This window comes from Populus nigra, chromosome 9 (assembly GCF_951802175.1).
Source record: "Populus nigra chromosome 9, ddPopNigr1.1, whole genome shotgun sequence".
NCBI lineage: Eukaryota > Viridiplantae > Streptophyta > Magnoliopsida > Malpighiales > Salicaceae > Populus > Populus nigra.
The window spans coordinates 10,428,031-10,500,119 of record NC_084860.1 but is presented as its reverse complement, the minus strand read 5'-3'; the positions used below and the strand labels follow the sequence as shown (position 1 = coordinate 10,500,119).

The 72,089-nt window shown below is 30.8% G+C and overlaps 4 protein-coding genes across 6 annotated transcripts; 3 read left to right on the top strand and 1 right to left on the bottom strand.

Moving 5' to 3' along the window:
• The first annotated feature begins 18,959 nt into the window (after window positions 1-18,959).
• On the top strand, window positions 18,960-21,598 carry LOC133702939 (small ribosomal subunit protein uS10c-like). Its single transcript, XM_062127278.1, has 4 exons — window positions 18,960-19,399; window positions 19,545-19,604; window positions 20,194-20,526; window positions 21,243-21,598. Exons 1-3 carry the CDS (start codon window positions 19,151-19,153, stop codon window positions 20,503-20,505), a joined length of 621 nt encoding a protein of 206 aa, XP_061983262.1. The 5' UTR covers window positions 18,960-19,150; the 3' UTR covers window positions 20,506-20,526; window positions 21,243-21,598.
• A 15,696-nt stretch (window positions 21,599-37,294) lies between these two features.
• Window positions 37,295-44,943, top strand: LOC133703487 (DNA topoisomerase 1 beta-like). 3 transcript variants are annotated; one of them, XM_062128044.1, is made up of 17 exons: window positions 37,295-37,580; window positions 38,092-39,209; window positions 39,376-39,570; window positions 40,099-40,179; window positions 40,434-40,493; window positions 40,637-40,731; window positions 40,854-41,010; window positions 41,093-41,218; window positions 42,072-42,152; window positions 42,346-42,436; window positions 42,518-42,651; window positions 42,755-42,823; window positions 42,924-43,013; window positions 43,261-43,364; window positions 43,446-43,614; window positions 44,135-44,208; window positions 44,742-44,943. In XM_062128044.1, the coding sequence occupies exons 2-16, from the start codon at window positions 38,109-38,111 to the stop codon at window positions 44,201-44,203; spliced, it is 2,622 nt and encodes an 873-aa protein (XP_061984028.1). In that variant the 5' UTR covers window positions 37,295-37,580; window positions 38,092-38,108; the 3' UTR covers window positions 44,204-44,208; window positions 44,742-44,943. The 3 variants fall into 3 exon arrangements, with proteins under 3 accessions (XP_061984028.1, XP_061984029.1, XP_061984027.1); XM_062128045.1 differs by lacking the exon at window positions 44,742-44,943 and adding an exon at window positions 44,446-44,542; XM_062128043.1 differs by lacking the exon at window positions 44,742-44,943 and having other exon boundaries at window positions 37,297-37,580; window positions 44,135-44,542.
• A 1,486-nt stretch (window positions 44,944-46,429) lies between these two features.
• Window positions 46,430-49,435, top strand: LOC133702944 (V-type proton ATPase subunit e1). The gene is made up of 4 exons (XM_062127288.1): window positions 46,430-46,588; window positions 46,669-46,795; window positions 47,983-48,030; window positions 49,046-49,435. Exons 2-4 carry the CDS (start codon window positions 46,698-46,700, stop codon window positions 49,110-49,112), a joined length of 213 nt encoding a protein of 70 aa, XP_061983272.1. The 5' UTR covers window positions 46,430-46,588; window positions 46,669-46,697; the 3' UTR covers window positions 49,113-49,435.
• Window positions 49,436-58,448: 9,013 nt separating this feature from the next.
• LOC133703899 (65-kDa microtubule-associated protein 1-like) lies at window positions 58,449-63,233 on the bottom strand. Its single transcript, XM_062128634.1, has 11 exons — window positions 63,077-63,233; window positions 62,380-62,430; window positions 62,167-62,255; window positions 61,889-62,092; window positions 61,490-61,738; window positions 61,187-61,396; window positions 60,463-60,618; window positions 60,032-60,343; window positions 59,368-59,455; window positions 59,091-59,239; window positions 58,449-58,948 (listed from the first exon to the last, which is right to left on the bottom strand). The coding sequence occupies exons 3-11, from the start codon at window positions 62,236-62,238 to the stop codon at window positions 58,640-58,642; spliced, it is 1,749 nt and encodes a 582-aa protein (XP_061984618.1). The 5' UTR covers window positions 62,239-62,255; window positions 62,380-62,430; window positions 63,077-63,233; the 3' UTR covers window positions 58,449-58,639.
• Window positions 63,234-72,089: the final 8,856 nt, after the last annotated feature.

Here is a 72,089-nt window from a genome sequence, read left to right as displayed (position 1 = left end):
TCGTGTTGTATAAATGTTATACTGATATTTTTCTATGTTGTATTCTAGTGGACCCTACTCTTTGAGAAAAATAAATAACTAGAAAAAACAAGCCTAAAAAACCTCATTATTATCATCATCATCACATTGTCTACTGAAAAGAAATAGGAAGAGTCTCAAGAAGAAGAATATGAATAGAAAAAATTATAAGAGAAGAAAAAGGCTGTAGAAAAACTCGAAGTAGAGGAATTAGGTGAAACTCATCTAGAGAGTGGTGAAATAGACTCTGAACTTGACATGGGAACAATGAGGAGCAGGTATTGATTAGTACTTAAAAGTGCATTTTTATCAAGGTTTTATATCATCATTTTGCACTTGAAATATCAATAACTCCTTAACTAAAACATGTTTTATAATAACAAGTCTGATACCATAAGATACCTTTAATTTATGGTAAATGTTCATCTTAAATGCAAGCCTATCACATAAATGAAAGGGTTGATTGATGAGTTTAAGTACGGAAATTGAAAGGACAAAGAGAGAGCCAAACTTAGAAAAGAGATGCTGGTTCAGTCCAAACTGGAACACTGTTCGGTCATTGGGTCATATCTGAAGCTGTAGATCTTGGATTTCAGTATGCCTTATATGGATGGAAAGCTAAGACATAGGCCTAAAACTTTCATGATGAGTCCAAGATTTAAAAAGGCCATTTTCAAGTCCAAATTGTAGCAGCAACAAAGAAGTCCGAATCTATTTTGCAACCCAAACACTGTTCAGTGTTCAGCCCACATCTCGAGTTATAGAAGTCCAAATGACCTCAACTTTTTTTCCCTGGAAAGCTAAGACAATTTCCTAGAACTTTTATGATTTAAGTCTGTTCAAATTATGACGTTATCAATGACATTTTTGGTAGACAAGAAGATAAGGATTGTTACCAAGTCAAGATGTGGCCAGCCACTCAACAATTAGTCAACAAATCGATAGTTCTAAATTTTGGCCTATAAAAAGAGGCATTTGCAATATATTTAAACATCTTGGTTTTCAAATCAAGATCATGCTCTTGCTCTCTCTTTATATTTTGTAATGCTTAAGTTTTGCTTATATTAATCTCTTGCTTATGCTTTTCATTTCCTTGTTTTGTTTATTTATATTTCTCTCTGTCATTATGTTTAGCTAAATTTATCATGTTAAGGTGAAAAGGTTACACGAATAGTGTAAGAATAAGTATAATATAAACTCAACATGGACCTTAATGTTTGATACTAACATGTTTTATATTTGTTATCTTGTTTATTTTTAATACTTTGCTTGTTAAATGGTTAATCTAGATTTATATTGTATAACCCTTGCTACAACAAATACTTGGCACTTTCATAGCCCAACCATATGGTATAACCGATACCTGTGCTATGAAACAAACTTGATTTGTTATTAACATAAGTTATAATCATGAATGCCTGACAACATTTACAAGTATTAGCATTATTCGAATAAGATAACTAATGTAATCATGTTAACAATTTATAATTCGATTGGAACCTCCTTTGTGTGTGGTTTCCAGTTGAGTAATAAAAAGAGTTTATACTATACTTGTTTGAAATACCATTAGTGGATCCTCTAACCTTAACAATTGTTTTTATCATTGTTTAATCCTTATGTCAATATCACATCTCAAAACTCTCTTTATCATTACTATTATTGTTGTTGTTTATAATTTATATAGTTAACCTCCCTATGGTTCGACCCCGGTCTTGCCGGGTTATTTATTACTTCGACACTCCTACACTTGGGAGAAGATATCAATTTTTTGGTCGTGTCAAGTATGCTTTTATGTCTGAGGAGCGAGAAAAGATGTAGTTCGTTGCCTATGAATTTTGAGCTTGTAGATGCCAGTTGTCCCATGACAATGACACCTTCACCTAGTCCGTTGCCAAGCCCTGCACATGTTATTGTCTAGAATCCTATTGTTACAAGTTCTGTGACTACTTCGCCAATCCCTATCAACATCCCTAACGATATAAGTCAAAGTGATGCCTTGTTGCTGGCATTTCTTCTTTTATTCCTTCTTTTTTATGGTTTCATCTTCCTTCATACAAATTTTTATGAATCATATGACTATTAGTGGTTATGGCCCCATTCCTGATGAACCTTCATTGATAGGATTTCAGCCTCCTAAAGAAGTGATATACACTGATAGAGAGAGATACATCATCACTTTGCTATTTGGAAATTGTTGCATGTGGACGCACTGGGTCAGAGGGGTCGTTTGGAGTCGCCACCTAGTTGTTTGGTTCAAGGTTGCTAGGAAACTCAGCTGTACTGATCTTGTTAGAGATTCAAGTGTAAGAAACTGATTGTGGCTAAGAAAGGTATTGGTACCTTTAGCGCATCCTACCTAAGGTAAGTTGTTTTGTGATTTGATGTAATTTAGAGGTTTTGATGGTTTTCTGGTCAGTGGTCTATCTGTAGTTTATAATTAAGATTTACTTGTATGAATAAATCCGGTGTTTAAGAATTTATTATAAACTCGTGTACCCAAATAAATTCTTAGGAAAAAGTTCTTCACAATTTATGTATTACAATGAAAATACTTCCAATTAAAATTGATGAACATTTAGAATAACTCTAAAAATTTTCTAGCAAACTCCAATATTTCAAATATCACTCTCATTTGTAAGTCCAACATTTTCTACCAGGATTTTTAACCATTAATTCTCATGAATTAAAAAATAGTGATTTATTGAAATATTGAACATATAAGAAAATACAAACACAAACACCTTTTTTATTATTATTATTTTTGCTCACACACCCCATAATTTACATGTTTTAAACATAATAAAAATTTACAGTCTAACCATAATTTAAATACACATAACATTTAAAAATTGCAAAAATGACCTTACAAAGGTAAAAACATTATCTGGAAAACGTTGCTTGGACTCAGGAACAGTGTTGGAAAATTCTAGGTTGTAAGAACTGTGGCAGCGCATCTTCTCTACGCGCCACCATTTCTGTTGACACGTGAATTCCACACACCGTCTCCTGTGAACTAGAAAATCAAGTGGACCTGAAAGATCTCTTCCTTTCCTCTTTTCCTATACCGACGATGATGGTCACCGTCACTTGTAAAAGACAAAAAAACATACAAGCCAGTCGATTCATTTTATTTTTATTTTTTAGGATCCATTCTCAATTTCCCTTTTCTTCTCCTCCATACGCAGTTCTGTTGTAAAGGAAAACCTTTACTTTGGTGGTCGTGGTCTCCTGTTAATAAGGGAGCGATTGGTTGAAGCTTTACTATCGTCATCAACGTGGTTAGAAGTGGTGGATCTTTGATGGAAGAAGAATGGCTGGGACAAATCTGGTGGTGCTGGTTGAGTCGCGATAGAACAATGGCAGTGAGAATGAAGGATGGTTTAGAGAATGAGAGGAGAGGTTTATCTGTGCAGTGTATGACTGGCGATTGTTGGTTTGAACAGGGAGAGGTGATGGATCTACTAGTGTTTGAAGGAGAGAAGATAAGAGTGAGGCTTTGTCGGGGGGAATGGGTCTAGAGGCTTAAGGTTTTTTCTGTGTACAAATGTTGTTGTGTGTTTACCTGAAGAAGATGGTATGAGAGGAGGGTGAAGGGTCGTGGCATGTGTGGCGGTTGTTTTGGGTGTAATGGGGTAGAGAGGAAAAGTTAATAAACAAAGGATTTGTTGGGGAAAATAGGTCAGATGGTTTTTTTTTCTGTGTATGGAGGTTGCTGGAGATAGGCTGAAATGGTTGGGGGTTGTTGATGGTATGAAGGAGAAAAAAAGGGAAGTGAGGGGTCTGTGGGGCTGCTGGAGGTTGGTGGTAGGTGGAAAAGAAAAGTTCAGGTTGGTTCAGTGAAGACGAGGGAGATGAAGGGGCTGAAGGTTGAAGATGAAAGGAAAATTAAGGCTATTTGATGAAGATTGAGACCAGTTTAAAAGATGGTGAAAAAATTATTTTCTAGCAAGAATAGAGAAGTTGGAGGAGAGCTTGTGGGGTTTCAGCTAAAGAAAAAGGAGGGGTGTTGGGTAGTTTCAGTAGAGAAGATGAGAGAAAACCAGAGTGGAGGAGGGGGCTGGTTTAGGTTAATTAGGTTTAAGTTTTTGTATTTTTTTTTGGTCCCTAAGCAAACTTAGTGACGAAGCAACCAAAAAAAAATTGGTCCCTCAGCTTCTTTCTTTTTGTAATTGGTCTCTTGCAAATTTTTTATTTTTTATTTTTTGTATTTTGAATTTTTAAAAAAAGAGTAACTTTAATGTCGACTTAAAAAGCACATAACAACTGAACACGTAGGAAAAAAAACGTTGCAAATGACGCAAAGACGTCAAAAATGTATTTTTTAGATTTTTTTTGTTTTTTACTATTTTTGATTTTTTTTTCAAGAATTGAGTAAAACATTGGGCAGCAACAGGAATAATAATTCACTTGTTGATCATTATGGCCATATATATATATTGTTGTTAGAATAAAATAATTTTATTGAGATATCCAACAGTTTGGAAGAGGTAGTGTGTCTAACCTGTTATCCTATAACCTGAATGATGCTTTTCATATAAGTAAAAGATTGTTGATCTTTTATCATAAGCCTTTACAATTGTTATCATTGCTAACAAAATATTTTTCCTAGAGTTTATATAGACAAGCATTAGCTCACTGGAGATAGGAAGGAGAACATAAGTAGATACTAATTCTTTGATACAAGCTCATTAAGAGATTACCACTTGCCAGGAAAAGAAGGCTCAAGTAGAGGAGGGTCTTCATGACTTACAATCAACATATTGCTCCTTGTGCATAAAAAGAGACATTTTCTATGTAGAGTTTACCATTCTTCGGGCTATTATAGTGGAATCTAAACAAAAAATGGCTGGCTACAAAAATAAAATTGAGAAGCTTGAAAAAAAATATCATATAATGCTTATAGTGCATTAACTAGTGTATAAAATGAATTAACACATGTTTAGAGTGAGGTGACATGATTACAGAGAGAGAATGTTCTCCTTGGCAATTATTGGGTTAAATAACTCTGAATTAGAGACTGTTTATAGCACCATTCCAATACTAAAAACAATATTAGAGGAACATAAAGATATTAATGGATAATTATTCCAATCTTACTTTGAAGAAATTAATTGGATATATAAATTTTGGAGAAAATAATATGGAGATAATTGAAGGTAAATTCACTTTTATAGTGAAAATTAACTTGGAGAGATAAATAGGAGAAAAATGAAGAATAACTACTTCACTAAGTTTTATACAAGAAGAATAAACTTTAGAGATATATCTGATTGGAGATTCTAAAAATATAGAGACAACATTAGAAACTTCAATTGAAATACTAGACTTGATTACTCCAATCACCTTAAATGGTATATCCTATTTTGGTATCAATTTCCTTCTTTCTTCAACACTACTCGTGGTTTCTAATTTCCTCAATATCCAATCTTCCACTTTAAATTTTTTATTCTTCATTTTAACATTATGGTACTGAGTAGCTTGAGTTTAAAATACCTCATTCTTCATTATAGAGAAATGTAATACCTTATGGCTGAGGCATCCTATTGATGTTGTAATCATTGCTTTTGTTCCATAATTCTGGAGGAAATGTGTTTCACCGGTAAAAGATTTTTGAGATGTTCGGTATGCTTATAAAGTCTTATCTAATAACACGACCCATTCACCCTTAGCTCCTTCCATTTTCTTCTTCAACCCATTTAACAATCTCTTGTTGGTGAGTTTAACCTGTCCATTTGTCTGAGGATGAGAGATGAAGGAGAACTTGTGATCAATCTTGAGCCTTTGACTCTACTCTCTCATTTTTCTATTGTCAAATTAGGTTTCTCTACTAGTGTTGTCACGACCTGATTCCTAGATCCATGACCGGCACATAGGCAAGGTTCCCCTCCGGGTTCCATACCTATGTGAACCCAAACTTATACACAAACTTCTCCTAACTAAATCAGAGTTCAACGCAGCATTAATAACAAAATCAACTTCATAATATAATTGAATTGTCTTAATACAAGAGTTAATATAATTTCATAGTTTTGGAGCACTAACTAGACAGAAAGGAAAATGTACAAATTACAACCAAAAAAGCAGGTTCTGAAGGTCCAACAAAAGTGACCTGCTATCAAGCTATAAGCCTGAAAAGGATAAATAATGAGAGGGTGAGTTCAACAACTCAGTGAGTAGATAACGTTCAATACACACATACGAGGTAATACAGCAATGAGAAATATATATACAAGCATGGCTCTAGGTTCTTATAGAAAGGTTTCTCAAATAGGCCATAACAAGAATATCATATGGTAAAACTCATTAGAAAATCAAAATGCAATGAGCATGAGGCTCCGTACTATGGGATGATCAGTCCACACAGGTTGGTAACTTCCCCGACCAACTAGGGTTCAGATACGATGTGTACAAAGACTAACACTATCCTGTTAGCATGGATATTCTGACTGACATACCATACGTTTATAATCATAATCAAACAGACATATTCATATCTCAAGGCTCAACTCATGACATCAATCAAATGAGGAGCTATCAATTCAAAATATATATACTGATTCATATCAATAATTCAGATTCAACAATTGATCATGCTTATCGTAACAAGGATAATAATCAACATATATATTATCAAGAAGCATGATCCAATTCATATTAACAAATCAAATATTTATAATATTTCTCATGCATATGGAAAATTATCCACTCACCTGACTCGAAAGCAACAAAACTCAAAGCTGATATCGAAGGAAATCCTACTGACGTCCCACTAGTAGAATATCAGGATTATCTGAATATAAAGTAGACATATTCAAGAATGACTCAAAAGAATATATAACCTATTTAATACACTTATCTAAGAGTATATTCCATAACCCTATATATTTTTGAACTAACTAGTTATTTTTCCTAAAAAACCCAACATGAAATGGTTTTTCCCGAAATTTAATCCATAATAAAACAAATAATAAAATTGGTAATAATTCACTAAATAACCCTCAATTATTCATCAAACCAATCTGCACAAGCTAATATTACAGCTAGGGACTAATCTGGAATTTTTTTTCAAATTTTTAGGGTCAAATTGTAATTTTTGTCAAATTGAACGACCAAACTAAAAATATCATAAATCCATTACTATACTGAAATTCTGACCATAATTAGTCCTCATTTCTATCCAGATCATCTCATTATACTCCAAGGACCATTCTGGAATTTTACCAAATTTTTAGGGTCAAATTGTAATTTTTGTCAAATTGGAGGATTAAATTGAAAGTGTTAAAATTTCATAACTATACAGGAATTCTGCCCATAATTTATATTTTATTCTGTTCAGAATCTCGGAATAGGCTCCAGGGACCAATCTGTAAATTTTCCAAAGTTTGAGGACTAAATTGTAATTTTCCAAAATTGAGGGACCAAATTGAATTTTCATCATCTTCAACCTCAAACCCAGAATTTTCACAGATTACCTACTGTTATCCCCTAATTTGTAACACAAATTGACCATTCAAACAAAAACCATAACTCAAAATCATCATTTTCATCTACAATCTCTTAAATTCAACTTAACAATCCATTATCCACAACAATCAACCTTATAACATTCAATTTAATTTATCAATTAAACCCAAAACACAAATTTTCAAAACCTTAACATTCATCAAAACTGAAATTAAAATTCAATTAACATACATTTATACATTTAACAACCTAAATCTTACCTTTAAACTTATTTCTTCAACTCCTTTCTATTTCCCTTCTAATTTCTCTCTTTTCTCTTCTTCTTCTTTCTCCCTTCTCTCTCCTGCCGATTCTCTCTCAAATTTTCAGATCCCTCTTTTTTTTTCTTCTATTTATATTTAGTATGTTTATCTAATTACCACACTACCTCTCATTCATTTATACCCACACTTTAAGCCACCAAGGGCTTTGTTGTCATTTCCTATCTTTTAATACAAAGCATTACAAGTGTTTTTGCCTCTACCCATTTAGTGAAGTATTCAACCATCACTAAGATAAATTGTCTCATTCTCGAGGCATTTGATAATGGTCTCAGTCTATCCATTCCTCATTGTAAAACAAACATATGAAGAAGTAATAATGGTTAACTCAGTAGAAGGTTGGCGAGTCACTAAAGCAAACCTCTGGCACTTTTCACACCTCTTTACTATTTTTGTAGTATTTTTTAAGAGTGTAGACAAATCAAACCTCGCGGTAATTATTCAGGATGCGAAGACTCTTGCCCCTATATGAAATCTACATATTCCTTTATGGATCTCCCTTAGCACATATTCACTTTCCTCTGGAGATATACACTTCAATAATGGAGTAATGGTTGATCTTCTATATAATTAACCATCTTGGAGACAATAACATGATGCTTTCTATGTTAGCTTGATTGCAATAATCCTATATGGTGGTAACTCTCTCGCAAGTATTTCCTGACCAAGGTTCTCTAATTTTTTATGATTGCATGTATAGTCACTATTAACACATTTACTTCTTCTGATATCTTGGTTTTTCTAACACCTCAACCTAGACATGAGATATAAATTTTGTTATATTGTAGTTTGCTGGTTTAGAGAGAAGATTGGCCTTATTGTTTCCATCACGAATGGATTTAGAGATAATAATTTGTTTTCCTTTTTCTTTCATCATATTAATATGTGAAAGCACCTTTTATTGGTACTTTATCATGGAAGGCTCTTTAACCCCGAATACTTCCTGACATCGTTCTACAATTAGCTGAGAGTTGCTGAACATAAAAATAGATAAACCCTTATACTCTCTCCTAGATTGAGACCAACTAAAAGAGCCTCACTCGACCATATTATTGGGGGATGAAAATTCATAATGAATTGTATACTAAAAATTGTTTCCCCTTGGGCTAGTCAACATAAGTCCAGCTCCACTTCCATTCAGGGTTAATGTTCAATCAACATGTAATACCCAAGGTTTAGTGGCGAATTGGTTCTCTACTACTTCAATTTCAAACTCTAATGGAGATGGCTTGGTGAAGGAGTATTCCACAATGAAATCAACTAAGGCTTTTCTTTTAATAGTTGGTTTTAGCTGATATTGGAGTCTATATTCTCCCAGCTCATTGGCCTACTTGACCAGGCGACTTGATAGGTCAGGTTTATGGAGGATTTATCTCAAAGGCAAATCAATTAACACAATCACTTGATATGCTTGGAAATATAGTTTTAGTTTCCTAGTATCATTAACTAAAGTAAAGACTATCTTTTAAATCCTCATATATCTCATCTCGGCATCATGGAGAAATTTGTTGGCATAATACACTAGCTTTTGGATACCCTTTTCTTCTCATACCAGTACTACACTAACTCCTAAATCAACAACCACTAAGCAAAGAAAAAAGTTATTCTCTTTCTCTAGGCTATGAAAAAACTCTATGAGAGGAAAGATGGAGCTTTGATTATTCCAAAGCTTGATGACATTTCAAAGTCCACTTAAAATCTGAGATATTCTTTATATTTTTTAAGAAAGACAAACAATGTTCACTTAAGTGAGAGATGTACCTGTTGAAGGCAACAACTCTTTTGGTTAGTCTATATGCATCTTTTATTGTCTGAGGAGGAGTCATATTTATTATTTTTTGGATTTTCTTTAGGTTTGGCTTAATACCCTTACTATGTACCATGAAACCCAGAAACTTTTCTCCTTTAATGGTGAAAGTGTATTTGGTGGGATTCAACTTCATCTAGTGTTGTTGTAGAATAGAGAATAAATAGAAAGATTTTTTTTTTAAAAAAAAGTATCAAGCCTCATTTGTAATAGATCTAATATTGAAGATTGAAATTAAGAAAAAAAAAACTAAATCTATAAAACCGGTATACAACGTGACAGAAAGAAAAAAAATTATATATATATAAAACACAATTCTCAAAACAAACTAATATTGAAGAATGAGATTGAAAAGAAAAAAAATAGTTATTGAATGGTTAAATTAAAACAAAACAAAACACTATTATAATTAATAATGTTTTGTGTTTATAGATATAGTGATTTAACCATTCTCTTTAATGTATTGTTAACTTTTTTGCTAGAAAATAAGTAGATTGTTGGCTTTAGACTCCCAAAAACATTTTTTTTAATCATAGTTACCTTATATTAATGATATATAAAGAAACTTAAAAAAAGATATAAAGCCTTATTTCCAATAGATATAATATTAAAGATTGAAATTGAAAAAATAAATCTATGAAACTGGTATATAACTTGACAGAAAGGAAATCAATTTTTTTTTATAAAACACATTTCTTAAAACAAACTAATATTAAAGGATGAGAATGGTTAAATTAAAAAAACAAAAACAAAACACAACACTATTCTAATAAATAATGTGTTGTGTTTATTGATATAGTTATTTAGACATTCTTTTTAGTGTTTTGTTAACTTGTTTGCTAGAAAATAAGTAGATTGTTGGCTTTGGCATTTCAAATTCATTTTTTTAATCATATTTACCTTAAATTAATGACATATTTTACCGTTGCACTCTTATTTTTCTATGGATTTTGTCCTTCGAAAAATAAATTTATGAATTCTACCGGTGTACCATTGTTTATGTTAAAGTTTGTGTTCTTCTATCAAGTCCTGTTAAGTTGGATATCACATGTCAAAATTCTATATGTTAAAGTTTTGGAAAATTACATGAGGAGATTTAAAAAGTTCCAAATCAAAAATAAAATTAAAGAATTAAAGTGTTGCTACCGCACATATGAAACTTTCAAAGTTAAAAAAAAATTATGACAAGACAATTAAACTATACAGCTTAAATTAAATTATAATTATGATTAAAAAAATATAGAATTAAAAAAAACTAAGAATTAAATTATGCAAAGAAAAATAAAAAAAATCCTTATTGTTAGAAAACCACAATTGCTTCACATTACCAACTGCCAAGTCAACTTGATTGACTCTACAAACTCTCCTATCTAATAATAATGATGGTAAATTCCAGAAATGACTTAAAAAAAAGTGAAGAGTCTTACTTTTACTTTTCAAGTTTCTTTTTTCTGTTTTTTTTTTAAGATTTTTCTTATTTTTCAATGTAATTTTCTAAACCCTAACACATGTTTTTGATACATAACATCCAACTTAACATAACTTGATAAAGAACACAATCTTTAATAGAACCTATTGTGACATCATAATAAATATGAGACTCTCCAAAATTAAAAGAAAAATAAAAATAATAGAGTTGCCACCTAGAAATTTAAAAAACTAAAAATTCTAAAATAAACTTGTTTCAAAGATTCAAGTACTATGTTAATTATGCCTAGGAAATATCATCATCACTCTTACCATATCTTTTCAAAAGAAAATTTACATTTGCTATGTGTTTTTTCCTATATTTATTTTAGTATGCTATTAATTACCTGAATTATTTCTAGACTTATCTTTATGATTTATTTTATTATATTTATTTTTGAAAGGATGTCGAAGATTTGTGGAGAAATTTAAAGTTAATTTTTAAAAATAGAAGATTTCATCATTTTTTTTAACTTTTAATAAGGATTTTGACCTTAGTCCCCAACAAATAGGAGATTTCATAGATTTGTTTTATTTGAACGAAACATTTTGTCGTTAATCTCTAAAAATAAAAGATTTAGTTGATTTTAGGATTTTCATAAAAATATATATATATATATATATATATATATATATATATTTTAATCTCTAAAATTAGGAGATTTTGTTGATTTTGGACTTGGACAAAAAAATTTGATTTTAATTTCTAAAAATAGAAGATTTTATCATTTTTTTTACTTGAATTTTTTTTTAAGTTAATCCATAAAAAAGAAGATTTCATCAATTTTTCTTTTTTCTTTTTAAAGAAAAAGAATGTAATTTCAATAAAGCATCACAATAACCTATAGAAAACTAAAACATGAAATTTTGATCAAACTATTTCGATCATAAATAACAAAACCTAGATAAAAACAAAATAATCCCTAAATAACTTCAAGTTTTTCTTCATTTATGCATCATCTAAGCAAACAAAAATATACATCTAGCCCATAACTTTTCATATTTATAATCAAATAAATATACAAAATTTAGATTCAAATATAACCAAACCCTAATGAACTTTAAATTTTATTTTATTCACCATCATCATTAAAGGAAAAAAATATTTTTAAACACTAATTCTTTATTTTTTTAAAAATATGTGTTAATAGTGACTATACATATCAAGTTTAGATCACAACTAAACCCTAAAACATAAATTTTAAGTTTCCATTTATGTATTATTTTCTAAGGAAATCAAAAATACATATTTAATCCCTAATGTTTTTATATTTTATAATCAAAAACATATAAAATCCAGAGTAAACAGAACTAAACTCTAAAAAATAAACTTTAAGTTTCCATTCATGCATTTATTTTCTAAGAAAAGTCAAAACAAATAGTTAGCCCCTACTTTTTTCTAGTATTTTGTGTTAAAAAAAAACATATAAATCTAGATGAAACCTAACTAAAATCTAAAAACACGAACTTTAAGTCTCTATTAATGCATTATTTTCTAGGAAATAACCAAAGCATATAGTTAACCCCTATTTCTTTTTTAATATTTTGTAATAAGAAAAACATATAAAATTTGGATTAAATCCAACTAAATCCTACAAGCTCAAACTTTAAGTTTTCATTCATGCATTATTTTCTAAGAAAAAAACATAATATATATTAAAAACAATTTTGAGCAAAAACCCTAAGGAAAGAAAAAGAGAGAAGAGGGGATGTGACTTACCTCAAGGATGATTCCAAATGAGTAGGGAGGTGTTAGGTGGTCCTTGATGGCAGTGACAATGCTTAGTTGGCGGTGGTGAGGTGTTTTGGATGCTTTTTCTCTCTTTAGCTTTTTGTTGCCTTTTCTTTTTGGTTTTTTCTTTTTTTTCTTTTTATTTTTCTTCATTTTCTTTCTATTTTCTTTCTCTTTCGCTTATGAAACTCTCTAGTTTAAAATGAACAAATTTATGACAAAAAAAACCCGTTTATTCTTTTTTCACCCACTTTGGGATCTTATGGTCTTAGGGTGATTTTTATCTCCTTTTCTTCTTCTTTTTCTTCTCTTTCTCCTCCTCCTCCTCCTCCTCCTTCTTCTTACTCTTTGGCTTACTCTCAGCTCAAACTCTTTTTTCCTTTTCTCTCTCTCTAATTCAACCGTTTCTCTCTCTAGACTTATCCCCTCTTTCTCGCTCTGACCCTCTATTTATAGGCAGGGGTCTTAGAATATTTCTAAGTGGAGCAATCATGTATCTTGATTTTCTTAGATTGGTCTTGACCTTTCACCATTGATGTAAATTTAGTATACATGCTCAGGCCCGTTACCTTGACAAGCTTTTTAAGCCATTCCAGAGGGGCAATGCAACTAGTTTTTGTTAAGGTTGAAGTACATGTTCGAGTGAAGTAATGGGTATGTCTATTTTCATTTATGGGATGCATGAGAGAGAGAGAGAGAGAGAGAGAGAGAGAGAGAGAGAGAGAGAGAGAGAGAGAGAGAGAGAGAGAGAGAATGGTGTGTCCAAACTTCAGCCAAAATAGGAGGGAAAAAGAAAATTAATGCGTGATAGCTCTCGTCACGCCGGGGAAAGGGGAAGAAGATAACAAAAATGATGTTGTTTTTTGTTTATATTTTTTTTCGAAGTTGTTTTTGGTGAATCATGTTTTTTCACTAAAGCTTATTTTCTTTTTCTTTTTTCTTTTTTCATTTTTCAAATTGATCCTTTGGTCCTTAAACTTTTAATTTCTACCAATTTCAATTTTTTCCCTAATATTTCTTTCAATTTAACCTCTGATTACATTCAAAACAATCTCTCAATATTGATGTATTTTACAATCTAGTCCTTGGCTTTTCAATTTGTGCATTTCGGTCAAATTGACCCTAAGTCTCAATTTTCTCTTCATTTACACCCCTGATTAAATTAATAATGCCCACCAAGTTTTAGTATCCTTTTCACTTTAGTCCTTGGTCTTTAAATTCTTTTATTTTTGGTAAAACTAACTCTAAATTGCAATTTTTTTCTCTTTAATTGAGTGCTTGATTGATCTCAAAATTATTTCTAACCTTTTTATATATGCTCTGGCTTAGTTCTTGCTTTTAAAAAATTCATTATTTGTCTAGTTTTACCCCTAATTGTGTTTTTTCTTTTCTTTTTTTTTATTTTTTTTTGTATTTCGATTATTTTTTCACAATTGTCTTTTTTGAAAAAATCTATCAAGTTTTGTCTACAAAATATTTTGATATAATTTTTTTTGTTGTTTTTAAAAGGTGTAAAAGTTGAGTTATGACACCTATAATACAAAAAATAGAATCCATAAAAGCATTATGCAATAACATATCCATAAAAAACAAGAGCATAAAGATAAAACATATTATTTAACCCTTTTTATCTCAAAACACTTCAAGGTTAATCCAAGAGCATGTAAAACAATTTCCTAACCTCAAAATAATCTTAAGTCATCCTAAAACATTTAAAAAATAAATTAAAAAACCCAATTATTTTCTAAGTGATCTCTTTTTCGATCATTTAGAAAGTTGGAACTATTGTCAACAAATTCTCCATATAAGGATGAATAAATGGACTCTAAGATTGTTCGATTACGTGGTCGGAATAGATTTCATCAAAATTTTCTCTCTCCTTGATTCTTTCTCATACCTCTACATCTAGGGATCAATTTTTAAAACAAATAAAGTTTAAGATCCAGGCATGCAAAATCCAGCAACCACAACGAATGTATTTACAAAAACACTAAGTTGAAAACTATTTTTCCTTTTCCTTTTAGTTTTAGTTTTCCTTTTCTTTTTCTTTTTTCTTTTTCTTTTTCTTTTTCTTTTCCAATAAAAAACTAGGAAACATGTTCATTTGTTGAGATGGAAGATATATTTTTCATAAAATATATATATCAAGATTACAATTATTTTCATAAAAAATCAAAAGTATAATTTATAATATGCATCTTAATATCTTATATTTGTGATAATCCAATTAAAGAATATTTATTTTATTTTAATTAAAAATTATCATGAAAAAGTTATATTGTTAACTAAAAAAAATAGATTTGTAATAAAAATTAAATTTATGACAATAACTTGATAGGATAATCTTTTGCATTGCTAAAAAATGCTTGGTAAAAAATTTATATTTTTCACATCGTTTTTTTTTATTTGAAAAAGAATGGAATATTTTTAAAGAACAACTATAAAGAACCTTTAAAATGTGTTTTTCATACTCAGTACAAATTTAGAAAATTATTTTTCCAGTTATTAAAATGAAGAAATATTGCATTTGAATAGGAAGTTCTGGTTTTTCTTTTATGACTCTAGTTTTTTAAAGAAAATTAGTAGTATTACTTTGTTTTCAAATAGCCCCTTAAAGAATATTTTACTATAGCTAGTCCATATTGTCTCATTAACAAAACACCTAAAATGTTTTAGTGTTTTTCCTCTAGCACTCCACAAAAAACATTGTTTACTAGAATAATGTTTTTTTTTGTGCTCTAGTTTTATTTTTTTACTTAATCCTTTAATAATGTATTTATTATAAATTATCATAGTCTCGACAAAATATCCTTTCATTTGGTTGGTTCTTGATTTTGTAAAATTCTATTTGATTTTTTTTTTTACAAGATTGAAAGTTAGGGGACCAAAATTGAAAGTTAAGGGACCAAAATTGAATAACCCTATTATAAGAATATCGATCCCTCCACTTTTTTGCTAAATTTTGCATAGGGTTTTTATCGAAGCTCTTTTTGGTCCTTTTATTTTGGGGTCAAATATTTTGGTTCAAGATTTTATTTTGTTTTCATTTTGATTTCTTGATTTGAGAGAGGAGAGAAAAAGTCACCGAAAAACGATGAAAAAGAGAGAAAGTTTCCGGTTGACCAAGATTCTGACAATGAAAAAAGTCATTTTTAGTTTCAACTAACTCATTACAACAATATCTAAATCATGTGGGGGAATCACTGTTCCCCCACACATATTTCACTGTGGATTACAACAGTAATCCACAGTGATTCTTCTCCCTATTTGTTTTTTGTTTTTTTTGTTAACTTTTTCCTTTTTTCATTTTTTTTGTTTTTTTCAAATTTTTTTTTTCAACTTTCCTATTTTTCTTTTTTTTTCATTTATTTATTTTTCCAAAATTATTTTTGTTGATTTTACCTTTTAAATATTGACCTGGTTAAAATTTTTGCTTTGTAATTTTTTTCTTTAAAATACTGTGAATTGCTATGATGTTTTTCCACATAGTTTTTCTATTTTATTTCTTTATTTTTTAAAATTATATTTGTCGATTTTTTTTAATATTGAGCTGATTGAGAATTTGGTTTTGTAATTTTTTTTCTTTAAAACATTGTTGATTGCTACAGTGTTTCTCCGCATAGTTTTTTTCCCCTCCAAAATTATCTTTTTTTATTTTATTTTTTAATATTGAGCTGGTTAAAAATTATAGTTACAATATGTTAGGAAAGCACTGTAACTTTTTTAAAAAATTACTGTTGATTGCTACAGTGTTTTTTCCCACATAGTTTTTTTTTGTTTTTATAATGTTTTTTCCTAAAATTATCTTTGTTAATTTTATTTTTTAAATATTAAGCTGGTTAAGAATTGCAATTACGAGTAAATACAAGTTTTTCCTCACAAAATACTATGAATTGATATAGTTTTTCCTCACATGGTTTTCTTCCAGTTTCTTTTATGTTTTATTTTTTTGTGATATTTTTTTCCAAAATTATCTTCGTCGATTTTATTTTTTTTAATATTGAGTTGGTTAGAATTTAACTTTGTAATAAAGCTTAATCATGTGGGGAAAACATTGTAGCTTTGCTCATAAAACATTGTGAATTGCTACAGTGTCTCTCCGCATGGTTTTTTTTTATAATTTTTTTCAAATTATCTTTTTTAATTTTATTTTTTTTAATATTGAGTTGTTTGTAAATTATAATTACAAGTAATTACAAATAAGACTAAATCATGTAGGGAAGCATTGTAGCTTTCATCACAAAATACTGTGAATTGCTACAGTGTTTCCAACATGATTTTTTTTTGTGTTTGTTTTGTTATTTTTTTTTTCTAAAATTATCTCTGTCGATTTTTTTTTAATATTGAGCTAATTAAGAATTTAGCTTTGTAATTTTTTTCTTTAAAACACTGTGAATTGTTGCAGTGTTTTTCCATGTAATTTTTTTATGATTTTTTCCAAAATTATCTTTGTTACTTTTTTTTTTTGAATATTGAGTTGGTTAAGAATTATAATTACAATAAAACTAAATTATATGAGGAAAGCGTTGTAGTTTTTCTCACAAAACACTGTGAATTGCTACAATATTTCTCTAAATGGTTTTTTATTTTATTTTATTGGGAAAAGCGTTATAGTTTTCCTCACAAAACATTGTCAAATGCTACAACGTTTTTTCTCATGGGTTTTTTCCTTCCAAAATTATCTTTGTTGGGTTTTTTTTAATATTAAGTTGGTAGAGAATTTAGCTTTGTAATTTTTTTTTCTTTTTATTAACTGAAAAGTTAAATCATGTGACGAAAGCACTGTATTTTTCCTCACAAAACACGGTAAATTGCTACAAATCATTTTGTTCAGTCTCTAAGTTTTTGATCACCAACACAACTTTTTTTTTCGTTATGAAATATTTGCTCCATCATACATTTAATTTCTATTACTTATCTAGCGTTGGTTCACAATTATAACGCTATCAAGTGCTTGTTTTATAAGCTCGCGGCAGCGCGCGGGCATGTCATCTCGTTTTAATGAAAGAAGTTCCATAGAGGTTTTCTCTATCCATTATCTTACCTGAAAAAATAGATTGAATCCAAGGAAGTTTTTTCATTCAGATTGACTTTGCGTTTTGAATCAATTTTTTTCAAGTTCAAGACCACAAACGAGTTTTTTTAAGGCATCTAGAGTGTTTTTAGGTGTTTTCATGTGAAACATAGGTTTGAAAAATAAGTTTTAAGGTTTAAGAAATTAGACCATATTTTTTTACCACCACTATAATGATCAGAATATTGGTTTTTGTGAATGATGCATTGTCTGCCTAGCCATCACTGTTATTTTAGTTAGCTTAAAACAAAATGATAATAATTTTAAGAATCTCTAAGTTTTTGATTGATAATCTAATTTATTATTATAACTTATTTTTTCTTGTACAATGCTATCATTATAAAGTTAAGAAAAATGATTATAAAGGTGAAAATATCATTCTTTTTTCTTGTATATCTTTTTTTTTTCAAATAGGTACTATAAGCCTTTTGATATCAAAAAGTATGTGAATTAATAAATAAATAAATAAGATACATGGATATTACTTTTTAATCTCTAAAAAAGCTTTTAGGCCAAGAAGCTAATAAAAAAACTTTATGATTTTAAAAAATTATTACATACCAAAACATATTAAAATATTTTTTTATAAGAAAATGTAATTTCATTAATACTAAAAATAATATAGAGTCATTAAGATTTGCATAAAACTCAAGTAAACAATTGGTCCTTTTGTTAATTTGAATGACATAGTAAACTCTTTGAAATTCCTAAACACATGCTCGCAAAAACTAAGCGTAGACGAGCGGTTAATAGGCCTTGATATAGTAAAAAACAACACTCACATAAATATAAAACTAACACATGTTAAGCAATGAGTGAAGATAATAAATTTGCAGTATAGAAGCATAAAGCTATAAAATAAAGAGTAGCTTTTATTATTTCCAAATTATTTCTTTTCTTCATATGATCCTTCCGATCATTATTATCTTCAAACATATTAGATGCTTGGAAAATAAATCCCAGGTCCTTTCCTCCGGGGGAAGGACGACGACCTGTGTGTGGCTGTCTGTCCTGGATGAGTTTGGTAAGGGCTAAGCCCATGCGAAAGAATAAAGTCGGTGTGCAGCCACGCCAGATCAGGTGTGGGCTTTAAGTGGATCCCAAGACGAGAACAAAATTATTTATAAAAATGTGAAAAACAATTGGATAATCCAAGTCCAATAAACAGGTAGAGGGGTTCACGCAGGCAGGAGCACAACAAAAAGATAAGAAGAAGAAGAAGAAGAGAGAGGAGTGGCCACTTGATAGATTGATTCAAAAAACAAAAAATGATGTCTGCATCTTCATTCACTACAACGTTAATCCCTTCTCTTACGACTTCTTCTTCATTTCCTTGTAAAACAACAAAGCTCTCGACTTCTTGTTTTTCTTTTAACAACAATGTCTTGAAGACTACCCTTAAACCCTCCTCCCTTTCAACGTGTAGAGTTTTTGCTGCTCCTGAAGCTTTGGATTCTCAAACCACTCTAGACCCACTTCCAGATATCCTTGACGGACCTGAATCTGATACCTTTCAGGTCTCTCTCTAACTCTCTCCTCTCACTCTCAACAATCAAGTATAGTTTACATTATGAAGAGAACGAGTTCTCTGCTTTCCTGTGATGAAAAAAATACATCAATATTATCTTTACTCAATTCACTTGTTAATCCTGGATCTTGTAGGTTGGAGATTCTGAGACTCCCAGTCATCAATCAGTCAGCATTGCTGCAGATGCAGACATGGTATATATTTCTACCTGCCTTATTGTTTTAGATATTGTCACAGAATGTAGAAAATTAATGAGCTTGTGTCCCTTGGGGTATTCTTAGCTTGTGTTGTTGTTGTTGTATTACTACTATCTGGGATACCAAAATACTTCAACAGTTAGATATGTAGTTTATTTCCCAATTTATTTCTATCCTCAATAATCAATGAATCAAAAGTAATTTTAGTAAGAGTGCTTGTTTTCATAATGTTTTCCATGTTGAAATATTTACCCATAACACTTATTGTTTTGTGCTAAGTAAGAGTGCATGTCCTCCAAACTCAACCCTCTGTTCGGCTGCTTATGAAGTTTCTCCTGGCTGGTGGGAAGTAACATTATTTCTGGGTTATAACTTTATAGGATTTGCTCCAAATGGCAGCTTTTCTTTGATATACACGCCTTGAGTGAGCCTACTTGTTCAAATATCTTTGCATCTGTGGTCAATTGATGCCTGAATGACCCTCATCTTATTCCTTATGATCTTTTATTTTGGCCTCCCTTAACTATGTAATCACTCTTCATATCACATGCATAGAGTTTTCATTTTGTCTTCATGTTGCTTATAGATGGCACCGAAGCAGAAAATTAGAATCAAGCTAAGATCTTTTTGGGTCAAATTGATCGAGGACTCCTGCAAGCAGATAATGGATGCTGCAAGGACCACCAATGCGAAGACCATGGGTCCTGTGCCATTACCAACCAAGAAGCGTGTTTACTGTGTTCTTAAATCCCCCCATGTGCACAAGGATGCAAGGTTCCATTTTGAGATTCGAACCCATCAACGTCTTATAGATATTCTGTACCCAACTGCACAAACAATAGATTCATTGATGCAACTTGACCTTCCTGCTGGAGTTGATGTGGAGGTCAAGCTCTGAAGTTAGTGAATCTGCAGTTAGGTAAACTTCATGACACTTTTTAGTTGCTCCATGTCACTTTCTTAGCAACAACTTGGCTTTTCTCCATAAACCAGTATCTGTTTTTTTTGCCCCCCCCCCCCCCCCCCCTCTTATTTTTCATTATGGATGCAATGCTATGACATATGAAGTATTTAACAACCTCATCACTCACCTTGATGTTTCCTGGATCTCTTACACGATTACTAATGTGAATGGTGCACTGTTTATTTTAAAAGAAGAAATATTATTTATGGCAAGTGCGAAGTAACAACTGCAATGAATTTCATGAATCTATTGCAGGGTTTTTATTTTAAAAACATTTTCATAATTAGATGCTTGGACAAAAGCATTCTGACACATTCTTATTGGTCATGGTTTGGATTTAATTATGTTAGTTTCTCAACAATGAAACCCTCAACCCCATAACTGGTACTTTCTATTATAAATCCCATCTTTTGTGCATTGTTTTATGCTGGTTCATTCTTTGCGGGGCTGTGCTTGAAACTGGAGAATGGTTAATGACCTCAATCATCTACATTGCTTTGCATTTTTTATTATTTCATCTTCTGCACTACTGTTCCTCTTCAGATAGCTAGTCTAACGTAATATTCTCATTGATATTGTAGCTATGGTAACTTTAACATTTTGTTCTGAGGTCTCTGTTTCAGCATATTTTCTTTATTTTGATTCCCTCTTCTTGATTTAACTTTTAACAGTTCCTGATGTGTATGAAATGAACATTGTTGTACTTGGTGCTGGATTTCTTCCTAGAAGACTAGGCTAAGAAAAGTTGATGTTTCATTCAAGCCAGTGGAAGGTGATTGCATGAACAAGATTGTGAAGATTGTTTGCCCATCCATCAACGGTTTCTTTTACCCCTTTCCCTTCTGGTTGGTTGATTTTGTAAGCAATATTATGCATGAAAAGTCACCAATGCTGGCCAGATATTGGTAGTGAAATGTAGGTGTATAGAGCTTTTCTGTCTCTGTTTTTTAGGTTCTGATTTATGTTTTCATTTATTCAAACCTAACAGCTAATGAATCAATCAACCTCAATTTATTTCCCTTTCTAATTCAAGCGCTCTTTTGTCTCTTTGTACAGCGCATGTGTGAATTTCATTCATTAGTTGTCTTTAATCTGCAAAGCATGCTGGGAATGACCTCAGTAAACAATTTTTTTGTTTCAGCACATTATTTCATTTACTACTGGGTAAGTTACTTGTGCATTCCAGAGGTCTTATTAACATTGGATTTTTGTCTGAATTCTTAAATAGCGCATATATAATAGTGCCTGGAGTTTTATGTCAAGGTAAAATTTTAGTCCCTCCATAGTTATTCTATTTTTTTTATGTCAGGGGAACTTAGGATTTTTGGTGCATTAGTATGATGGAGAAAAACAAAGCAAAAGCCATTATGGAAACACAACCTCTATAAAATAAGAAACAATTACACCACTCTGTTAGCAAAATTAATTTCATTAGGAAGTTATCGAACACTATAAGAAAGATCATGCCATTTAATACAACTATCTCAAATGGTCTTCTCTTTTCGAGTTTTGGGACTAAGATTAGCTGTTGCTGATCTTCCTCAAACTCCTCTTTAGAATCTGAGTCAATAATTGAATGGGCCATTACAACCTCATTCAAGTAGCCAAACGGGTAAGTTCCCTATAATGGCTACTTTTTTGCTCATTTTCCCATTATCTTTTTCATACCAAGCGGCATTGTTTATAAGGATATAGATAGCAATTTATTTGTTTCCGATGAACCTCTATCTAATATCTCATTGCATCCTCTCTAGAGTTAACTTGTTGCACTCCTGTTCTTTTATAGCTATAGGGAGTCCTAAATTGGAGTGCATAGCTGCCTATGGTTTTTCTTGGGTTGCTAACAATTCTGGTTAAGTTAGCTAATGTTACCTCTTGTTTTGTTCTATAAAGTGCTTATGAAATTGTGCTTTTATTTCCTCTCAACTATTGATTGAATTGGGGAGCATTATAGAGAACCAATGGAAGGTAGTTTTGGTTAATGACTAACCAAACAACCTTACTTTTATGAAGGGATTACCAACACCACCACCACTCAAATATGTGAATTTAGCATCACGTTCCTTTGTTGACACTTGTATTCCCTAGAGAACTACTTAAAAATCAACAATTTTTATTCTTTTGGGAATTAGATAAAGTTGATCAACCATTCAAGGTATGGGCAATGGTATATTGGTTGTGTTATAGGTCTAATATCTAGCTATCATCCTGCTATATGTCCACTATCTAGCCTCATTTATCACAAATGTTAGGCTAGTTTAATCATATCGATCCTTTCCTTGATTGCTGGTCAGTAACAGGTCCTCGAGGCATAGGATTATTGATATTACCTTAATTGACCAAGAGTCATGATCAACTAAGAGAAAATAATTGGCTATATTAGCTAGAGTTTGTGTAATCAACTAGAAGGTTTAGTCCTGTTCTGAGTAAGAGCTCTTAATAAATTAAATTGATTAGTGTTATAAATTAGTTAGGATTTATATGGTTATTAATAAGGAGATAAGATAGTGTTCAATTTGTATTAGGATTTATCATTTAATCTTCTTATTTAATATGAATAAATCTATATAGGATTGGATTTAAGTATTTGCATAGAACTCTAGTATTGAAGCAATATATATAGGCCATTAGCTATTAGGAAAAAGGGTTAGCCTTATACAAGCACTTTCAACACAATTTATCATTCTTTTTAGTTTTTATTACTTTCTTTCACTAATTTTTTTCTTTTTTTTAAATTCCAGCAAGTTTATTTTCTTTTTTTTAAAACACTTACTTTCTTCTATATGTGATGATGGATGAAACATATAACTTTTTGAAGGTTTGAGGGTTGGTATCTCTATATTTTATTTGATTTTGCAAGGCTAATACCTGATTATGCTCATGATTCAATTTCTAGTTATAGTTGGAAACAAGAAATGAAAAGCAAGTAGCCTAATTAACCAAAAACTATTTTTCTTGGTCAACATATTAGCATGCCCAATGGAAAAGACTTAGGTTGCGTTTGGCTATGAGGTAGAGGTTGTGTTTCTTCAAAAACGCACTGAGCAAATGTTTGGTTAAAGAAAAAAAGTTGTTTACTGTGCATGGGTCCCACAATAAATTGCATGCGAAACATAGGCAGATGGAAAGCAGAAAAATGCTGCTTTCTCGCGCGGCTCTCAATTCTATCATGCCACATTGTTCACTGAACAGTGTATCATGCCTCCACAATTCACTGAACAGTGGAGCATGTGAACAGTGTGAATTGCACTGTTCACGTGAAATTCTTTTTTTTTTTGTTTCAGTGTGTTAATTTTTTTAACATTTTTTTTTAAAAAACACTAGTATAAAGTGAATTAATTAAATTCACTCGCATTGTAATATCAAATTTATACCTAATAATATTTTATCTACGCTAAAAAAATTATGAAAACTGTAATTTTTATCGGATGAATTTTGTACGTAATGGAATTATAAATAGTTTAATGGAATAATAAAAAGTATTTTTTATTTCAGATGTAATAGGAGTAATTAATTCTACAATATTTAAATTTAAAACCATTCATATTAATATATATTTTTTTAAATTATTTTATAACCTTAATTTCAAAAGCATTATTAACCAAACACATTAAACTATCTTTTCTTCAACCTTAATTTCAACCACAGTTTTAACCAAACACCTATTTTTTTCAAACCAACCTTAACTAAAAGTACTTTTTATAAAACAACTTTTTCCAAACCACAACCACAACAACTACCGCAATACCAAACACACTCTTAATATTTATTTTATTAACCAAAAAATATGCCACTAAATAAGAATACAATAAAATCATTGTTGTTACACTTGATGAACAATGAGTTCAAGAGATATGGATGGTAAGGAGCTTGATATTTCATCTCCACGTAACCTTATGGATCAACTAGGGTTAGAAGTAGCATGACAGGGCCTTTAACATCAAACTCACCCCTGCAACATAGAACTCTATTTGGACATGGTTTTACATGCAATTGTTTATGTTTCCACCTCTTTTAATGTCATTAATACCAACTATGGATGTGTATATAGGTGTATTTATGTATCAAACATAATCACACATACACACCCCCCCTCTTATATGGACTAGATAGTGTTATAATATGCTTATAATTAGTTGTGACAACTGTTAACCAGCCAATAACGATAGCTCTTAAAAAAATATTCTTTTATTAGCTTTTAAACCTTTCTAACACTGATATGAGGGTCACCTAAATGGAGATGAAGAGCACAAAACACAACTTACCATAACAATATCATGGAAGCTAATATGAACTATGCATGCCATATTTGATTAATTGAATAATGAATTATGGCAAAGCAAGTATGGAGTTCCTCAAGCTTATATATTGGAAGGCATATCCTAGAAAGTTCTATAGCTATAATCACTATAGTAGGGGTGTTTTAAACTAATATTCTTCATATAGTGGAATATATGTCAATATATTAGATACAACAACAAACCTAAACATGATAGCCTTTAATACATTAATTCCCCTGTAAATATATAGGCAACGACAAGCCAATTGTATGGCCCGACAATCCTATTATCATATGCAACAACTTATTATTAGGTAATGCTATATAAGCTATTTTACAATAGGGAAACTTGAATCCCTTTTGTACGGGGTTAGAAATTAGATGAATAGTAACACCTGTAACAATTGCTTATATCCTAAATGGGTTAACAAGTTGCACCTAATTCCTAGAGGAATAAGGATTGCAAATTTTAAGCAATTCTCTACGGAAAATAATCAATCAACAAGGAAACACATCACCAAATTCACAAACTAATATGACAATGAGGCATCGAATCTTTTCATAAAGCTAATGTTGTTTAGTTCATCAATAATAATAATAATAAAAAGGTTTATATTGGTTTTCTACTCTTCCACCAAACTTCATCAATAATTAAAAAGAGGTAGAGACTCACTTAAACAATCACTTATACATGAAAAAACTCAAAGTGATATTGGTTAACTTAGTCAGGATTGTCCATGACCCAATGAGTCAATTAAAAGTTAATGTCCTTGGATTTAAGATGTTAAAAACTTAGTGCATTGCAGCTATTATAGAGTATAAGTACGTTAAACTTATTTTAGAAATGATGTAATGGAACATGAAGTGGTTTGTAGAATCCATATACTTAAACATCTATGCCTAATAGGTGATATTGTTTCTTAAAAGGTGATGTTGGTAAAAAAAAAAAAACCACTCAGAGGAATATATTTATTTAGCTATTTAAACAATGCCATGAGCATGCATTCCCTAATTGATTAAAAGTCAAATGAGAAGTTTGAGAACATTTAACAACTCATATTAATAATTGAAATAGAAGAATGAAGATCATTTGAGATTGTGATATTAAAAATGCTGAAAGGTTATTAAATCTGAGATTGTGATATTAAAAAAGCTTAGAGAGGGTATTAAATCTAGTAGCATAGATATATAGGCTATCAAAGTGGTTGAAAAAAATGAGTAATATTTAACATAAAAAGAACTTAGAAAAATCTTTAATCAATTGACATGTGTGGGGAAAATTAAGCTCTTTGGCAATCATATCATCCCAACTACTAACCAAATTAAGGGAAATAAGTATTATAAGTGGCATGGAACTAATAGTTGTGTTGTCTTAAAAAATTTGTTTTCTAGACAAAAAGATGAAAATGGATAACCATCCATTCCCCCAATACAACAACAATATTGACTATCTTTAAGGCAGAAGAGCATGTCTATAAGGGAGAGCTATAAAATTTATGACTTAATCAACTATGACATAGGTTAGAATTGGTCACAAATGCTAGTATTGAGAAAAGATATATAAATCATAAAAAAAATAAAAAGGCGATTTCAAAAATCTAGGATATGCTATATAATGAAGTATATAGATGTCTTACCTACCATATAACTTTACCAAAAGGGAAAGACTTAGGGTACATGGTGTAACAAGTAGTAACTTGGTGACAGACCAAAATATTTAGGCCTAAAAAACTAGCTAACAATGATTGGCATAAACACCAGTCAGGATAGAAATCATCTAAACTCAGTGATTAAAAGGATGATAATTTTATTGTAACAACCAATATCTCTTACATTTGAAAATGATATGGAAATAAAGATGGTTGTCCAAAGCCTAAATTAGGATAATAGAATGCCTAAACACTTTAGTAAGGGGATATGGTGTATAGGCATACATCTTGCTAAAGATAAAGTTTTGAATGTTAAACAGATCAATAAAATAGCTATTAACAAATAACCTTAAGCACTATTCAAGATACTAACAAGAGGCACCTAAAATTGATTAGTGTTAGATAAAATTTCTCATATCTTGTGTAGACAAACAAAAGTACCAATTAGAGGTTGATTTTTATAAAAGACAAAATCACAAGAGATATAAAAACCTTGAAGAAAATAGTGAAAAGATGTCATACCTCTACACCATCTTCATCTTAGGAGGTTATAATATACCATGATGTATTAAGGAGATAGATTACTGAAAAAATCTTCAGAAAAGTAGATAAAATAATAATTAAGATAATGAAGAAGTTTGTGAAAAGTAATCATCCAAAAGTTAAAAAACATAAAAATTAAAACTAGTGCCAAAGTAAAACTAGAGGTCAAATAACAATGATACAAAGTCATCCAATGTGTTAGTCCAATGTATAAGGAGTTTGAATAAAAGAAACAAGCATCTTAACATTAATCTAAGTCATCATCAATACAATAGAATAAGAAGATAACATTAGCTCTTTAATAATAACAACAAGAGAATATTGCTAAACAAGCCATCCTGAAAAAAAGAAAATATCTGATAAAAAAAAAGCAACTCTAACAATAGTTAAGGACAACAAAAATATTCAGACTTTAAATGAACCTATAGGGTATGAAATGACTTTGATAGATGCTCTCATCTAAATAAAAGACTCGGTAGGAAAATAAGCAACATTATTGTCAATATTAATGGCTTATTGGTTATTGGTATGGTTGATGAAGGTGTGAAAACTCTTCTTAATGATAATATACAATAGAAAGAAAAAGGAAAGAAACTAAATTTCTCAATTCTAATACAATAACTAGAAAAACATAGTGCTTTAAAAGATAAGAGAGGAAATACATTTTGATGTAGAAGCAAGAAAACATGAGAAAATTACGTCTATAAACATAGTTCTCACTTTGCCATACTCATTTGAAGTCAAACCTCGCCAACTGCTTTATTTAGATAATGATTATGAAGATAATGTAGAAAAAAATATAGACATCATTGAAATCAACTAATTATAACCAATGATCGACTAACATTCGAGTCTTGCATTTCCTAAGTCAATATTGTCTATAAGTTACCATTTGAAACCTTTGTACACTATAGTAAATTTCAACAATGTATCAATATAGAGGGTTCTAGTCGATAATGATGTATCACTCAATATTATATCTCTAACCTTGATCTCCAAGATTGATCATAATAGAACTGACATAGTCTTATTAGAATTGGTTTTATCATATTTTAGAGAAGGTATCAGAGACATTGTGGGTTGTTATAAATGGAAGAAAAGATGAGTTACAACGCTTTACTTAGATGAGATAGGTTACACGTTAAAATATATGTCATCGTCCTTACTTCAAGATTTATTTTTTTTAGTTACTAGATGGATCAACTAAAATAGTTAAAATACACAATAAATAATTTATGGTTCATTCAGTGATGGTAGATGCATGGTTATACATTGATGACATAGTCCTAGTTCAATTCATGGGCATGAATAATATAGGTCACTTTATTGACTTCTCAGTAAGTAAAAAGAATACATATAGGAAAACTAATAGTAGATTTTGCGAAGCCAAATAACCTGTAACTAGAACGTAATGGCTAAAAATTTAAAATACAAGACATTTAAGATTTTGGGAAATTAATTTGAGCTATGGATAACCAGTTTTGAGCTAACATTTGTTGCTTGACCTATACTTTGTCAATTATCAACAAAATACTTGTAAAGTTTAATTTTGGTGTTGAAAGACGCGTCTTAAGGTCTTAATCAAAAGAAATACTTTCCAATTTACATCTTAACAATTTCATTTCAATTGTGAGATACACAAAGATAAAATCACTAAAATTTGTGAAGTGATCTCAAAACATGAAAATAGATTTATTGAAGAATTTTCATTGAAGTTCTTTATAAAAGATGATGCATGTCTTTTCATGGTCTTTATAAGAACATGCATATTTAGGTCCACTAGGGGTAATATTGCTTAAAGAAGTTTATTGTGATGATGATAGTCAAGTAATGAAAAATCTCTGATAAGGATATTGCCACATGATGTGCATAACTTAAGGAGTTAAAGGGCAGTTTTGTTTAAAATAGTCTATGAAAATAAATGATTTGATAAACTTCTTTATAATTTGAGCATCAATTCACTATCAAGACAAGACGATGAGTAGGCAATGACCCTATGATACCACCTTTAAGAGGTAAGATTGGCTGGAGGTAAAGTCACGATTAAAAAAAAAAGGTAGTTGATCTTTTTTGAATGGTCAAAAAGACAAATATTTATTGCTAAGAACAAAATGGTAATGATCACTACAAAAATCCAGGTCGTGTATTTATATCCAAGCAAAACATTTGCATATGAAAAATTTGAGTGAGCTAGTGAATCAAATGACCAAAAAAGTTGATTTAGAAAAATAGCAATCCTTGCCATCATTGAAAAAGATGGATCATTAAAGAGAAATAGGGCTCTATATTTCAAAATAAGTAAAGATGCATGCATGACATCCAACCCTATAGCATTTTCAAAAACTTTGAATTTTTCACTCTATAAAATGATCATTTGAAAAAGATAAAAAAAATTCTTTGAGTTCATCACTCTATAAAATGACAAGTTAAGTCTTTTCGTGATTTTGAGTCTAAGAAAAGACTTACAAATTTTTCTAAAAAAAATTGTTCATGTAAATTTAAAATCCATGCGAGTCTTTCAAATCCTAAATTCAAAGATTTCAACATTTTGAGGTAGGTCACCTCTCAAATGACCAACTTCAACGTTTTAAGGTAGATTGCTTCTTAAATGATCATTTTCAATATTTCAAGAAAGTTCAACTCTCAAATGACTAATTTCAACGTTTTGAGATAGGTCTCCTTTTAAATGATCAATTTCAATGTTTTGAGGTAGTTCGCCTCTCAAATGATTATTTTCAACGTTTTAACGAAAGTCGCCTCTCAAATGACTAATACGTTTCGAGGAATGTCACCTCACAAATGACCAATTTCAAAATTTCATTGTTTCAAGGTAGGTTACCTCTCAAATGACCAATTTCAACATTTCGAGGAAGGTTGCCTCATAAACGATCAATTTCAAATTTTTAATGTTTTATGAGGTAGATCGCCTCAAAAAATAATTGTTTTCAAATTTTTAACATTTCAAGAAGCATGTCACCTCTTAAAGGACTAATTTCAAAGGTTTACAAGGATAATCACCTCATAATTTTCAAATTCAAAAATTCCCTAATCAAGTTTCCTTTTAAACTTTGACATTTTTCAAAAATCCTTTCCAAAGAAAATCTTTTCTTTACAAGATTACTACATAGCATCTATGAAAAGTACTTTTTATAATACTTTATATCATAAACATTACAGAGAGGTAGTTGTTGTAACTCAATTTTAAACTATTTTTTCAAAAACAATGAGAAACAACAAAAATTTCAATGTATATATATTTTTAAACATCCGCATCGTTTAAAAAAAAAATTCTAAGATTAAAAAAAATAAAAACAAAAATGGGCAAAGCAACTAAAAGCATAAAGAAAGAAAATAAGGGACCAAAGTGAAACCAAGTTGCTTGTGGATAAAGCAATTAAAATAAATAGACAAAATAATTTGGCCTTTAAATACTGAAAAATCATGGCAAAAAAAAAGATAATACAATAAAATAATAACATACCAGAAAATACAAGAAAGAGACTCTCTCTCCTACTCACTTAAAAACCCGTAAAGCATTCCTAATCAACTGGTGTGTGTGTGCGTGTATGTGTGTGTGTTTCCTCTTTTTCCCCACTCCCATAAATATAGCATACTAAACATAACTTCATATTCAGCTTTTAAAAAAGGCAGAGAGCCCTCACCTTCGTGTAAAACACCAAAGCTAACCCTTTGATTTCTTTCCTTTCTAGTGACCACTCAACTCCTAACCTACCGTCACATCTAGCCTTACAAACCATTAAGCTGAAGACCACTATTGACTCTCATACACACATAGAGACTCCTACATATTCAAGAAAAAAATGAGAGAAATGCTTTATATATATATATATATATATATATATATATATATATATATATATATATATTCAATAAACATATTTATCTCCTTTAAAATACCTAATTGAACACATACAAACCAATCTCTCTCTGTGTCTCTCACTATGAAAATCAAAACCACACTAAAAAGATAAAGGACAATGACCACCATACTTTCCAGCTAGTTAGTTACTATTCACAAGTCCTCCTACCAATATAAATAGACTGACAATGGATAAGAGAAAAAACACCAGTCCTCTCTTCCATCTGAACCAACAATGCTACCAAGACTTTTAGCCAACATAACCATCCTTTATTAGTGAAAACAATAATAACTGAGTGGGAGAAGAGATAGGAGATCGAGAATAAAAAATAGTAGAGAGAGAAACAAAGTCGAGAGAAAAAAAGAAAAGAGGGAGAGACCAGAATTTTTGTGTGCTTGTGTTCTTCCTTTTTGGTTGCCTTTAGTTACACCTCTAGAATAGATGTGAAGAGGAAGAGGAGATCCACTCAATCCACCAGGTGTCATGGATGGTGGCATGTAAAACCCATACGCCACCACTATTCCTGTAACACTAGTTCACTTCAAACATTTTCCTTGTTTGATCTTAGTAGCTCCAATCTACTTCCAATACTCTGAAAAGTCCATTTTTGGATTTTTGATGTGTTTGTTGTGATCATTATTTGATATATGATAATGATTTTGTAAATATATATGATTGTAGGGTGTGTGAGTTAATTAGTGAGAGGCATGTGTGTGTGTGATGCATTATTTTTATTTTTTTGCAAGTCTTAGATAAATGGATATAAAAAAATGGAAAATATTAGAAAAAAATAACAGCATTTTTTTTATTTATATCATGGCCAAGCATAACAAAAAAAAGGACTAAAAATATTTTCTTTACATGATTTGGCATTTAATAAAATACCATGTTTAACACTTTAAAAAATAAAAAAAATACTTATTTCTTTGGAATATTTTCAAAAATATTTTTTGCATGTATTTTTGGGTTTAATAACAAGTTCATTGATCACATTAAAATCTTGATCTAAATTAAATGACCTTTGGGTCTACATACTCAAAAACCAAAAACTCGTCATTCTTAAATAAATTGGGTTTTCATATGGTAAATGATATTTGTTTTTTAATAAAAGAGTCAAAGCCTATTTTTATTGCTTTTGTGGGTTTAAAACCCATTTGAAAATTCAATAAAATTTTTTTTTGAGGTAAATAGACTCACAATGAGTTGTTATCTCAAGTATAAAAGAAATATAGTTTCTGAATCTCAAATAAACTTGGAATTATTCATTAACATCAGAGTTAGGAATACTAACACTAGGATTAACAATAACTTTAAACCCTAATATTTATTGGTGCTAGGGTCAAGAATATTAGACCTTTTGCAAAATTACTTACCAACACCAAGGTTGGAATCATTTATTAGTTGAATATTTATTGATGCTAGAATCAAGAATATTATAGGTAGACCATTAATAACATAACACAATAAACCTTTAGAAATTTAAGACAAAACCAACAATGCAACATTCCTTAAGTAGGACGCTTTAGAGGTAACAATATCTTTCTTTTAGCGTAACTAGTCTTAAACTATAAAATCTTTATTGACCAGTTAAGGTTTTCTAGTGACCATAATACGATATAGAGACTCCATAACTAAGACATTTCCCTTAAAAGAATAAGATACTAGATATTTTTTCTTTTTTCTTTTTTTTTTTAAGTCGTCGCAATGTCGGGTAGCAACAATATGTTTCCTAACTACTATTTTCTCCATATATAATATGTTATAGAATCTTATTCAAAGTAGGACTTGATCTTTTATTTAATCTCGTGAACTATTATATTTATGCTCAATTGCCTTTTCCTATTGATCATGTTCTCTATCTCTTATAGACTATCATGACTCCTAGTTTCCTTGGTTAATCACTTTCTAATTTCACTGGTTGATTTTGACTCTTTTTAGACCTGGTAAATTTCACTATTATTAATCAATTTTAGCATTTCTTTCCATGTTTAATAGTAAACAACAACTATTCTTAGTTGATACATGAATGCTTATTTTTGGTATAAGAGTAATAATAGTTGTTCACTTTAAAAATCAATGGAAAAAACTAAAACCGATCATCAACAAGTAAAAATAGATTTTGAAATAATGTTCACATGGATTCCAAGATAATAATAAGAAAATCCTAGGAATTATATATATATATATATATATATATATATATATATATATATATATAAAGTGATATCAAGATATCAAGAATACCTTTTAATTTATCATTAATAAAATATTAAATCTATTTAATAAAATCTAAGAAAAGTACATACAATTTAATTAAAGAAAAAAATAATTAATTACTTACAACAATTGAGTTCATATATCATATCACTTAGAGAATAAACATAAATCTATTACATAACAAAATAAAATAAAATATTACACAAAATTATACATACGAATCAAAATTAATGTTAAATACAATTCAAAAAGGAATCTCTTTATTAATTTTATTAAACTAAGTAGTTATACAAAAGAGACACCAATTAATACCAATTCATCAACTAAAAGATATGATATTGAGATGAATTTGCACATTAATTTATAAAAGTACTGTAAAATTAATTAAAAATTTTAAGAAATTATACAACACAAATCATTTTTTTTTAAAAAAATAGCCTACTATCCGAGGTTTTAATTTCATTAACCAAATTTCTATAAATGCCTATTTAATAGGGTACTAGTCCCAAACCAGAAAACTAGTTCTATTAATCTCCTATTTCTAGAGCGCTAGTCTTAGCACCAGGAAGCTGGTTCAATCAATAGCCCTTTCACAGGGCACCAATTCCAAATCAAGTAGCTAATTCAACCAATAGCCTGTTCACAGGGCACCGGTCCTAAACCAGAGAAACAAGTTTAACCAATAATCCATTCATAAGGTACCAATCCTGAATAAAGAGTTAATTCAACCAATAACTCATTCACAAGGTAATAGTTCCAAACGAGGAAAATTAGTTTAATCATTAGCTCATTCACAGGGCACCCGTCTCGAACAAAAAAAAAACAGGTTCAACCAATAGCCTATTCATAAGGCACGAGTCCCGAAATAGAGAAACAAGTTCAACCATTAGCTTATTCACAATGCACTAATCCCAAACTAGGGAGCTAATTCAACCAATATTCATGTAATAAACATGCATAAAAAAGATTTTGACATGCAATGTACAAGAGACTTTAAAATAATTTTTTAAGGTGTTAAGCACCTACTTGAAGTCTAACTTTGCTGGTCATCCATTGTTGTTGTTTAATGCCTACGGTCTCACCTATATCAACAAGTACACTTTATTAATTTCAAGTTTTGTCCATGTATATACACACTTTTCTTTTCTATTTCCTCAATAATTCAAAATTTTCAATTAAGAACAACTTGAAACAATAGTTAACAATTTACAAATTCCAAGTGGTTAAACATGATTGACTTAAAATATTTTTTTTGTATTTTGATTACACCTAGAGTTATAGAACTTGTTTTATATGTGGTTTCTTTCTTTAAAAATCTCAAACATAGTTCTACAAGTTTTATGAAGATGACTAAACCTAGTTTTGTCATCCACATGACTAAATGCATAAATTGATTTAGACCCTTATTCAGTTTTTATCTCATATCTAGTTTTGTCACTCTAATTTAGACAAGTTCAGTTGAGTTCAAAAAATAACATCTATGTCTATAACTTTTATGAATGAAACTACTCAAATTCTATCATCTTATGATCCTAACCTTATTAGAGAAACCGAAAGACAAGCTATCCAATTTTTAATTTCTAAGTTTAATAAGTATCTACTTATTTCCCATTTATTTTCCATTATTTTTAGCGACCATAATAAATAATAGCTTCATTTATCATCATTTAACATAATTTTGAACCCATTAACCTCATCAAATCCTTTCTCTAAAATAAAAACTCTCTACTAACCCATTTTTTATTCATCACTTATATCAAATATCATCATTCTATATATATATATATATATAAACAAAAATTCTATATTCAACTTCATAAACTATAAACCTCTGTCAAATACTCTAGTAACTCAACCATTCAAGAAAAAACACAAAACAAGATTTTAATGTTTTTAGTGTGGATTTTTTTGTAAGATTTTAGCTTACTCTCTTCTCCCTCTTTTCTCCTCTTATCAACTCCAAGAATTTCTAGAGAATTCTTCACTATTTATAGATATATTTTTTCTTATTTGCATCTTGCCTCCTTTTATTTTTTTTATTTGCACATTAGACCTTTATGTTTTCTTAATTTCTATATTAATCCTTCATATTTTCTCTTTTTTTTTACATTGACCCCACCATTTCTCTTATTTATACATTTTCCCCATAAACACCTTAATTTGTTGTTTTTTTCATCTCTCTCATTAAAACTCCCATTTGATTCAATTAATTTGTTCAATTTAACCCTTTCACTAATCAATTACATTGTTAATATTTAGTAACTTTGAATCTTTTCATTTAAGAGTTAACACAGAAATTTCCAACCAAAAGTGTATTTTATTTTGATAGAAAATAATTTCTCTAACCATATTTACCACTTTAATTTACAACTTTAATTCTTCTCTTCCTTCTTTTCATTTTACTATTTTAATTTCAATATAAGATTTTTATCCGAGGATTTATAAATGAGGATCTAAGTTAATGATTGATTGATTAAGTCCTATTCCAAATAAATATCTTTAGTAGTTATTGTTGGTGAATTTTGTGGTATATTTGGAAGTTCCAACACATATAATTGTTAGGATAAGACGCGGTTGAGTATGAATTATAAATTGTTCTAAGATTCATATTGTAGAATCTTTATCTACTATAAATAATTTGTATAGGACTAGAACTTTTACTTAACATGAAACTCAATCTTTGTAACACTATACATTACCCTTTTACTTTTTATCCTATTAAACCAAGTTAAGAATTTTATGCTTTGCTTGTTTACTATTTATCATTGATTGAAATGAATTAAATCAAAGGTACACACATTTTGCATTCTTGTTTCAATTTAAATTCTTAATTAGTATTGATCTATTTCAAAATTGAATACATAATTTTAATTTTTTATTAGTAAAAGGTTTATTGAAAAATAATACAGATGTAAATGCTATATAATTTAACTTTTATATACCATCATAATTTTTTAAATAATTACCTTTTTTAAAGAATTAGAATTCTTTTTTTTTTTTAATGACCATGGTGTTAAATTTATGACTTAAGCTTACAACTAGTGAAAAACAATAGGTAAAAATCTTAATTTAAAGTTTTGATATAAAATTTTTTCTTACTTTCTCTTTCTCTTAAAGAATTATTATTCTATTGAAATTTTATTTTTTCAATTTGATACGGTAATTATTTTTGGCATATCTTTTTAAGATTTTAAAAAGTTTACAATAAAGTGAGTTTCGTAATATGCCAGATCAATATATTTGGGTTATATCTCAGGTCTTGAATATCCAAGACTAACTAATTCTACTTCTAGAGCAATTATATAAATTATTCATATATGAAGTAATGCTTTCCCTGCATTTATATAGATGTATAAAACATCTCTTAAGGAACTTATCATACTTACCATCTTATTAATGATATATAAAGGATATTTATCTCTCATCAGTATCACCGAAAGTAATGGACTTTTCAATTTTTTTTTGAAAATGACAAGGTTAATGAGTATAAATACCTCCTGAACCTACTATGTAGCAGTTTAGAATATTTTTATTTCATAAGAGCATGCATATATTTCAGAGTATTAATTACCCTGAGAAACAAGAGTAAGCATCATTTGTTTTTGTAATTCAAGTCTTTTTTAAGTTATTTTTTATTTTTTTTATAAAGATACTGATTTTATTATTGAATGATCTTTAAATTAATTTGACGCTTCTTAAGCTAAGAAGAAGAAAATTATTTATCTGAATATTTTAATTAACGAGGACCCACAAACTAAAAAACAGATTATATAAACATTACGGGTTTTTGAGACATCATTACAATTGCACATGGCGAGAGATACCTAGGATATATTGTTAATTTTTAATATTTGATTAAAGCTTATGATTTAAGTGGTTGGAAAATAATATAATTTGATTGCTTTCAATTGATTAGCTCTGAAAAGTCCTGTACGCAAGGCTAGTCTACGTCCTCAAAACCATACAACTTACCACGTCCATTTTACTAGTGTTTATAGAAGATAGATCGATAACAAGGTAGATTAACTAGACCGGTTAAGCACGGTGGGTTAACCAGGTAACCCGCCCTTGTGAGTTTTCCGGGCCCGCTAGTTAAGCAGAGTCGGGTTCGGTTAGCCCGGAACACCCGGGCAAGCCGGTTAAAAACCGTGAAAAGAAAAGAAAACTCGCCGCCTGGTTGTTGAGTCAGGGAAAAAAAGAAAAAGACTGAAGTCGTCGAAAACGTAGCCGTTTTAGAGGAAGAAACAAAGAATACAAAGCAGGAGAAGGAAGGGGTCTGCAAAGTGAAAAATAGACTACAATCCACCTTCACCTTAATAAGCTTTGTATGTGGTCTCTCTCTACACTTTGCAATAGTTAGCTGCTCCCCTCTGCTCCACCGCCACACTGCTTCTGTTACAAACGAACAAACTAAAAACTGTTTAATTCTTCCCTGTTTAGGTAGGCGCTCTTTCTTTTTCTTATACACGCATAAAACAGCTGTCTTTATTCTGTTCACTTTCAATGGGGAATGAAAGATTAGTTGATATCACTGGGAATTGCTATTGCTGTCGGTAATTGGGTGTTTTTAATTTATTAAATTCGATTAATATTGAAAGATTAGATTTCTTTTCATTTTCAATTTGGGTTCTTTTTAATTAGAAGTAATAGTAATAATCTCCAGCTCACTGATTTTTTATTATGATGTATAAATTTGGGTTTGGATTAGCTTAGCCTCTTTTTAGAAAATGAATTGGTGGTTCAATCTACTGTTTTTGTTGTGGATTTAGTTAAGTTTCGAGTCAGCATGTTAAAGCAGAGGCCATCTTTGTTTATTTTTGTGCTTATGGTACTGCATCTAGGAATCTAGTCAATGTGCTATTGTGGATTGCATTGACAATATCATTTTTGGTTTTTGAATGAAAATTGTAAATTCTATCCCGATATTAATGTGGTATGCATGCCAGCACAGACCCTAGTTGGACTCTAATGGTTGTTCAGGCACCTCCAAAGCCAATTCTCAATAATTTTAATGACGACGACGACGACGACGGGCCCATAGTTTTCAAGAGAGGTGGTAACTCAACCTCTAAGCAAAATCAACCAAACCTTGAAGCAAAGAAACCATCTTCATCTTCTCAGAATTCCAATGGTCAAAGCTTGAATGCCCACAGGGGCAAATCACCCATTTCATCTTCCAATGCATCCCCTGTGAAATCTCCTATAGGGAGCCCTAAAGCATCAGCTTCATCTGCCAAGGCATCCCCAATGAAGCCACCAGTGACATATTCTAGAGTGCCAAGTTCTTCAATTGATCAGTCGAAGCAGGCATCTAAACAGGTTGTCTCAAATGCCGTTAAGGAGGAGACCAAACCGATTGTGGATGATGATGATTCTGAGGATGATAAGCCCTTGAGTTCTAGATTTAAGGGGAGCACTAACAATGCCAACAAAGGGGTTACTGTACCTGCTCGTGTCAAGGATGAACATTCAGATGATGATGAAGTCCCTTTATCCTCGAGGTTTGCAGCAAAGTCAAATGCAGGGTCATCAAGCTGTAAGACTATCAGTTCTAGTGAGAAGATATTGTTGGTTTCAAAAATTCAGCTAAATGGTTCTACTGCAAAGGACAAGCAACAAAAATCTTCTGCTGTGCCAACTAAGAGACCTATGGATAATAAGGTTCCTTCAAACCAGTCTTTTGCTAAAAAACCAAAACTTTCAGATGCGTCTACAACGAAGCAAGTTACTGTCAAGGCTGAGCTGAAGGCAGATGATGATGACCACCTTACAATTTCCCAGAGAATGAAGAAAGCAAGCTCCTCATCTAACAAATCCTTGTCTGTGAAGCAAAAGGTAACCAAAGTTGTTTCTTTTTCATCCAAGAAGACGACCAAGAATAACAAGAAACAAATGCAAAATTCAAAATATTCGAAGTCAACAAAAGTACAACCTGGCTCCAGTGATGGGCAGAAAAAATGGAAAACCTTGGTTCACAACGGTGTCATCTTCCCACCTCCATACAAGCCTCATGGGGTTAAGATGCTTTACAAGGGGAAACCAGTTGATTTGACTCCTGAACAGGAGGAGGTGTGTTTCAATTAGTTTGTGGTGCCTTACTATGTCATTTGTGTACATAAGTTAATTTCTATCGCTTGCTCCTAGTCTGTTTGAATTTCTGTACATTGGAAGGTTTCAAATTTCTCCCTATATGTTTGGTGCTAGCTGCATTTAAACTTTGATCTTTTAACCACAGGTTGCAACCATGTTTGCGGTGATGAAAGATACAGAATATGTTCAAAAACCACAATTCCTTCAAAACTTTTGGAATGATTGGCGTACATTACTTGGGAAGAATCATGTAATACAGAAGCTAGAGGCCTGTGATTTCAACCCAATATATGAATGGCATCAGAAAGAAAAGGAGAAGAAGAAACAAATGAGTACTGAAGTAAGTTGGTAGATGTATGGCCTTCTGTGTGATTGAGATGCAAAGCATTAGTATGTTGTGAAAGTGAGCAATTACCATCAATTGCACATACCTTTGAACTTGAATGCCAACTCAAATGCTTGATATATGTTATTGGAGTGTTGCTATTGTTGTGTAAAATTGTAGAAGTACACCCATTCCTTTGTTCTCTGCCGAAGAGCCTTATGGAATCTTTTCATCCTCTATCTGTAATGAAGCAGTAACCGTGGCAGTTTCAATTGCTTCATGGAAATAACCCGCACTAAAATATGCCATCCTGCATCTTATTGATCTCTAGTTTGTTTAGAGATTAATTTTGCATGTATGTAATCCCTCTTTAGACTTGAGAAAAAAACGTAATCCCCCTTTCTAATGTATCATCATTTCAGTTTCACATGTGACCAAAGGTAGCTTTTCAGTGTAGAAGCCCAGTACTTCCGCCATATTCTTTGAGAATAAGTTTCACATATTGTCATTCTCTCTGATTATCAGTGTTGTCTGACCATGTAGGAGAAGAAGGCTGTGAGAGAAGAGAAATTGAAGCAAGAGGAGAAGTATATGTGGGCGATTGTTAATGGGGTTAAAGAGAAGGTAAGTATCTGTGGATCAAGTGTTTTTATTAGCATTATAAGGGAAATGCTATATCTAGTGAACATTTGTATGCAAAAGAGCGTGCGTGCTCTTGTGCACATGCGGGTTTCTGCTTCTATGGCATACATTCTAATCAATAATGGGTTCCTTATTGCTGATTTTATTATTTGAACTCTGTGCATTTTGTTTTCTTAATGGACTTCTCATCTCCTGCATTTTAACTGTGCCAATTCTGATGGTTATCTCAATCTCAGGTTGGGAATTTCAGGGTTGAACCACCTGGTCTATTTCGAGGACGGGGAGAGCATCCAAAGGTTCCAGTGACATCTTTCTAACCGTTAACTGAGATATAGAGCTTTCAGCTTTGACTAAATTTTATTTTGATGTTCATGATGGCGAATGACTAAATTTCCTCTACCTCATTTTTTCCCTTTGACTGAATGTTGGTATTTACCAGATGGGAAAGCTGAAAAGCCGTATTCGTCCCAGTGACATTACTATAAATATTGGAAAGGATGCCCCAATCCCAAAATGTCCTATTCCTGGTGAAAGGTTTGGGTTCATACAGTCTCTTTCAAATTGGGGAAATAGAAGGGAGACACTACTTTAGCTTCTGTTGATAACTAAGTATTGTTTGGATTTAGCTGAAAATTGTGAGAATTTTGGCTTGGCAGGTGGAAAGAAGTGAAGCATGATAACACTGTTACATGGTTGGCATTCTGGAATGATCCAATCAATCCAAAGGAATTCAAATATGTATTCTTGGCTGCCAGCAGTTCCTTGAAGGGGCAAAGTGACAAGGAGAAATATGAAAAAGCAAGGAAGTTGAAGGTATTGATCTATGAGCTTCTGGTTGTTGTAACCTGTCATATGATTGAGGAGCTTGCCTTTAGCTTCTGTATTTTGAGTGCAGGACTATATACACAACATCAGAACAGCTTACACAAAGGATTTTGCAAGTAAAGATATTACAAAGCGGCAAATAGCAGTGGCAACCTATCTTATTGATAAACTAGCTCTTAGGGCGGGTAATGAGAAGGTATAACAACTGGCTAAACAAGCTTCTTGACCCCTTGGCAGTTGATTTGGGCCTTTTAGATTGGATGTAGCACCTTTTATTTGGAGAATGTTTTATTGCCTTGTGATTGGAGTCTTCTTTCACAGATGAGGATATAATTATTGAAGACAAATAAGGCTTTTACTCACATAATGAACCTGGTGCTTTAAATTTACCAGTTAATCTGAGCCTTCGGGTATCAATATGGTTTGTAGAAAGCCAAATGATAAGAATGGATTCAGGCCTTAAATTAGTTTTATTTTGCTCATGTCACTTGCTCAGTTTATCAAGAATCGTATCCTTCAGATTTACATGCCACTTTTGCTTTTCAAAATGCCTTGAATCTTTCTTATCTTCCCCTTTCTCTGTGGAAACTCAATCTTGAATAAATTATATGACTGTCTTTGGACAACAATTTAGGTTTATTTCTGTTAAGAGGTTTTCCAATGTGAAGTTGAATAAACAGCTATTTTTTGGATTTTTGTGAACAGCACAATAATGGAAACATGTGATCAGATTGTAGAAATTTAAAATTGCATTTGATTCTGAGGAAATGTTACCAAAAGTCATACCTCTTCCTAGGATAATTGAAACTCATTGGATGTTTTTCATAGACCTAATCGCCAGAATAGTTATCCAGTATGTGTTCTATTTTACTTTTAGAACTTAGCAAGTGTTTCTGAGACATTTTGTTATGCTGGTTTGTGTTTGCTTGTTACCATGTTTCTTTAGCAGTATTGAGGATTTCCTGTGGCAATTAGCTTTATAGATCTTATATACACTTCAAGTGAGAATGTTATCACATTTCCGTCATTCTGTAATTGGGAACCTGCAGGATGATGATGAAGCTGATACTGTTGGTTGCTGCACATTAAAAGTAGCAAATGTTGAGTGCATCCCTCCGAATAAGTTGAAGGTATGATGGTTTTTATGTTTATTAACCATAGTTTTCAAGTGTAGTGTCTCTGTACTTGGTAGCTGCAGTAGTGGGCCTAATTTTGGAAGTGTACAAGTGAAACAACATACTTTGAGTTACCTAAATATGATTGGCTATATACATATAACAGTGAATTACTAGAATTAACACTTGCTTCTGCATGATTGTTCAGTTTGACTTCCTTGGTAAAGATTCAATTCGATATGAAAACACAGTCGAGGTTGAGCTTCCTGTGTACAAGGCAATTAGACAGTTTCAAGTTGGTGAGTAAATGGCTGTTAGGATTATGTTACTAAAGGTAATTATCTTATGTGAGGGCTGATGAGCAATTTTTTCTTCTTCAGCAAAAAAGCCAACTGATGATCTTTTTGACTCTCTGGATACAAGTAAACTAAATGCTCACCTAAAAGAACTCATGCCTGGCCTTACAGCAAAAGTTTTTCGTACATACAATGCATCTATCACATTGGATGAAAAAGTAAGTTGCAAACTGGGGTCAATTACTACATTGAAGTTTTTCCTGTGGGCCACTTGGAAGTATGTGCTTATATGCTCTGGGGTTATGTTTGGTCTGATAACAGTTATATGAGGAGACAGAAGATGGTGACGTTGCTGAAAAATTTGTCATTTATAACCAAGCAAACAAACAGGTGAAGCCAGTTTGTTGCAAGAAAATTTCACTGAATATTTGGTTGCAATATTTAGCTGCAGCTCTTGCACCTCTAATATTGGCTTCTTGTTCTTCTGCAGGTTGCAATCATTTGTAATCATCAACGTACTATTTCAAAATCTCATGATGCACAAATGTCAAGATTGACCGAGAAACTTGAGGAACTTAAGGTAATTAATTTTAGAACTCAACAAGAATTTCGGGCCCTCATTTTTGAGAAATTTGGGGAAAATCTGCCATGAGGACTTCCTGGCATATTGGAAACTTTGCCCATTTCTGGCTGCTTGTTTTGTGTATATTGCAAGCCAGCTATCTTCAGCGTATTGTTGCCCCTTTGCATATGGAAAATTTGCCCATTCCTGGATGCTTGTGTTTGTGAAGTCCATGCTTTGAGCTGATTCATCATTCTGCTTGCAGGGCACACTGAAGGAGTTCAAAACTGATCTGGACAGGGCCAAAAAGGGGAAGCCCCCATTGAAGGATGCAGATGGAAAGCAAAAGAGGAACTTGACTCCTGAAGCGTAATACAACTTGTGCCCTTTTGCTCAAGTGTTATGTGCATGTTTTGATGGTTCATTTTGATTTGCTGAATTGATTTACAGCATAGAGAAGAAGATAGCAACAACCAATCAAAAGATTGAGAAAATGGAACTGTCCATGAAGACCAAAGAGGATCTGAAAACGGTAGCATTGGGCACGTCCAAAATTAATTACCTTGATCCTAGGATTACAGTTGCATGGTGCAAGCGGCATGAAGTTCCTATTGAGAAGGTGAACTGCTTCTAAAATTATTTTTGAGGAATTAGCTCAACTTATCCTTATTTTTTAAGTCAGACTCTGCGGTATCCTTACAAATCTAATTGCTTTCTATCTAGCATTATATTTTAGGCAGCCATTCTAATGGATATTTTTATGCAAACTGATGCAAATACCCTCATTTGAGAACTCGAACCCTATCGAATTTATTAAAAAAATAATTTGAAAAGGTACACCAAATTGTCATATTGTGAATTTCCTTTTAAATAAATTAGGTTAGATTTGAGTCTTGCTTGATGGTATGGTGTTTTTTTTTTTTTTTTTTTTTTTTAGTTTAGATGAAAATACCTGATACAAGGATAGAAATGGAGAGTGGCCCACTATTTAGTACAGATTGGAGACTAGACAAAATACGAGGATAAATTGAGCTAATTGCTTTTTTAATGTAATAGTTTAATCAACAGTTATGCCTCTTAGTGCCCTCAATTTGGTACCGCAGCAGTGACTGTTTTCTTACCATATGCCTTTGTTACAGATATTCAACAAGTCTCTCCTAGCGAAGTTTACTTGGGCAATGGACGTTGACCCCCAGTTCAGATTCTGATCGTGGTAAGTAATAATTGGTTATCCAAATCAATCTACCAAAAAAAAACAAAAGAAAACAAACAGAGAGAGAGAGAGAGACCAACCCTTGTTTTTTTTTCCTCCCTCATTACAGTTTTTTCACATTTTTGTCCTATTATTCTAGCGAGAAGTCAATGTTGTATGTTCGTCTAATCTAATTCTAGGGCGAAATTGCCCTTTCTTCTTCTTCTTCTTCATGCTGTTTAAACCATTTAATTGCAGCAAGAATTGTTTACTTCAGCCTTCAACATTTGGGTGCTAACAATATAAATGTAGAGTGTTTCAAATTGAGGTAAATTTTGTTGGTTTTCCTGTTTCATCTCTCTCTGTATCCTATGTTAAAATGATTCAAACGGGAAGGGTTGAAGAATATAAAAACAAAATCAGGCTTGTTAGAGGCCTCTTGCCATCCTTGACTGCATTAGTTTGATTTGCTTGTTGATGAAAAAGTCTGCCCTTCAAAGGATGTCTCCAGCACTTGGTTTTATATATGTAGCTTAAACAACTTGTATTTGCAGACGGCATAGAACAAAGATGCTGGGACGGCTGATGAGAACAACTTTTAACGTGTGATGAACTCGAGGGGTTATTGGTGTTCTTCACGTTGTGATCTTCTTGCGTGTGATGGGGTCCATGTAGAGCATCATTATACAATTTTGTCTTGAATCTTTATTGAAATCGGATAGTTGAATACGCTAATAAGAAGAGATTGTTAGTTGATGTTTGATATGAAGTAAAATAATTGGAATTAATTATTATAATTTTTTATATATAAAAAAAAAAATGTAAAAGTTGATTCTTACTATGTTAGGTGTATTTATAAATCGAAGAGTAAAACTTGAATGCTAATGGAAAAGGGGGAGATGCTGGCTTTTTCTATTTTTCAAGGAAAAAATAAATTGGAAAAATTGATTAAGTAACAAATGGTTTAAAAAACATGGGGATCAAATATTATAGTTGTTAAAACTATGTGGACTGGTTAAATTAGTTTTGCTAATTGTAATTAACTTGCACCACACGTCTAGGATATACTAGGTTATTTCCTGCGCTCTTCCTAGTTGCTATGCCTTAAACAAAAATTGTTTTGAAAAAGTAGAAAAAATTTAAGCACTATCATTAAACTTAATATAGAAGTTTAAACTTGAATATTTTTAATTTGATTTTTTTTTTGTTAATTCAAGCTTTAAATTAAATTGTATAAAAGTTACTTAAGGTAATTTTATTGATTTGGCAAGTCCAAAAAAAAAAAGTTAATTTATTAAACTTACAACTCTAATCAAATTGATTTTTATTTTATTTTATTATATGATAAAAAATATATAAAAATTAATTAAATATTAAATGATAATATTTAATAAAAATTTCACATTAAATTATAGAATTAAAAAAATAAAAATAAAAGCTTGTTACAGTAAGCATGTGTGGGAGATAGAGGGAGTACCGTGTGCTTTCCCCAATATTTGTTTTTTTTTTAATTATTACCAATATTTGTTTTTGAAAAAGTAAATACATGGATAATAAGTTATTTATAGCATGAAATATAATTATTTTTTCCAACACAAATCAAATCTGCAACCTTAGACTAAGAGGGTGCTTGACAGTGTGGTAGCGGTTGCTTTTCAAATAATTTTTTGTGCCAAAATACATGCCAATAATATTTTTTTTTATTTTTTAAAAATTATTTTTAACATCAGCACATCAAAACAATCCAAAACGTACAAACCATATTAAATTTTAAAAAAAAAATTTGAGAACGTGGTTTGCACCACGTTTCCAAACATGTTCTAAGACATACACACTAATCAACATGAAAATGTTATTAAATAATTAAAAAATATATTTTAATTTGATTCATGATATGAATAGTTTAAAACGACATGAAAAATTTAAGAAAAAAAATAAAAAATTGAGAAATCCCAAAATTACTAGATGAAAAGATTTTGTTGACATCAAAGTAGGAGGATTTGATATGATTACTTATAATTAAAATTATAGTGCCTTTAAATTTATAAAAATTCTGGTATATTGTGTACGATAGAGTAAGTATATAATAATATTAATAAGTTACATAATTAATTGAACTATTACGATAAAATAAATAAAATTATTTAGTAGTTTATAAATTGAAGTTGAGTAATGATATAAATTGCCATGAAGCAAGGATATGGGCCTCACTAACCCAAATCACGCTAAGTCTGATTAACCAAGAATTGGGCCAGGAGTAATGGATGGATGCAGTAATTAGCATCATCGCCTAAAATCCAAATTCAGAGAGAAAGACAGAAAAGCTGGATCTCGCAAGCAACAGCGAAGCGAGAGCCTGAACAAGGAAGGACAAGAAGCTTCACCATCAATAAATCCCCAAGTAAGATCCGATACCGAATTTCTTATTAAACAAGTATTTCATCGTGTGTCAGAAAGCTGTCTGATGGAGTTGTTTTGCAGGAAGAAATCTGGATATCGAATAAAGAGAGATGGGGTTTCTGGTAACGACACTGATTTTCGTAGTGGTCGGAATAATCGCTTCGCTTTGTACCAGAATCTGCTGCAACAGAGGACCCTCCACTAATTTGTATGCTTCCTTTTCTTTATCACTTCAATTTATTTATTTGTTTTTTTTTTTCTTAAGAAAAAGCATGGGATGCGTGAGATTCAATTAAACTGCTGCTATTGTTCTTTTCAAAAAGAAGAACAAAGAAAAGTAGTTACTTGTAAGAGGTTGCCATATCCATTTAATTGAATTGTAAATGCATTTCCAAATGCAGACTGTTTTCATAGGTGGTTCTGTTGGAATTGATTTTCTGCAACTAATAATAATATTACGCAGGAGCTTTGTTCAGAATTTATTCTATTATATATATTTCTAGTATTTTTATATCAGGGGTTACTTAATGCTTGTGACTTTTTAGAATATTTCCTTTACAGGCTAAGTAGTTCTACTTGGGGACTAAGACTAGGAATCCTGGGGCTTAAACTAATATAAATAGACTGCTGTAATCTCGGTTTCCTACTGCTTCCTCTCCCCACACTACATTAAATAAGAAGCAATAATCTTCCAGCATCTGTTTTAGTCCTTTTGATGTTGCGAATCTGTAATTGCATGTGTCAGTAGTTGGGATTTTGATGAGCAAAATCACTGCTTCTGTCCAGTTATGTTTTATTTGTTTCTTCAATTCGTGGTGAAAGCCCACATTTGATTGTATCTACTTTCTGTTTTTTCACTTGTCTGTGTATATCCAGTTCATCCATCAAGACAACTCCTCTACCGCTATACATTGCAAAAGTCAAACTTTTGGATAGAGGGAAACGTCTTTATAAAATCATAAACCATCTCTTAGTTTTTTATTGACTAAACGCAAGTGCTTTTAGTTTTATGCTACCCCCCGGCATAACATCACACCTTTATGCTGTACTGACCCTGTGCGTGAAGAAACATTTTCTGAGAATGCTCATTCTTGTAGCCCCTAATTCAAGTTCTGCATCCGTGTTGAAGCATGCATGATACAATTGCTCAATAAGAGATTGCATTAAAGTACTATCCACTGCCCATGCATTTTAAGTATCATTATCTCATTCACTGTGAGTATTTTAATGGTCAGACCTTTGTATTTGTCTGATCTCTTTAATTAGCAGATAAATAAGGCTGTGTGTGCATTAAGTTAATCAGATTTAATTAAGTGAATACAACGTCTGTACGGTAGCCTCATGTTCCTTTTCTTCTTATGCAATATGGCTAATCTTGGGTTTTTTTCATTGCAGGCTCCACCTAACATTGGTTTTGACAGCAACAGTCTGCTGCTGGATGATGTAAGTTTGTATTCGCTTGTATTTCTTTTTCTTTCTACAACTGTTTTGATTTTCCATGTAGAAGGAATTTCATTTATGAGCTTCCGTGTCTTGGATATATGTGGTTAGTGTTCAAGCTGCATGCATGCATCCATAAATTTAGAAGACTGATGATTATACTAGAAAGGTAATCCGTCAAGATGTTGCAATGACCATCACACAATATTACAAGTCCTGTTTATGCCTTTTCTCGTAAATTTTCCTTCAGGTTGACTGCAGATTTGCCTGTAAATTTCATTCCTTGTCAGTAGCCGCTCAGAAAATTATTCATTTTTTTTATCCATTATGTAGTTTAGGTTAAATTCAAACTGCTGGGTGTACAAATTTGAGTTTCTTCTCTTCGCACATGTTTCCTTCTCGGATAGCTAAGAATGAGTTGGGAAAGCTCCATTTGCTAACTTTGAGGGTTCTGCTCCTTTACCATTGTAGCAACAATCAGCCTGATGGTAATAGAACCACACATCGTGTTGGAGGAACTGCTATCAGTGTCATTTTTTATTTTCCATTTTACCATAAGGAAACATTCATTCTTTTTTTCAGTGATATGAACAAAGACACCCTAGTGCTATGGCATATTTGTAAAATGGGAAGAATTATGACTTGCATGACCTTTGAGAAGCAGTCATGGAGGAACAGGTTCATGTAGATTAGTTGCACCTTCAGAGCGTACTTAAGTTTACCAAATTATATTTTTTACCCTTTTCTTTTTTTTTGTTGGTTGAATAATATTTTCACTTCTGTCCTTGATGAAAGCGTGATGTTCATGATTTTGTTGGAGTAGCAAAAGCATCAATAACCTATTTTATTCAGTTTTGCATTCAACTGCTTGCAATGCACTTTTTTCTTTTCCTGGAGCATGGTTAGGAAACCTGTTCATTCTATTTTCTTTAAGGTTCTTTATTATTATTATTATTGAGAGCTGCATGCAGTTGTTTCCTATCACCCCTGCAATAATTTTCTATTTGTTGTCTGCTAGGTGGGCAATTGTGTATTTAGCACAAATGAAACCTCTCATAGTTCCAATTTTAAGTGAAGGGGAGTGAAGTTATCCCAAATGAGCACGCTGTACCTTTTTGGTAAACAAGCATTGGTTGCTAGAGAAATAATGATTTTATGCTTCAATAATCGTCATGTATCTTCTCGTTTTGGGTTTGTATAATTTTATCAGTGTGGACTTTGATTATTTTTTTTTCATTTTCCTTCTATATATTTGTTGTGGTTCTCTTTAGCTGCTTGGCAATCTGATTTAATTTAGAACACTTCAGCAGCCTGTCTTTCAGACCATGCCTACAAATATGTAATTTGAATGAAATAATTGCTGCAAAAGAATATAATTGATGAAGATATTTCACCTTTGTGCCTTTCAGCTATCTTGTGTGCCAGCTTTAGAGAAGAGATTTCAAATTCTGAACACAAAAAGATTCTGAACATAATATTTCAAACATGCTGAGACAGTGGCTGAGCTTCAAGTATATTTGGCACGCGAGGGTTTCTGCATCTGATAATGAAGCCTGTCAGCCGTTTGGTTTAGGCATATGATATGGTATCATGTGTTTCTGGGTCATTATGATTAAGAAATCGCCACCCAGCAAGATGTTGGGACTCGTTACTTGTGGCTCACAGCTTGCGGTAAAACATATCGTACACGTAGTGTTATATTGTTAAGCACTGCAAAACCGCGAAAGAACTGTTTTTAAATTTTCTTTTTTATGTTTTAAAAGTATTTTATTTTTTTTTCAAATTATTTTATTATTTTATATTTTTAGAATGTTTTGATGTGTTAATATCAAAAATAAATTTTTTAAAAAAATATTATTTTAAAATATTTATAATTAAAAATACTTTCGAAAACAACTAAAATCATGTTTTCAAATCCATATTAAAAAGATTTTTTATATTTTTATCATCAATAGGTTATCATTATCATAAATATAAAGGTTATCATTATCATAAATGTAAGGTTTCATTGTACACACTCAATTCACTTTGTTGTAGATTGAAATAGTAAAATAATGAACATGTTATTCCAAAAGAAAATCATTGAATTGGCTATTAGAATAATCTTTTCATTAGGTTAGTCATTATTAGATTATTTTAAGATAACTTAGTTTTTTTATATTTTTAAAGCACAGTAAAATAACTAAAATAACTATGGTGCACTTAAAAAACAAAAATTATTGAACTAGCATCTAGGATTTTTGTTGTATTTTTACTTTTTTTAGCATAATAAAATGACTTAGAAGCATAAATTCTTTAATTGGCTTCCAGGGATGTTTTTGTACTTTTCACTTTTTGTTTTTTTAAGTTATAATTAATTTAATTAAAAGACAATTTGATATTTTAATAAATATAAAATATAATTTAAAAATAAAATAGGCTAGCATGGGCAAGCAGGTGGGTAATGCTAGCGCTCTTTAGGCAGCACGTAAGGCATCTCTTGATAACCAAATACTATTTTCTCGCGATGTTGTTGGAATTTTCTTGGTGACCCACCATCACTAGGTAGCGCGTATGGCTTATTGGCCTCAAGTTTGACATTAAAAACCTTTTCTTTTTCCCCTTACCCTTTCCTTCCTGATTTTCATGTTTGACCCTTTAAATTTTCAAAGCAACCATTCAATTTGTTTTATATTTATATTTGATCCATGCTATTTTAATTACTATATGTTTTATTTGAAATAATTTATAAAATTAAATATTTTTTTTCAATTTCATCATCGTTCAATTTTTTTATTTTTCAGATTCAGTCCTTATTCTTTTGATTGCTATTTGTTTTATTTGAGATAATTTTTTAAATATAGTTCTTTTCTATGATTTCATCCTCCTTTAGTTTTTTTTTTCCTATCAGATTTAATTTTCATTCATTTGATTACTATTTTATTTAATTTGTTAATCTTTTTAAATTGATTTTTTTATGATTTTATCCTTCGACATTAAATTGGTTGGGAATTAAACTTTTTAATTGAGCCCGTGTCTAGTATTTTATGGTTTGCGAGTTTGAAAGCTTAACCTAGATTTAGGAGATTCACTAAAGTTTGCTTTGTTTTTTTTTCTCCTTTTTCTAAGCTTATATTTTTTTAGTTTCATTATTCAATGTTTATTTAATTGGAGATTGAGCTCTATTATTTTTTTATTTGCTTTCTATAAGATTTTTTCCTAAATTTGAAAATAACCCGGGTTATCACTGTTTTTTTATTTGTCATTTTTCGTTAAATTAAGCTTTTCATAAAGAAATTATGTTTTTGAATTAAATTAAATTTATTGATTAAATTTATCCCGAGTATGGTATTGACAACTTATTTTTTATAATTAATTATTGTTATTTTCTTTTGTTTGCTTTATTTATTGTCGATGCTTTTTTATTAACTATATTGTTAGATTAACTGAACTTATTGAACTCATTCAAATCAATGATTTAAATCTCAAATGAAAATGCAGTTTAAAAACATGAAAAAAAAATAAGTACTAATGGTTTCCACCCAAAAATATTGATGTAGACCATGCTTATTAAGCATAGTTCTCTAATTTTATAAGGTATTTATTTTTCCTCTCAACAGTCTCATTTGGTTGTAAAGTTCTTGGTATTGAAAACTCATGATTAAAACTATTGTCTATACAAAACTTATCAAAAGTAGTGCTATCAAATTTGTCATTATAGTCATTTTTAATTTTTAAAATCACAAAACCTTTTAAAAAAAAAACTTTTTTGCAAAATCTTCAGAAAGTTTGAAGTGTTTCATCCTTGTACGCAATAAACAAAACCTATTTGTACATAGATGAAGAGGTTAGTTACCTCCATTATATCAAATACATGTAGGTAAAGGAATTAGAATGCCTAATTTTTACACAATATTTTTAGCTTTAAATGAACATTTCACTTACTTTATCAATTAGCAAATGTCATATTCTTGTATATGATGTTAGGAAAACCTGTCACCAAATATTTCTTAGATAGCTTAGAAATCAACCCCACATTAGCATGATCTAGCTTCCATGTCAATACAAAGAGATTCTAACAATGCACCAAAACACGTAACTTTTTTTTTTTCAAGAAGTTCACTAATATCAATCATATAAGTGTTTCCAAATCATTTTCTAATGAATATTTTTTTTATCTGAATATGTATAGCTAAGCAACACAATAATTTAAAAACAACTCAATAATACTTATTACATAATTGACTTACACTAAGCAGGTTATATTCAAGACCATCAATAAATAAAACATACACAGTAGTTACAAGGGAGTTGCTATATTGTTGATACCTTTAACATTACCTTTGGTATTGCCATTAAACACTACATGTCCATTGTACTTCTTTTTGAAGGATGTGAATTTGAAATATGTCAATAGTCATGTGTCTCAAACATTTATTGTCCAAAAACCTCTTATTATTTTTCCCTTACAAAAATAATTTAATTTCTCGATTTTGGTATCCAAATTTTATAGGTTTAGTAAATATGCTTTTTCATACCTAAATCATCTTAATATTACCCATATCTTTTTTGTGTGTGCATTTGAAAGCAACAAGCCTTTTTTTTTTCATAACTACTACATAGTACTAAATAAGTTAGAAATCAATGATCTACTAACAAAAAAAAGTTTTTATAATTTTTTTTCTTTTTCAAGGGATTGTATTCAATTCACTTTTCTAAAAACATATTCTATGAGGTAGTCTAATTATCTCTTCTTTTTATGAATTTAATTAAATTTGAATTCAAGTCATTAACTTAAGCTTTCAAGGATTCATTTTCTTTAACCAATTTCTTATAAGGAACAAATAAACTAGATATGTTACTTGGCATGTTAAGTTATCTTTTAAAACAAATGTTCATTTTTAACAAGGATTTTTCTTTGGTAAAATCTCGAGATCTTATGAAATTATATCAAGGTTCTTTTAAAGACCTTTTTTTTTCTTGTATATTATTTTAAATATCATAAAATCCTTTAAAAGTAGTACTTTGATATCATTAGTAAAACTATTTTCAATTAAGCACATCATCTATGAGAAGATAACAAGGTTATAGACAATCAAATGGATTTGCCATAATTATGGTGTTTGTGAGGGAAACCAAATTTATTATGGTAACAAAGTAGAATAGCTTGAAATATTAAATGTTAGATTAAAATATATGAGTTAAAGATGTTAATTTCATCAAAATATTAAGAAAAATAATGTGATATATACTTGGAAAAATATATTATTTATAATAGTAATTAAAATCTTTATATTACTATTTGTACATCATAGGTTCTTCACAAGCCATGCCGGAGTATTAGGTTTTAGTGTAGTAACTTTTGAATATGTAATTAAGTTTGAGTTTTTGTAACATGTATGTAACATAACTGTAACGTGGATGTTATAAGCTTTTAAATATGACAAGTATTTGTAGACAATATTGTGTAGGGTATGTTGACTAATATATATTAATGATATGTTTTAAGTAGATGAATTGTGTGTTTACTTGTAAATTTTACATATTTTTTTTTATTAAATACATGTTTACTGGATAATTCATGTTATAAATTCCTTCACTTATTTTGTAATATGTTTGTTTGATATTAAGAAAGAATGTTTGTATATTGTTGGAACATTAAGAATGGAATTGAAATGAGATATGTTCCAAGATGGTTGGATCAAAGGTAAAATTTGAGATTGAATGTGTGTTAGAGTAAATATCGATAACTTGGTATGCTTGAAAATAGGAAAAACTTTGTTGAATTTTCAGTAGGAACTTGCAAAAAAACAATTCCTTAGTATATCAAATAATTGAGAATGTTCATGATATATATGATATTTAAATTTGATGATGTTACACCATGTGTCTTGAAGAAGTTCATTGAAAGTCTCTTTGAACCTCTTAGCTCTAAGTTTTGTCACTAGACCAACTGAAATCTTTAATGGGTATCTTGGTGTTGCTTGGATTGCATCATCCCCTCTCTTCTCGAAATGATTCATCCTCGAATTATCACCTACTTTAAATAAAGAGATATCAGAAACATTGAATGTAGCATTAACACCATACTCACCTGATAGATCTACTTTGCAAGCATTGTCATTAATTCTCTCTATGGTCTGAAAAGGATCATCTCTTCGAGGCATCAATTTTGATATCTTTTGTTCATGAAACATTTCCTTCTTATATGCACCCAAACTCAATCTCCTATTTCAAACCTTACTAATTTGCGTTTTCTATTAGCCTTGAATGCATATTGCTCATTGTTTATCTCTATCTATTGCCGTATCTTTGCATGTAAGTTTTTCACCACTTATTTTTTTTTATTACCATCAAGACTAACCATTTCACATCATGTAAATTGATCAAATCTAAGGTGTTAAATAATTAAAACCATAAACAATCTCAAATGGTGAATAATCAATAGTAGAATGCACACTGTTATAATATGCAAATTCAATAAATGACAAACAATCTTTTCAATTTTTAAGATTCTTCTAAATGATAGCTCTTAATAATTTAGTTAGAGTTCTGTTTACTACTTCAGTTTGACTATCTATAGAAAATAAAAGTTTAGTTCCTAACTTATACTACAAAACCTTTAAAAAATAGCTCAAGAATTTAAAATCTTGACCAGATACAATGCTTATTAGAACACCAAGTAACCGAACTACCTCCATAAAGAATAGATCTGTTATATTCATTACATCATTGGTTTTATGGCAAGATATGAAATGCGTCATCTTAGAAAATCTATCCACAACAACAAATATGAAGTCTCTACCTTTTCTTTACCTAGATAAATCTAAAATAAAGTTCATAGAAATATCAACCCAAGGTTTATTAGAAATAGGTAAAGGTGCATATAACCCATGATACATCAATTTATATTTAGCTTATTTACATGTTATACACTTATCACAAACTCTTTGTGCATCTCTTTTCATATTAAACCAATAAAAAATTTCATGTAAAACTTCTAATGTCATAGTAATCCTAAAGTGTCCCATTAATCTGCTACAATGAGCTTTCTTTACAAGCAATTCACGCATTGAGCAATTAGGTATATATAATCTTTTATCTTTAAATAAAAATTCATCATGCTTAAAAAATCTATTAGTTGTCGTAAGTTTACACTAGAAATAAATTTCACCAAAATCATTATCATTAAAATATAATACTTTCACATACTCAAATTCTAAAAGTCTAGTATTCAAAGTATTAAGAAGAATATATATTCATGGTAATACATCTACAGTTATATTTTTCTTACCTTACTTGAATTTGATGACATATAGAAATGTTTCATTAAATTTTACCCACTTTTCATGTCTATAATTTAACTTACCTTGATTTTTCAAGTATCTCAAAGATTAGTGATCAGTATGAATCTTAAATCCCTTAGACCAAAGTTAATGTTGTCAAGTATCCAAAGTCCTCACTAATTCATACAACTCTTTATTATATATCAAATAGTTTAGAGTTGCTCCATTAAGCTTACATGAAAATAGACTATGGGCTTTTATCCTGCATTAAAACAACTTCAATACTTATACTTGAAACATCACAATCAATCTCAATTTGTTTTGTAAAGTTAGGCAAAGTAAGTAATGGAACCAAAATAAGATTTTCTTTTAACAAATTAAAAGCTTTCTCTTATTCTATTTTCCATTTAAAACCTACTATTTTCTTTTCAATTTCAGTTAATAAAGCAGTTATTGTACTAAAATCTTTCACAAATCTTCTATAGAAACTGGTCAATCCATGAAAACTTCTTACCTAACTTACCGTTTTATGTGTAGGCCGCTCTTTTAAAGCCTTAACCTTAGCCTCTTTCATCTTGATACATCCAAGAAAAACAATCTTTTCCAAGCAAAACAATCTTTAGATTATCATACAAACTTTCTTTTATAAACTCATCAAGTATCTATCTTAAATGGTCTATATACTCAAACTAACCATTCATACAAACCATCTTTAGTTGTAGAAATTTTTTTTCCATTCATCACTTTTATTCATTCTAATTTAATGATATCTACTTTTAAGATTAATTTTGGAAAACAAACAAGATCCATATAATTAATTAAGCATATCATCTAATATAAAGATATGATGTCTATACTTTATAGTTATGTTATTGATTGCTCTACAATCAACACACATTCTCCAAGTACCATCTTTCTTAGGTACTAAAAGTATGAGAACAACACATGAACTCATACTCTCTCGAATATACCCCTTCGACATTAATTCATTCACTTACCTTTAAAACTTCTTTGTTTCCTCATGATTACTTCTATAGGCTGGTATATTAGGAATAAGCAAACCTAGTACTAGGCCAAATTGATGTTCTATTTCTTTTATAGGTGGAAATCTACTTGGAATTTCATCGATAAATACATATTCAAATTCCTGTAACAAAGAAACATAAACACTAGGAACATGGGAATCTAGTTTGTTAGTGTTAAAGTATGCCTCCTAATATATATATATATATATATATATATATATATATATATATATATATATATATATAAAAGACAATAACTATCTATCTTTCAAGTATGTAGAAGAATATGCGATAAACTTTAATTCAAACACATGTCTACTAACAAAAGCAGAGAATGATATCAATGACATTTTTCTTTCCTATAAAGCTAGTAGATGAAATTCTTGATTAATAGTATCATTTAAGGATAATAATGGATATCTACATATCATATTTCTACTATATTGATACCTTATCTATTAATGAATAAAAAAATTATATATCTATATCATGTCTAACAAGTCTCTATGAGTATTCATTATAAATTTATAAATGTTTTTATATAATTGAGTTTGACAATATTTATATTTTATTCATCACCCGTTTAGGTTGATTTCAAATTGGTATCTATCAAGTTTAGATGAAACCAGCTATTTGACTCATTTTTCGCCATATGTCAAATATTGTTTTTTTAAAAAAAAAAAGTATATGTACAAACTTTTACGTGTTTTTGTACATAAAAAATCTCAAGCGAAATTCAAAAAATTCATATATATATATATATATATATATATATATATATATATATATATATATATATATATATATATATATATATATATATATATTAAGAACTATTTATGAAAAAAAAATATATCAAGCCCAATTCTTATCTAGTCAGACTAAATAAGTTAAATTCATGACCTGACCTGAGTCATGAACTTAATTGAATTTAACAATATATATAATTTTGATCTAAAACAAACACCAATAAAATTAAAAACCATCAAAATATCAAAGTGATTAAAAAAAAATCAATCAATCAAATAAAAAAAATTGTAATGGATATATATATATATATATATATATATATATAAAGGTCTAGTCGGGCTAGGAAGGCTTAAAGCTCCTAGGCTTCCACAAAAAAGCCCAAGGGCGTAGGCTTGGAGCAGCCCACGTGCTTGACCCTTATTTGTTTTTTAATATTTTAAGAGGTGAATGACAAGTTGTCCGCCTCTTAATAATCTAAAAAAAAAAATAGAGAGAACACATAACCTCTATTGCCCAGATTTCAGCAACTTCGATTGCTAGAAAATCAGGTTCATCTGTTTTAAATATGGGTGAGCCAAAAAATCAAAAAATCAATTAAACCGAGAAAATTGAAAAAAATAACTGAAAAGGAACCGTGAAAAAAACCAATTAAAATTAAAAAAAAAAACCAGCCGGTTCGATTTGGTTTTATAAGCCTGAAACCGAAAAAACCAAACCAAACCCGAACAAAAAAAAACCGAGTCAAACCGGACAAAAACCGAGCCAAATTGAAAAAACCAAGTCAAACTGGTTTGAACTAGTTTTTGTCCTAAAAATCAAACCGAACCGAAACCAATCACTTTGAATCGGTTTTGATTTTTAAAAAAAATTCAATTTGATTACCTTTTCTTTTATAAGAACCGAACTGAATTGAAAATGATCACCCTAGTTTTAGACTAAAAAAAACTTATTTTTAACTATATTAAGTCATTCTCTTTCTCCTCAAATCATTAACCAAGAAAAAAAATGTTTGAAATCAAAATTAAATTTTACAAATTATGAGAGACTAAAAACATATAATCTAAAAAATTAAAGAATTAAAGTGTATATTTAACCCAATTTTTAATAAAACCATGTTTTTTATTCTAATCCCCTACGAACCTAATCATCAATTTAAGGCCTATAAAAATACAATAAAAAAGGACAAAATACAAATCACTATAATAATCAACAGTGATTTGTTTCTTAGCAAACAATATTTTCCCAACAACTTTTTGAGTATTACTTGATTAATTGTCATCCCTACATTTCACAGTTCAAATCTCATGGTTTATCCATTCTAGTAGAGCATTCAATAGCCGGTCCTGCATTAGATGATGCTAAGCGTTGAGCAACCAGGCACTACAACAAAAAATCGTTCCAAGATATGAGCATAAAGGATTGGAACAGCTTCAAGATGCCAGTTTAAGATACACAACTAAAAACAGTTTACTCTCCAGTTACTCAGTTTTCACATCTATTAGACTACAACAAGCTCCTACACGTAACAGCAATAATATATCAGGGATGTAAACCTACATGTCTCTTATTTTGTCACGGTGAAGCAGTAGCAGTGTCAGTGCCAGAAACATGGGAGGCAGCATCATCTTTCGATATAGAAACATAGTTAACAGGACCAACAGGCCCGGATAGCCTATTGTCCCTCCTTCCATCTTTAGTTGTAGACCTGCTCCCATTTTGATGAGCATTTAGAGATAGCCGCCTGCTGGGAGTTCCATTAGGGCCACCATTTGCACGGGAACCAACCACCTTCTTCGTGCTAACTTGTCGGGCAGGACTAGGTCTGGAACCAAAAATGGATTCTTGTTCTGTGCTTTGCTGCTCATGGAACTTCTTCTGATCCTGTCATATCAGTCTACTTTTAGCAAGGTAGAAGATTGAACAAAGCTCGTTCTAGGCCAAAATAAAGCAACCACAATGTGGTTTAAATGCATGCATGCATGCATGTGCTTGAACATGTAATAATCACTAAATTGGAACTCACCCTCATCCGTTGTTTCTCTTCTTCTCTTTCCTGCCTGAGCATGGCATATTCATCTAGCATGGCAAGGAGAGGAACACCATCATATGCGAACTGTATGCCTCGATCTTCTTCCCAAGCCCGAGTTTTAGCAACCAAGGTGTCAACCAAGGCTACATGGCCAACAAAACCAATTAAATCTCTGGATGCAGATTCCAACACATCAACATAGAACAGTTCAAAAAGAGAAGAAAATGATGTTGATTGTGCCATCTCTGTGTTTCCCTGATTCTACAGATACCTGGAATTTTGTTAACCAGAATCCGGGCTTTCTCTGCACGCTTGAGATTCAAATGTGCACCTCTGCTGGCATTGTACCTGTTTTCATCCTGTTTCACCAACACAGTGCCATTTAAGTTATAAACCATAAACCATCAAATCAGTTGTGGTACAAATAATTTCATCTGCTTTTAGAACATCTAGTTTGATCTATAAATATTTTCACTATATTTACTTCATCATTTACCATTCAGACTCGGAATTTTTCCAGTCATATAATGTCAATGAGACAGACATCCTGTTACTAGGCAAATGTGGAATACACAATTACATAACATAAAATCATCGGCAAGCAAGATCACTCGCATAAACCTATTATCTGCCAGAGAAAACCAGGAACAAAGATAATTACTAGGCAAACACAATTACAGAATTAGATACACAAAAACATCAGCAAGCAAGATCACTCACTTAAACCTATTATCTGCTGAAGAAAACAAGGGTAAGAAAAAATAAACAAATATTTCCCAAATAAAAGGGGATCTATATATCGGCTCCTGATGCAGGAATTTCTTACAAGACCCAGGAGCAGAGAGATCTCTAGGAAAAGGGCATTGAAATTATCAAAACAGCAGATTGACACTATACATACAAAGAAGGAGAGCGAGGGAGAGAGATAATAGTACCCGATTATAATCTTCTAGCCAACTCTCTTCCTCGCATGCTGACATCCATTTCTCAACCTTGTCCAAAATTTCTTTTCTGCTTAGAGCTTCTTCTTTGGCTCTTGATATCTGATTGTCCATGTCAGCCAGTAATTCAGCTGGCTCAACATTTCCAGAATCAATTAGTGCCATAATTTTTTCTCGAGCAACATCCGGGGCTATCTCTACATGAGCACGGGCATATATCTCTTCAAGCTCTGCTTGCTTTTTAAAGGCAATTTCTTTCATCCTGCTGGCTTTTAGCAGATCAAGCCTTTCAACCTCAACCTCAGCCTTAAAACCAAATAATAGTAAAATCAGCATACAGCTTTCACAGTTTTCACCACAAAAAGTATATAGCTTTCACAGCTTATTTAAACTTGTAGGTATATTTACTTGCAGAATCCAAATACCTGCTCAATTAGATCCAGGGCCAGAGCTTTGGGAACAGTCACTTCATCAACTGAAGCCAACATGTTACGTGTAACATGGTCAAACAATTTCCTTTCTTCCTTGGGAGTATCCATCAGATTCCACAGGTCCATGAGCTGATTTGCCAGCTCTTGAAGCTGTAGTGGGAAGATACAAATTAAAGATATTTTGAATCTCAACAGAAGGATTTGGTTCAATTCAAGCACACACAGAAAAACATCCAACATCGCACTATATTTTACAACAGAAACCTTACAGTTTGTCCCCTTTGGATGTGATACAAATTATACTGGTGCTGTGCGCGCGCGCGTGTGCATGTGTAAAGTACAAATCAACAGGAAACAATGCTTGTTTCATATGCTTTGAAGATGCCAACAGAAATCTAATGCAAATGTTTTTCTTGTTGGAAGATATGTATCTGAATTACAAGATAAACTTATTTAACAACAGAAAAACAAGCCTTGTGGAAAGAGGATCCTGATAAAACATAACTGATCTTTTTTCTGTTTAAAGTTGAGCAAATTCCTGTTCCATTTCTTCATCACAGAACATACTTTTATGCTATGGATTGATCTAGAGGATAGAGGATCAGTGTTTGGTAAAAGCCTTCTATTAGCACAAAAGTCTTAGTTTTTTCTGGAAACGTAACAAGGAAAACGTACTCTTCTTTCCATAGCAGCCAATACTGAAATGCAAAGGACTTGCCTTATGAAGCCTCTGCTTCTTTTCTTCTTTTAATGCTAAGACTGTCTTAGCCAGCCTTGCTAATGTATCATTGCTAATGCTTTGCATGCCAGTCGAGTCATTTAAGCTTGGATGAACTTCAGTTACAGTACTGAAAAAGTCCATCCCGAGGACAGCACAGAGATCATGCACACTGCTCACAAATTCAAGGACCTTGTGCAGCCTATCACTCTACAATGTAAAATAAACAGTTAGTGATTAACTTGACATATCTAGAAAGCTAGAAATTATCTGATGCACCATTACCAGGATGAAGAGATTTACCTTTTCCTTTTGAAGCTCTTGAAGTTGGGCATGATATTCATCTAACTTCTTTAGGGATAAATCAGCATCATCAACTGTAGGATTGTCATTGATATTTAAGTTCCCAGCAATTTCACCACAGATTTTTTTAATCTGTGTCTGTACATCAGAAAACTCCTTTACTCTCTCTGCTTTTTGTTCCCACAGCTGTTCGAGTATTGGTGCTATAGCTGCAAGTTGTTCCTTGATTGTTCCTGAAGCCTTCTCAGGCTGCAATTAAAACCAAGGGAAACCATGAGGAGTCCAGTTTTTTTCACTGTCAATTAACCATAAAAAGAGTTTTGCATCGACACATCACCATAACACTTTTCACAGATGCTTAAGCAGGATATACAAGACTAAGTTGTGTAAACTACTCACCGATCCTGCAAAACATTTTTCTCCAAGGGCTGACAGAAGACGTGCAAGTTCAATTCTGGCATCTGATAAGGCCTCAAGAAGCTGGGCCCTTGACTTGGCAGCCTGCTCAACTTTCTTCTTATACACATCCAAGCACTCCTGTTCTATTTGAATGAGCATCTTATCTCGTTCCTCGTCACTTTCACCAACCTCATCCCAGATTTCCTACACCACATCAGGGTTCAATAAGTTGTAATTTCTTCACGCCATACACATGAACAATCAATAAAATGAAATACCTGGAGCTTTTGCAGTAAAGTGCCACAAGTTGTTTCTCCAAGGAGAGGGTTTTGGGCATCTGTGACTGCCATTCACGTTACCTTGCAACCTAGCGTCAACCACACGAAGCATTCATTCAAAAGACATTCAGTAATCCTTGGACAGGACCATGATGCATCCTATATGCTTAGAGATGTAGACTAAAACCAAGAACGGAGACCGAAGCAACATACCTTATTGACCAGCAAGGAAAGAACTTTTACCAGACAAGTAAAAATACACACCTGCAAGGACAAACAACTAATCAGGAGTAAGTATGGAAAAAATATATATATATATATAGCCTTCTAGATAAATACAATCTTAAAGTCTTTCACCACTTTCTTAGGAATACCAAACAGCATATACTCTCCTGAAACTTAAAAATTAAGAAGCATTTTTTTTCTCTGTCTTGCTTGCCACATTCTAAGCAGCCAACCTATTTTATTAGAAGAAACTTAAATGTCTACCATTTAACTCACTTGCATCTGCCTCACATTTTCTCAGAAACCAAACAAAGCCATTCTACCTATTTTATTTAAAGAAACTTAAATGCATGCCATTTAACTCACTTGCATCTGCGTCGCATTTTCTCAGAAACCAAACAAAGCCTCATTTTAATGAACTAAGACACACTCGATTAAACAACTTATTGAAACAAATCTAGATATCTCAACCTCCTCAATAATTGAGAAAAAAACAGAAAAATGAACAAGCTCTCAAGCTTAAAAATGGTTGATTTCAACAAAAATGCACCAACAGTTCTTAACTAAAAGAACCTACATTCACTAAATGAAGAGCAAGAACATGTTCAAATTCACTTAGATCTCTTGATAATCCAAGAAAACAAAGACAAACACGAGAAAAACAGCACAAAATAGCAACGCCTACCCAGATCGTTCTTCAAGGAAACTAGGGTTTTTGAAGAGGGTCTATTACTTCCGGATCTAAAGATCTTTCTTTTTCTTCGGTGAGTGTGTGTTTTGGTCACTCTTAGGAGTGTGTTTTGGCTGTGTAGAGAAAGAGAGTGACTGACTTCGAGTGAGTTGATGATAAAGTAAGGAGAAAAGAAGAAGCTAACAAAAAAAAGGACACGTGAAATGGAGTGTGGGCCCGTTTAACATGTGCAGTAACAACAACAAGCAGCAGCACCCCGTTCCGTTATACAAGAGAGGTTCCTTTTTTAAATATTTTTTATTTTTTAAAATTATTTTTTATATTAGTACATTAAAATAATCTACAAATATTAATTTAAAAAAAATAAAAAAAATTTAACTTTTTTTAAAAACACTTTTAAAACACAAAAATAAACAGGACCTTAAACATATCTTTTACTTATAAATCATTTTAAGAATCCAAAATTAAACCAAACCAAAATAAAAATTTTACATCTTAATTTATTATTTTGATATCATTAAAGTTGAAAATCAGCTTTATTTAGCTCCACTCTTAAAAAAAATAAAAAATCAATAACCAAAATTAAAGTTTTTAATAGTTAAAATATAGTTGTCCAAAGCTTTGTTTTTTTGTAACGATTTTCTCTCAAGTTTCTACATTATAAGGAACTAGCATGTAAAAAAATAAAGTGTTATAACTAAATATAAACTTTACAAAAAAAACAGGGATCGAAGTGTAGATAGCCGTGTCTCATGAATTGCACCAACAATAAAATAAATAAATAAATAAATAAGAAACAACCCCTCTTTTTTTTTTGCTATCTATTTATTTTTTGCTATCATTATATTTTGCAAAAATAATATTTTCATAATAAAACGGACGCGAGAGCATGCACAGCTAAGCAAATCCTAGCATTACACAACTTGAAACGACAAAAATAAAAAAAAAATAAAGTTGAACGATCGAAGCACAGTGTATGCACGGGACCGGAGGAGAGAAATCTCTCCTTTAACAGCCTGTCATTTTCAGGGTTATTTACGAAGATGGACACTTCCAGATAGTTAGTACGAAACTACTAGTAGTAGTCAATAGTTATTAAAACAGTTTAATATTTATTTGTATAAGTTTTTCCTCCCTCTTTTGCCGCTCTAAAATGACCTCTATAAAAGAAGTTATATTTCTTTTAAACTAAAGCTTATAATATCCACTTTTGATCGGTTTTAGTCATAGTTATTGAATCTAGATTGGTTTATCGGGTTGATTCGGTGATTGGACTGATTTGGATAAGGTGAAAGACTTATAAAAATAAAATAAAAATAGTCAAACTTGATCTACTTGTTGAGTCAATTCGTAATACGGGAGACCCAGCAAAACTCTGTAGAGATTTTTTTCTTTTCAAATGTTTTTTTGCTCCTAACCAGAGATCCTTTTTTTATACATATTTTTAACTGGTCATTAACCCCTTTTAAAGTTCACTATATAAATATTAGAAGGATATTTAATTTTTTTAATAAGAAATTTAAAACTTTTTAGTATATATATATATATATATATAATATTCACAAGAAAGAAAATTATATTTTTTCAATGCGAGATAAAAAAAATATTTTTAGTTTAAATAATTAAACTTAAAATGATAATATAGTATCTTTTCAATATGAGATGAAAAATATTTTGAAATAATTTTTTAAACTTTATTATTTATAACATGTATAGTTTATATCTAAATGAATTATTTCTTAATTTATTTCATATGAAATATTAAAACTTTAAATTTTTTATTTTATTTTTCTGGGTTAACCTAAGTCAACACGTATAAACTAGGACCCGACTCCTTGTCTGGGTTAACCTGGGTCGGGTTTAATAATTATAGTTTTAGTGTTAAGAAAATACTATAAGAAATTTTTATCTGTTTTTTTTAAAAAAATATATATCTTTTATTTTTCTCATCTTATTTATATAATTTTTCACACATGGCAAATTGTGATTAGCCAATAAATGGATTCTCTTGTCACGCTCTATATTAATATGCCAATTTATTGGCCTTCATCGTAGATTTTCTAGCGAACTCGCAAGTGTTTTGCTATGACATAAAAAATAAAAATAGTTAAAAATAAGAGTGGTGCGCGTTGTTTTTATTTCTCACTCCACAAAATGTGTTGGACCTAATTAAGTCTTTGCTTATTTCTTAACAATTAATAAATTTCATGACATATATTCTTAATGAAAGAAAAATTCTTAAAAAGTGCTCCATAGACATGATGTCATCAACATCAACTAATGATAATATCATTATAAAAATACAATGACAATTTAAAATAATTACATTTTAGAATTTACGTGATATCAATTTATATAAATAAAAAAATCAAGAAATGATTAATAATAAGATGATTTTCATTCTATCCCTCTAAAATATATTAATCCTATCAATTTTTTTAAAAAAAATTATTTTTTATCACTTATCTCTTTAAGCTAATTAATTTTTATTTTGACTCCTCCTGTTTAGATAAAAATATATTGTTGATAAATTAATCAATAAAGAATAAACTTTTAGCTAGAGATAAATAGTTATCATGGAATCAACTCTCAATAATTGTGAATTTTTTATTTAACATTTACATATATTGTTTATGTAAATATTAGAGAAAATCTTATCTATATTTATATTATGAAAGTTATATTAAAAAAATAAAAATAAAACACAATGAGTTATTTAGTCATTCAACAAAATTATGGAATGTGGAAAACAATTGAAAGGAGTGGGAAAAACATCACTTTAAGAAAAACGAGATACTTGTATTTTACTTTCACAAATTAGTAACGGTATTTTCCTTTCCTTTCCTTTTTTTTTTATTATTTTAAACTACTTTCATAAACTCCTAATAATAGAAAAAAAAACCCAAATAATTAACAATTTAATTTTATATATACCAATACCTTTAAATGGTTCTATGCTAATTATTTTTTTGTAAATTATTTATTTAAATTGCTGAAATCAATATTTAGGATTTAACGTAAGATTAACTTCAATATGAGCATATAAGTGTAGCAGAAAAATAATACCATATATACCCCTATATAATACTCATACTTACTTAAATCAAGAATACAACATACAACCTATAATAGTCATGCTATAAAATCAAGTACTTCCTTCCTTGTCATCATCCTTTTAACTTCAAAGTGACCTCCATAGGAATGATAAAAGGTGAGAATAGAAATAATTTCATTTTCGAGAACACATATTCTTATCACTTGATTTACACAATACTTTCATCATTTAGTAACTAAATAATTTATAATATTCGCATACCTAGGTAATATCATGCTCACGGAGAACAATTGCTCGTCAAGAAACGTTTCTTGCAAATGAAGTTTATCCTCCACAAGAATTAAACAACTCAGATGATATGTAACATGATTTTTTATCCATCTTTTGTCTTTAATCTCCAAGTATAATTCAAGTATCCATCTAATTAATATTGATTTTGCCTTTTTCTTCATCATCAAATAACAAAAAGTTGCATTATCAGAGTAAAGAATAACTTTAGTACCAAGTAAATAAGATTGAAATTTTCCAAAGCAATTAGTAAAGTAATTTCTTTGTGCATCATTCAAAGTTCTTGAATCATAATAAATGGTATAAGATGTTTTTTGTTTTTAATTCTTTGACCCAAAACAACACCTGTTTACATAATCACTTGTGTCACTCCATATCATTGAACACCAGTGCGCCCCACTGCCTCCATTGTTAGTACCCCTCAAACACTGCACGCCATATATATTTAACTTCACTCATGAGGAAGACACAGTCATGAGATATAAAAATCACTCAACATTCTCATTATATAGATCCTCAGGCACACGAAGTTTACCACCAAGGCTTCTGTTTGTATAACGCTCCAATTGCTGAAGCTAGCAAAGAGAAATTCAGGAGAACAACGAGATGCTGTCACTACAGAGTAGAAAATATTCATTATTGCCAGTACAGTCCTGTGAGTTTAGTAAGGGTATCAAACTCGTCTCGAGTTTTTCATTCAAACCAGACACCTCCCTCTCAGTTGCCCTAGGTATAAAGCTTCTCCTTTTTTTTTTCTTTTTTTTTTTCATTTGTTCTTGCGCGAGTTTGCTGCTGCAAAGTTTGTTTTTGCATATTCTCACTTCCATCTATGCCATTTGTAGTTTTATATATGCATGCATGTCTGCTGTTGAGATGTATGGGAACACATGTTGCATTTTAAACCTGAACCGAGATATCGACTATGATCTGGATCCCATGATGTATGCGTTTTATGGGTATCTTCCCTTTGCTTCAGGGCAGCAGGGTGAGCTTGGATTAAATGTTTTTCACTAGGTAATGATCATGATTTACTTGGTGCAGTGGCTTTCGTTTGCATATAATTTGAATAAATGCCTAGAGTCTAGTCAAGATGATGGTGTAGGGAGCACGCCCTGTTTCGCCTGTGATGAATTTCTCTGGGAACTATCGATGTTAAATGTTGATCATTAGGAAGCAATATCGGGTCTGGGTTACAAAGCCATTGTTAAAACAAAAAGGGTTGTTTGTTTTTTTTGAAAGAGGCTCGTGTTCTTTATTTTTTATTTTTTTAAAGAACAAACTACTTCGTTGAATAAGGCCAAACTAGAAACCCAATCCACAGAACTGGGCTGAACCAATTGGACTGAAACTTTGTAGTCTAAAATCACATTTAGCATAATCAAAATCTGTCGAAAACGTATTTTTGAGTTTTTAGGTGTTTGACTTTTAAAATAAATTTCAAGCCTGCGGATTTTTATTTAGTTAAGGAAAAACATGCTCTAATATTTCCTTTTCAGTCTTGTATTTCTTTTTTTTTTTTTTATGTTTTGCCAAACTCAGCCTGGTTAAACTTTGATTCAAAATTTAGATTTTTAAGAGGGATTATTTTGCAATTAATTTTGAGCCTCTCACGTCTTTTTATCTTTTCATATTTAATATTTGGAATTTTGAACTTATATATAAGTTTTTTTTTCTGGTATTAAATAAACCAATTTTAAAAATTAAAAAACAACAAAAAAATCCTTTTAAAAAAATAGATTTATGTTTTAAATTGTATATGGCCAAGTTTCTAGAAAAAACCATGTTTTCACTTTTAATAAAAAAAATACAAAAAGAAAACATGAAAGAAAAAGAAAAAAATCAAATAAATATTTTTCATGATTTAGCATCTCTTAAAAATACTAAAACAATTATATATTTTTTTATATTTTGCATGTATTATGGATTAAATAACAAGTTTATTAAATCCATGGAGACTTGGCTTAAATTTTACCAACACTAAAAAAATCAGTTTGTTTATTTTTAATATTAAACATTATGAACTTATACGCAAGATGTATTTTCAATATAAAAAAAAAAACAGATGCAAAAAATATGTTTTGGCTCTAAAATGGCTAGGCTTCACTTATAAAGTCATGATCCACTTTACTAGGGTGGACCTGTTATAATCAATAGTAAGACCAACAGTTAAAAAAACAAACAATGCCTTAGTAATAGTAAGATAAATAAACAATTTAGTTTACCTTAGGTAAAGTATACTAGGGGTGATATTGTCTTCCCTATACACAATCAGTCTTCTTACCTAAACTCTACAATTAGTTAGGGTTTTTAGTGATCAGAATACTAGATAGCGACTCCAAATCTTTTTAATCTAAAAAAAGACAAGAGTTCCTTATTCTTTCCACTCCAAACCAAAATCTTAATCCAGAAGCATGGTTGTCGCAACATCGCACACTTGCGATAATTATTATGCTTTTTTATGGAATAGATCATTATTATGCTTCATCATTTCATCCATAAAACAAATACAATTAGTTTCTAATGTCTTCTGAATATCATTTCTAAAGATAACACAACTATTAATATCATGTCTCCATAAATCATACCACTTTCAATATTTCTTTACCTAAGTCTAGTCAATAATGGGGATGATATGATTGTGAAAAGGCTTAATTTACCTTCACACATCAATTGGTCAAAGATTTCCTCTAGTCTCTTGATGTCAAAAGAATATTTCCTATTTTCTTCAATAATTTTGGTAGTTTATGCATATTTGGTATTAGATGTATTAACTTCTTTAGGCTTTATCAATGTCACGATCTTAAATGGTCTTCCTTATTTCATTTTAATGCCACTAGATTTAATAGCTTCTCTAGACTTTATCAATAACACGATTTAAATGATCTTCCTTCTTTTTTTAATTACCAATATAAGCTATTGTTAAACATCATCAAACTCCTCATCTGAGTCTAAGATAGACAAGGAATGTGCGTTCACAATTGTCATAACCTATTTTTAGGTTATTTCCCCTAAATTTACCCTTTTCATTTTAAAATAAAAATAAAAAAAACAAAAGCAATAATAATAAGAAAACTAACGATTAGCAAAAGTTGGTCGAGGAAGGTTCAAATATATAGTAGAATCAAGCTGGAGTTTTAGATAAAATTGGGAGCCTAATCACAACCCATTGTACTAAGACTAGAGAGATAATATATATTTAAGATCAAATAAAATGATTATTGGATGAGTCTGTATAAACATTAAGTCCAGGGACATAATTATGGGCCATATTGAAAGTTTAATTGTGTTTAAGAATTAATTTAGGTAAAATTAAAAGATTTAATTAGGTGTAAGGACTTAATTATACTTTTAATAGGTCAAATTAATTTTATTAAGGACTTAAGCTTGGGAGCCCAATTTTAGACTTAATTGGAATTTTACAAAGTCAATTGATTGAAATCATGGGTAAAATGGTAAGAAAATCAAAATTTAGGGTCACTTAGGGGTTAAATTGAAAAAATTTACAACCAATAATCTTTTTGAAAAAGCCACTAAACTTTGGGGACTTATCTCGGTTGAAGACATAGGTGAAATTGAAGAAATTAAAAGTTTGATGGTCATAAATCCAAAATCAAGGACCAAAATGAAAAAGACATCAGAATTTGAGGTTGACATTGAAGTTATGCAGAGAAAAATTGCATAAAATTAAAAGTTCGAGGTCAATTAGGGATATAATTAAAAAAAATAAAAGTCGAGGGATTAAATTAAACTTTGGTCAAATCCCTAAATTAAAACCCTAAAAAGTTAAAATGACATCGTTTCATTTAAATGAAACAACACGTTTGGACCAAAACAACATTGTTTTGACCAACCAAGGATAAAAAAAGAGAGAAGTAGACGACTTGTCGTCTAATTACTGTTTATCATCCCTTACCTTTTTCCCGAAAAGGCTGCTTGAGTGATAATTTTTCAGAACATTTAATGCTTTATTTCTCAACCAAATCGGATAAACCATACACCATTGTGATGGTCTGAGATTGCACTACACCCTAGGATAATTCTTTTCGGCTAATTGCCCCTATAGCCGTCGCGACACCGCCTTAAAAAGGCCAACCTGACTAGCCTTGATGAGCCTAATTTTCACAAACCATAAAGACACCTTTGAGCCAACAATTAAGATTCTTCCCACTTGAATCAAGGGCTAAGATTGGTCCTTGATAAAGACAAGATGTCCCCCTTCCACATCCTATAAATAAGAGTGGATTTCGAGCATTAAGGGACAAGAAATTGAAGTGTAAAGTAGGTAAAAAATCAGCCTCCTTAGTTTTTTTTCATCTTCTAACCTTTCTCCTCTTCCTCCTTCATGTCTTCACCGTCAACGCCACCACCAGCCTCATGTCGGACCTCCCAGCATGACCACCACCCACCCACCCACGTTAGGAAAGCCTTTTCTTCTCCCTCTGTTGTAAAAACCATGGCCATTGCATGCTGAACAAGAATTCGTTCTACATGAAAAGACAATTATAATTAACATAGTCACTAGATGGGGCTAATGACCATGTAAGCTTGGCTGGACCCATTTCAGCCCAACCCATATGGCTCGGCTGGCTCCAGCCCAATATTAAAAAAAGAAAAGAGAAGTATGTTAAGTCGTCAGTCAACCCAACCCAATCTGATCGGGTCCAACCCATTTATAATAATAAAAAAATTAAATTTTTCAAGGACCATTTTTTAAAATATTTGTGGGTTTGTCGCGTGTTTTTTTAAACAATTTTGTCTAATATTAGGTCATAAACTTACACTATAAGATACATACTCGATATCAAAATATCTTATTTTTCTTCAAAAAAATTTTCAAAAATGTACTTTGTTTTTTTTTTTTAAATAATGTTTTATTTTCATGCATACAGCCAAATCCTAAAGGATTTTCATGCATATTTTTTTAAAAGAAAAAAATTATATTTTTATCATGTTTTAAAAATATAAAAATGGATATCGTAACCGGTTTACGATTATCCATTAGGGTTTGTCCAAAATACTAAAAATCTCATAATAACAAGTTTGTTACCTGAAATATTAGATATAAGAAATAAATGTCATAATAAATCTTGGACTTAGAACAACTAGGATTTAATCCAATAAGGTTGAGATTTTCTAACGAAAGGAGATCTAGCTTGAACTTTAGACGTAACCAACAGATAGAAACATGACTTAGAAAAAGCAATTGATAAGAAATACAACTTACCTTAAGTAAAATGCACTAGGGTGATGCGTCTTCCCTTTGCACAACTAGTCTCCTTACATAAACTCTCGTAGACTATTTGGTTTTCTAGTGACCGTAATATTAGGTGGCGACTCATGAACCCTAAAATCGTAATTTTATGATTAAACTTCAAAACCCTTTTAACGTTTCTCAGAAGACAGATCTGTCATTCGACACCGTACACATCACGATAATCATATTGTCTAAATAGTCATCTAGATATATTGGGTGGAAGCCTATAGAGCAAGGATATTTTAATTAGTGATGAACTTAACAACTTTATCTTCACGAAAGCATTCGCTACACTATTACCATATTAGTATATGAATTTGGGAATATGTTGCCTCATAAATTGATTTTCTTCCTCATAGAATAGCTTAAAATCTACAATCTTTATTCCTTTAACAATTGGGTGTAACATA

Bases quoted from the DNA above. Each gene is read 5' to 3' on its own strand.
- LOC133702939 (XM_062127278.1), top strand. From the start codon at position 19,151: ATGATGTCTGCATCTTCATTCACTACAACGTTAATCCCTTCTCTTACG. The intron at 19,400-19,544 runs GTCTCTCTCTAA...TGGATCTTGTAG, and splicing joins CTGAATCTGATACCTTTCAG to GTTGGAGATTCTGAGACTCC. The intron at 19,605-20,193 runs GTATATATTTCT...TGTTGCTTATAG, and splicing joins TTGCTGCAGATGCAGACATG to ATGGCACCGAAGCAGAAAAT.
- LOC133703487 (XM_062128044.1), top strand. From the start codon at position 38,109: ATGGTTGTTCAGGCACCTCCAAAGCCAATTCTCAATAATTTTAATGAC. The intron at 42,652-42,754 runs GTAAGTTGCAAA...GTCTGATAACAG, and splicing joins CTATCACATTGGATGAAAAA to TTATATGAGGAGACAGAAGA. The intron at 43,615-44,134 runs GTGAACTGCTTC...CCTTTGTTACAG, and splicing joins ATGAAGTTCCTATTGAGAAG to ATATTCAACAAGTCTCTCCT.
- LOC133702944 (XM_062127288.1), top strand. From the start codon at position 46,698: ATGGGGTTTCTGGTAACGACACTGATTTTCGTAGTGGTCGGAATAATC. The intron at 46,796-47,982 runs GTATGCTTCCTT...TTTTCATTGCAG, and splicing joins AGAGGACCCTCCACTAATTT to GCTCCACCTAACATTGGTTT. The intron at 48,031-49,045 runs GTAAGTTTGTAT...GTTGTCTGCTAG, and splicing joins ACAGTCTGCTGCTGGATGAT to GTGGGCAATTGTGTATTTAG.
- LOC133703899 (XM_062128634.1), bottom strand. From the start codon at position 62,238: ATGGCAGTCACAGATGCCCAAAACCCTCTCCTTGGAGAAACAACTTGT. The intron at 62,093-62,166 runs GTATTTCATTTT...GATGTGGTGTAG, and splicing joins CTTTACTGCAAAAGCTCCAG to GAAATCTGGGATGAGGTTGG. The intron at 59,240-59,367 runs GTATCTGTAGAA...TTGGCCATGTAG, and splicing joins TCTGGTTAACAAAATTCCAG to CCTTGGTTGACACCTTGGTT.